Source organism: Lissotriton vulgaris, chromosome 3_1 (assembly GCF_964263255.1).
Source record: "Lissotriton vulgaris chromosome 3_1, aLisVul1.2, whole genome shotgun sequence".
NCBI lineage: Eukaryota > Metazoa > Chordata > Amphibia > Caudata > Salamandridae > Lissotriton > Lissotriton vulgaris.
Genome location: NC_141689.1, coordinates 96,364,036 through 96,436,124, shown reverse-complemented (window position 1 = coordinate 96,436,124; position 72,089 = coordinate 96,364,036).

Sequence of the window (72,089 nt, the reverse complement as noted above, 5' to 3'; positions counted from 1 at the left end):
TTACCAAGTGGTGAGTCTCTCAGACCTTTCTGGTCTGCACCGAAGCCTATCTCTGCTTTCTGTATGGGTTGCTGTTGCCAAGGCTTGTTGGATCCAATCCGGGCACCGACACCGCAGCACTCAACATCTTTTATTGGACAGCTGAAATCCAGCTCCTGATTGTCGTCTACATCTCTGAGACCTCGTAGCTGAAGAGTCAAGCTTCACCTTCTTCACCTTCTTCACCTGAAATCACCCAACATCGGTGGGCATTTGCCTATCGTGCCCCTGGTCACTGTTTAGTGACCCAGACTCTGTCCCCTCTGCTTTCAGGTTCTTCACATCTCCAATCCAGGCTTGGATCCCTCCGTACACTTTCCTCTGGGACGGCAGCAGCACTTTTCAACAGATCGCCATTGCAAACAACAACAAAACCCGACACCATATGACACCTATGCACCCGGCTTCCCTGGGTGAGGTAACTCGAGTACTCTAGTACTCCCGTGGGTATTGACTCTAGAACTCCCTAGTTCTGAAGGGGTTTGCTCCAAGTTCTCCTCTAAGTGTCCTTTATCTTTGAATTTCCAACCGCGACTTTCCCCATAGAAGTTAATGGTGATTTACGGCTGTGTTTAGACACTGCATGCATCCTCCGTGGGTCCCCTGTGTCACTACCTTGGTGGCCCCCACGGTTCTACAGACTCAAGGCCTTGTATCTATATAAGTTGTGGTTCTTATACTACTTTCTTAATGTATGGTTTGGTACGTCCCTAGGGCTCAACGTATATTGTGCTAATTTACTGTGTGCTATTAAGTTTACTGAATGTACTTTTGCCTCTAGCCTCATAAAGAGACTAGTGGGATGTGTTTAGAATAAATACAAATATTATATATATATATACCTGGTGTGGTTCTCCTTTCATTTGGTCATTCACGAGATTATAGACTGGGAAAACAAGCTGCTTTACATTCCTTCAAGACTTAGCCCGCAGGCTGCTCTCCACAGTTATCACTAGGATCGCTTTCTATAAAGGTTATCTTTAACCTACCACCAATAAGGGTCGTTTGGACTGGTGCCAGGTGCCCACTAGAATAGTGGACAGCATATGCCAGGCCAACGTCTCACCGTTGTGACCCTGTGGCTTTAATATGAGCTCAATAATATGCCCCTTGGAGTCCACTTCTTTGTACTCAGTACTAGAAGGAGCAGGGCCAGTCTTCAGGGCTCTTCTCAGGTCACAGACAAGAGGTCTAGTCTTCTTGTGGTCCTCGGCAGGTACAGAAAGTGTTCTGAAGCGGGGGCCTGGAGATGCTGCATTTATGACTAGCAATGATCTAGTGAGTGGGACTGACCCCTGGGTCAGTCCCCTAACCAGTGGGTTGAAGGTTCCTGAAGTAACTGTAGTAATCTCTCTATATATATATATAGAGGGAAAATGGTATAGAAAAAAAAGTTGTATTCTTGTATCAGGACTCCAGCCTCCAACCAATGGTCTCTTCTCTCCAGTTGTTTCAGCTCTCACCTGATCATAGAATCTAGAACATAGAACCCCCAATGACATAAGCAAGAGCCAGATGCCCCACAGCCACCCCAAACAGAACATAACATACAAAAACACATCAGTGGACCAAGGAAGGGAAAACAAGACATTGTCACAGATAACAGTTCTGAGCAATAATATGCGATACAACACACAATCTAAAAAGTTAACTTCAGCAATACATTTGAAATTCTAAATACAAAAATAGGGGTCAGCAAGAAAAGTAGAAAAAAATCGGTGGTGATCCTGCAGAAAGGGCACATTTCCAACAAACCCATGCACTCCCATGGAGTGCTGAAAGAAAAGGAAAAAGTAGTTCATTGAATGTAAGCAGTGTTAGGTTACAAACCATCCAAACAAAGGGATGTTAGTGGTTATGCTCTAGGGGAGGGAAAAACACAACAAGAGGACGGAAAACCATTTATTGAGCAACAAGCAAATGAAACTGTCAAGAAAGCAAACCATTGGTATGAATCAGGATGACTCGAGCCCACTAGTATTGGTATTATCCGCAATAGGTCTTGGACGACAGTCAGCTAAAGCTGTCTGTAGGCGAGATCAAAAAGGTGGTAGTAAGGGAGGATCTGACACAGGTGTACAATGACATTTATGCACTACACCTCCTAAGCAGACACTCAGCCCTGGGCAATGTTCCTGGACAAAGAGCATAAAGCAAGTTCTATAGACATGTCTGCTTCGGTGGGACACAAAAAACAAGACTTCCGGGTGGGAGGTCAGGCATTTATCTCCCGGAGGGCAGAAAGAGCTGTCGAACATTGTGTGTTCGGTTTAAAGAAACAGAATCACACTCCTTGTACAAGGACTGCGACGAGCACGAGGGGGAAGTGGTGGGCACCGAAGCTGATGCAAGCTTCCTAAGTGCACAGCTTTCTCCCCGCTCATTAGGTAGCCCGTTGATGGGCTCTGCCAGCGGAGAGGGAATCCTCTGTGAATAAACATGAAACTTGAAAAGCCGCTTTGTTCACACCTGCCCTCCCTCCCTCAGGAGATTAGGCGCCGGCGGCGTCAGAGCCGCTGCTGGCACTTGGAGGATATTTTTGTGGGATGACACTTTGAGGCTTCTCTTATCTCCACAAGATGGGTAATTTGCTCCCTGGAGTATGGTGTGAAATACCTCTGCGCCTGTCAGCGGGAGCCTGCCAGAGAAGTCCCAGCAGCGGTCTTTTCTAATATGTAAGGTGTGGAACCGCAGCCAGGCATGTCTGAAGTCTGAAGGCTGGTGCGGGTCGGTCTAAGGGAAGAGAGGATCTGTGAAAGGCATGTGGGTGTGTGGGTGTCTATGTGCGGGTGTGTTTGTGGGTGTTTGTGTGTGGAGGGTGTCCACATGTGTGGGTGTGTCTGTGTGTGAGTGTGTATTTGTGTGTGTGTATTTGTGTAGGTGTGTTTGTGTGTGGGGGGTGTCCACGTGTCTGTGTGTATCTGTGTGTGTTTGTGTGTGTGTGTGTGTGTGTGCACTTGTGTGTGTCTGTATGTGTGTGTGTCTGTGTGTGTGTGTATGTGTTTGAGAGGGTGTCCACATGTGTGTGTATCTTGTGTGTGTGTCTACGTGTGTATGTTTGTGTGTGTGGGGGATGTCCACGTGTGTATGTGTGTGTATCTGTGTGTGTGTGTGTGTATGAGAGAGAGAGACAGAGAGAGAGAGTGTGAGTGTGTGTGTGTGAGAGAGAAAGAAACTGTGTGTGTGTGAGAGAGTGTGTGTGATTGTGTGTGTGGGATTGTGTGTGTGTGATTGTGCGTATGTGTGTGTATCTGTGTGTGTGTGTGTGTATGAGAGAGAGAGACAGAGAGAGAGTGTGAGTGTGTGTGTGTGAGAGAGAAAGAAAGTGTGTGTGTGAGAGAGTGTGTGTGAGAGAGTGTGTGTGATTGTTTGTGTGTGATTGTGTGTGTGTGATTGTGTGTGTGTGTGTGTGTGTGTCTGACTGTCTGTTGTGTACATGTGAGTGTGTGACACATGTATGGTAGTAGGACTCTGCTTGTAGTGGGCTTCTGAGTACTGGGACCATTGGGGTTTATTTTGGATGGCCCCTGGCCTACCATGGCACAATATGGATGGTGGTACAGCTTACCCAGACAGAAGACTACAGACAGCATCTCTTTGACTGAAATGCGGGGACAAGGAGAGACTGATTTGCATGTGGCCATGTCTGAACTGAGGTGGCGGAGTGAGCTAAAGAATGATGATGGATTAAACCCAGATCAGTTGACTGGGGGCGAGTGCTTGCAATGTTCAACACTCCGTCCATCATCCCCTCTCGTTTTGCTTTGTGTGGGGACTGAGAACGTGAAGTGAAGGAGGATGGAGAAAGAGCTCACCTTAGAAATTGGTGACAGCCGGGCGTATAGATCTCATGGTTCATTGTTCCTTTGTATTGGATACTCCTGCATGGAGTGAGCATCATTGCCACCTGCTGTGAAACCACATCCTTGCACAAGGGCTCTGACTGAGGAACACATTTAAAGAAGAACCCTACCAAACCGATTATGAAAACCCAGCACAGTGGATCTACAATCCCTGTCGAGAAGATGTGCACAAAAGTGAGATCCAATCCACCCTATTTTGTTCCTGTTCCAAGTTTTCATGGCCAATGAAAAACTTGGAAAGAAGTTCTCTGCAGAGTATTCAAAGAACGTTCTGTATGAGAGCAAGTCTACGGGAGATGAGGGGACATCACCAGAAAGATGCACTTACTCCTACAGGATTCAAGGGTCTGCCTAGGACGTAGAGCTCTGCCTGTCTTCTAATTAGTGGATGGAGTGTGCCTGGCACCGTAGGAGAAGTAACTTTTCAGGAGGAGAAACCTAGCATGTTCTAAGCATGGGAAAGGCCAGAGAGAGCGAGCGACTACCAGGGAGCAAATGCAGGAGTGACCCTTGAGTGGAGGGATCTCCCTTTCTCCCAAAATAGTTTTTGTCAAGAACCGCATCAAGCCTTCTACAAAAATCAAATATCAAGCGTGTCCCACAGTCTGCCAAGACTAAAAGACTAGTGCTCCCACTGCTGACGTTGGAGTCAGTATGCTCTGTCTTCGCTGAGAAGTTCACACTGATTGGACAACTCCCAGAAGTCATCCACAATAGATGTGATCAGCCAGAGGCCACAATTCCGTCTGCATATGGCCATGTGAGGCCACAGCGGACTCCAACCTGGCCTACAAAGATTGCAACTGCAGAAGACCAGAGCTCAATCAATCAATTAATCAATCAATCATGGTTTTGCAGAGCGTACTACTCACCCGTGAGGGTCTCAAGGCGCTGGAGGAGAAGGGGCAGCTCCAATGGGGTCATTCTTAGAGCCAAGACTTGAGTTCCTTTCTGAATTGGTGCAGTGTCTAGATCCATCAGAGGTTAAGGGGGAGTTCGTTCCAGGTCTTGGCCATGATGTAGGAGAAGGATCTGCCACCTGCTCTGGACCTGTGGATGTGAGGGACTGTAGATAGGGCGAGGTCAGTTGAGTGGAGGTTTCTCTTGGGTACATGAAAGGAGATTCGGTAATTGACGAATTGGGTCAGATGTTGTGGAGGGATCTGTAGGTTTGAGAGAGCAGTTTGAAGGTTATTAATCTTTCGACAGGGAGTCAGTGGAGGTCACAGAGATTGTGGGTGATGTGGTCATGTCGTGGGATGCTGAGGACGAGTCTGGCTGCAGCGTTCTGGAGGGTCTGGAGTCTGCGAAGGAGTGTTTTGTTGGTTCCGGCGTAGAATGCATTTCTGTCGTTCAGTCTGCTGGTGATGAGTGAGTGGGTGACGGTCTTCCCGGAGTTTGGGGGTCCATTTGAAGGTCTTGCGGAGGATACACAGGGTGTTAAAGCATGGCGAGGACACAGCATTAATCTGGTGGTTCATGGTCAGTAAAGAGTTGATTATGATACTAAGGTTACGTGCGTTGTCCATTGGGGAGGGTAGGTTTCCGAGGGCAAGGAGCCATCAGGTGTTGTCCCATGGGGAGGGGGTGGAGTCGGGGGTGAGGACTTCTGTTTTCCCCGCATTGAGCTTAAGGCACCTGTGGCTCATCCAGGTCGCAACGGCTTATATCCCTTCTTGGAAATTTTGCTTGGTGATGTTGGATTCCTTGGTGAGGGAGAGGATGAGCTGGGTGTCATCGGCATAGGAGATGGTGTTGAACCTATGGTTTCTGACGATGGTTGCAAGGGGGGATATATAGACGTTGAAGAGGGTGGTGCTGAGGGAGAATCATCGGGGTACTCCGCATCTGATCTCTGTTGGTTCTGCGAGTAAGGGCGGGAGTCTTATTCTCTGTGTTCCCCCTGAGAGGAAGAAGCATATCTAGTCTATGGCTATTCCTCGGATGGCAGCATCGTGGAGCCTGGTGGCTAGTGTGCAGTGGGAGATAGTGTTGAAAGCTGCTGATAGGTCCAAGAGGAGGAGTGGGCACTGTGTGGCCTTGGTCGAAAAGGGCGCAGATGTCATCGGTGGCTGCAATGAGGGTAGTCTTGGTGCTGTGGTTGCTGTGGAATCCGGATTGAGAGGTGTCTAGGATGTCGGTAGTTTCTATGAAGTGTGCTAGCTGGATGTTGAAGAATGCAATGGCGGCCATGTGGAAGATGTGCGGCGGGCAGCGGTGAGGGGTCAGTAGGTGCTCCGGAGTGAATGCACAGGGAGCTTCTTCAGGGAGATGACACATTGAAATCTCTGAAGTATGCAAGTTTCAAGCAAAGTCACCACCTCAGCCCTAAAGGCTCAGGAGCTGCAAGAGCAGGACCATGGCACACGTGCATCACACACCTGCCCAAACTGCAACATGCAAATGTTATGTTAAAAAGATTTCTAAAGCGCACAGCTGCACCCAGAAGGGGTCTTTCTGCTACCAGTCACAAGTAAGAGGACAGCAGAAGAGGAAGGCAGGTTGGGCCAAGGAGGAGAACAACCAGGTCTTTAGTTGCTTTTGAAAACGTAAGTGATTTTGAGTTTTTCTTAGCGAAGCCAGCAAAGAGTTTTATAGGGCTGGAGCAAGGACGGAAAAGAACTTTAGCCTCTCTGGCCCCCTATTTGTGGGGTATGTAGGCCAGATGCAAGTCTTCTGAGCGTAAGACTCTCAGAGAGGAATAAAATTGCATAAGAGCAGCAAGACATGGCGAATGCAGGTAACCATGAGGCTTGAAATCTATGTGAGAACAAAGACTGAACAGCAGACCGAAGTTAAGAATAAATTCACAAAGAGAAAAGGAAACTGAACTGTTGGGTGCTAATGATTTGGGGGTTACTGAGTGAACAGAGCCTGTGCCTAATCAGTGCAGTTTCCAAGATTAGATGCCAGGGATTACTGACTCTGTAACTCCATTAGTGGGGTTTGCAACAGAAAGGTTTAGTGTCCAAGATTGTGAACAGGATTTCCACCATATATTGCATTCCTATAACTGTGCTGTACATTATAAGTAACGCTTTGTGACTCCAGTCTGTAAAGGCAAAGACAAGCTGAAAAACAACGGATTGGAATGGAAGCTAGAGTAATTAACAGACACGAAGATGAATTCAAATATTCCCTTCCATCAGCATGCACGATTGTTGTGCGAACATCCTAATATGTAACAAGATAAATGCTATCGAGTTTAGCAAATAAAATATGACTATGGAAGAAAACATACCCATGTTTCACGTGTAGGGCTGCAGCACGGTTCTGCAGACTGCCATGGCTTCCAATCTCATTGGAAGGGTGGGCCCTTTGAAACAACTCTCAGTGCCCGAGCTGTTTCACTCCTTCTGCCCTTCTAAACATGCAGCACTGGTGAAGGACCTTCATCTCTAAGAGATGTCCTGACATTGTCCTCAGCAGAGCCAGGAAGCAGAGTCAGTGCCCTGTCGCCATGCTCATGCCAGTGCCCGAGGCCAGGGCATTGCTTGAACATCTGCAGATACTGTCTGGGCATCTTGTGCAACCAACCCTTATGGGCAAAGAGACAAAATGCCAACGAGGGAAGGTCGCCTCTGCTGGGCACTCCAGCCTTCTGAGGCCCCCTGGCCTCCTTGTCATTGGGATGGGTCAAGGAGGGCAGAAGGTCTCCGAGTTAAGGCAAAAAGGAAAGTTCACAAGCCAGAGAAAGTCCTGGAACGCCCTCTGTTGTTGTGCCACCTTCATAGTAACTAAGTTCAGATGCCCAAGGCACACACCCATGGGTCTCTTTGTCTGGATTATGAGCGGGCTAACAGGGAACCCCCTCTCTAGTGAGACCACTAGGAGCAAAATTGAAAATTGGAGTTGGTCGTGTATCAACAGCCCCCGCGCTGAGAGGCATGTGTAATGAATGTGCTTTTTCCCAAAAAGGACACACTCACACCCTGCATTAACTAAAGAAAGGCAAATTTACCACTGCAGCTTTAAATAATACACGTTGGAACAGCACTCTCAAAAGACGAGGCAAAGACACAGCACTCCCTTAAGGAAAGGCAAGAAAACAAATCCAGGTGCATTTAAAAGGACACACACAAATTTATTAATGCAATATTTTTAAAAGGTAGGGCGAATATATCAGTAAATACAGATTCCCATATATCAAGTGACTCAAATGAACAATTCGAATAAAATGCAGTATATACAAGTAGCAAAGAGTAGAAAATATATACAATATTGTTAGGAAAGCCTCACCGATTGATTCTGCATCATCCTTGCCAACTCAAGCTGGGGAAGCCCTTCAACAGCCCAGGCAGAAGATCAATCAGGACCCAAACTCCGTCACCTCCACAGCAATACGTCTATTCTGTGGGGAACTTCCGCTTGGCCCTCGAAGGTTCCCAGCTTTAATGCCATTACTCAACGTGAGGCAAAGCTTCTAGAAAACCTTGCCCACTTATCATTAGAAAAACCGAGCTGGCTGTACTAGTCTGCGTCAAGGCCAAGACGAAAACTGACCATGCTCCCGTATTTTGACTGCGAGACAGAGCTGTACATTCCACAGATTCCCAGAAAAGTAACAAGTACACTTCCCACATAACATATTCCAGTTCACTCTGGTCAGTGAGGAGTGAAAAACAAGTGAGGAGCACAAATATGCCCTCCCCACTTTGCAGCTATGTGTGAGCACAGAAAATGGAGTCAGGTCAGACTATGGAGTCGGTTGTGTAAAATTGAGTCAATGGTCAATACATTCTTCTCTAAATCACTATATTCCATCCCTTGACCATTGACTCATATAACATACTGGTCTGGAATCAACTTAATCATACCAAGACACATATTGCTATCCCGCCGAGAACAGAGCAAAGTTTACCACAATCTGGCAGCCACCCAAACAACCAATCCCATCATCTTTTTTCTACATCCTGCTTGACATCTTTAGCTAACTTGTTTAAATCTTCAATGTGGAATTGAATTGACTTAGAATGATCTGAAATATTAAAGCAACACATTCCCTCAAAGTCTGAACATCCATGATCATGTTTTAAGAGTAAATAATCAATTGCGGCTCTGTTCTGTAATATAGCTTTTCTTGCCTCCCCCATACAACTAATAATAATTCTGCCAAAGCAATTGATTTATGAATAATATTTTTCACCATAAAACATGCCAATTCACTAACAGCTCTAGAATTATAAATGGCTAGGCCTGAAATTCCTACTATTGAAGCAGCTAAATTAATATATTCAGACTTAGATAATAAACGAACTGTAGAATCACAATGTTCACTAAGTTGAACAGCTTCTCTCATATTCCGAGCATGTGATGCTGGATCTAATGTTAACATCAAGAGGCCTAATCTAGTAAAGGCACATGGTCCACCTGTGATATTCACTGGAATATACGTATAAGTGACTTTTCCACATGAGAATAACCACCCTACAGGCAATTTGACATGCCTGAAAGGACTGGCAGCACATACCACATTCTTGCTCACCATGTGGTTTTGCACATTTGCACAAACGTTGTCATGTCTATTTTTACATAAAACTTCTTCTTGCCAAGACATAGTGGGTGTAGTTCCGTAAAGTCGTATTTGAGCACATTTACCGAAGATAGTTGGGTCGCAAGTTAAACTGTAACAAATGTCGCCTTCAGTTATGTTAAACGTGATCACTTGTGTCATGTTCTTCCAATCGTTATAAGTAGTTTCCGAACAAAATCGGCAAAACTCATAAGGTGATAAATGAGACTTTACATCATGTTCCTCCACTGCCCCGTTTGCATTTGTGACATTGAATGTCTGCAATTGAACATCAACAGGGGTAGGTACAGCTACGCGGCACGTGGAAATGATATCCATGGTACTCTTCTTATTTGTCATACAGAAGTACGATCTGATGAGGACTGTCTGCGCAAGATAGGACCCGAGCTGTTTCACTCCTTCTGCCCTTCTAAACATGCAGCACGGGTGAAGGACCTTCATCTCAAAGAGATGCCCTGACATTGTCTTCAGCAGAGCCAGGAAGCTGGGTCAGTTCCCTGTCGCCATGCTAATGCCAGTGCCCGAGGACAGGGCATTGCTCGAACATCCGCAGATACTGTCTATGCATCTTGTGCAACCAACCCTTAGGGGCAAAGAGACAAAATGCCAACAAGGGAAGGTCGCCTCTGATGGGCACTCCCACCTTCTTAGGCCCCCTGGCCTCCTTGTCACTGGGATGGGGCAAGGAGGGCAGAAGGTCTCCGAGTTAAGGCAAAAAGGAAAGTTCACAAGCCAGAGAAAGATCTGGAGTGCCCTCTGCTGTTATGTCACCTTCGTTGCCACTAAGTTCAGATGCCCAAGGCACACACCCATGGCTCTCTTTATTTGGATTATGAGTGGGGCAGACAGGGAACCCCCTCGCTAGTGAGACCACTATGGGCAAAAGTGAAAACTGGGGTCGGTCATATATCAACAGCCCCCGTGCTGAGAGGCATGTGTAATGAATGTGCTTTTTCCCAAAAAGGACACACCCAAACCCCTCACTCCGAAAAGAGTGTACATGCCACAGATTCCCTGAAAGGTAACAAGTACGCTTCCCACATAACATATTCCAGTTCACTCTGGTCAGTGAGGAGTGATAAACAAGCGAGGAGCAGAAATATGCCCTCCCCACTTTGCAGCTATGTGCGAGCACAGAAAATGGAGTCAGGTCAGAAAATGGAGTTGGCTATGCAAAATAGAGTCAATGGTCAATACATTCTTCTCTAAATCACTACAGCATGGTGTCCCAAAACCTGTTAAAATTGGCCCAGTTACTCAATTAATGAATAAGTCCACCCCAGATATATTTGGCCTCCTGGTCCTAGAAGGCTCACTCAGATTTTCATCCTTCAAAGGTAAATGAAATGAATAAGACTAAGTATGGAATCAATAAAGGTCTGTTATTCAAGGACAAAATGTTCCAAGGGATGAACGTTCGCTTTACCAATACATATGTAAAAATAACCGAATGATTGAAGTGCCTGCTGATGATTTACACATATGTGCAGCTGACAGATTTGTCTCTCACTATGGGAAGCTCTGCCTTGCATCTTCTGGCTACCAGTACATTTGGTAATATCAAAAAACGTGTACTGAAAGTGCAAACGGGTCGGTGTACCGAGACTGCTTGTGCGCCTAGGGAATTTCACCCCAATTCTTTGCGATCATATCACAAACTATGCAAATTAACGCAAAGAGCTCTGGGATCTTGTATTGCGCTGGTGCATTTGTTCACGTAGGTTTGGACTGAACAATGAGTACAAAATGTTGGTTTCTACATGTGATATGGTGAATAACTTGGTGAAAAATGTCAACACCAGTACTGCAAACCAAGTGTTAAGGGAACGCCGGAACAAAAGTGCACTCGTCTGATTTCACCACAGAAACCCAGTGTGCTTGCGATGTGCATGATGCATTAGTCTTAGAGGGAGGAGGGAGGAGTCACATGGTTCTCTTGAGTCCTTCAATCCAAGGAGCTGAGCCTTGATGTGGCTTGTTCCTACCAACCATCCACTAACCTCATGTGCCACGAATTAAAGACAAAAAACGAACCTTTCATGTAAAACAGGAAGGAGAAGAGATGCCCTTCTAGTGGAGGAATCGCACGTCATATCAGACAACGTGGATCAAACACAGTTTCCCAAATTGTATGATCCTAGGCAATTATTTAGCACCTTTTTCTTCATTATCGCATATGAGTCAGGAACTGTACTGTTCAAAAATCTCAGTTTCTCTTATTTTTTTTTTCAACAACTCTTGATTAGAAATAAATAGAGAAGTCAAGGGCAAGGAGGGGACAATGGAACTACTAGGAAAGGAGAAGATGGCAGAAAGGGAGGGGCAGTCAAGAGTACTGCCAATCCCACCTAGTTACATGATGCACCAATATAGCCAAAGAATACAAGCATTGGCATAGCCAATAGGTCTCGCTTTGGGACCTTATAAGTGCTTAGCGGTGCAACAATTGATGTTGTTACACTAAAGATATTGTGCTGGATAACTAAACACTTACAAGGTCCCAAAGGCGAGACATATTGGCTTTGCCAATGCTTGTTTGGAGATTTTTTAACACGGATATCACTGATTAAAGTTCGAGCCTTGCTGTTCCTGTATTAAGACATGTACTCTTGAGGTTATGGCTAAAATGCGTGCACACCCCCATCTTACATATTCAAAATGTGAAAGAATATTTAGATTCGGTTCTTACTACTTAGCAATATTCATAGTAAGTCTGAAAATGCTTGAATAAAGAAGATGTGATTGGGAGAACGTGCGTGGGCTCAGGGCATCATTGAAATTCTTCTTCTGTGGCGCAATTTCTTTGATTTCGGAGGCAAGTGCAGTGACGTTAATGCGCCCTACAAAAACATGTAAGTGATGGAGAGCCATGTACAGCATTTCATGATTATTATTAATAGTGGCTCACAACGGAGTCGTGAATTACTGAATTTCAGGTTATGCATGAGTCATGCCGCAATACTCGCTCAAGTAACGCCGAATTCTAAAAACTTCTATCACAATAGATTTTCTGTTTCATAAATCTCCCGAAGGTTGCAAGTGTCCAAGCGAAGGTCATGTTGTTGTATGATCTAGATGCCACTTGTGTTTGTATCATTGCCCCTCAAAGTCGTTTTTTGCACAGTGCAAAGTAGGCAGCCCGGGAGGGAGCGTTTGCCCAGAGCAGGTGCGACTGTTTATGTTGCATTTGCGTAAGTAACATCCAGCTCTCCGGCCCAAGGAATTCAAAAGCTGAGAGCTTCCGGAAACAAAGGCAGCTTTCCCCGCTCCAGACCTCCTGCAAGCCTGGGGACGGTCTCGCCGCCTGCCTTTGGCAAGAGTTGGAGCCAGCTCAACAGGGGTGTGAGGAACAGTGAGGAGGTGCTCCTGTGGTGTATGCGGGTCGTTCCTCCTCCGGGCAAAGTAGCTGGCGGCAAGTCACAGGCCCACAGTCACCACAAAATTTGGACTCTGTGGAACTGGAAGTTGGGGAGACTCTGGTCCGGCTTCAAACTCCGGGCTTTGGGGGAAGTTGCGCACATGGACAGAAACAATACAATACATAGAGTGAGAAGTGTTTTACCAAACAAGAGACCATCAGAAACGTGGCCAGTGATATTTTCACGCAGTGCCATCCACCAGAATAAACCATTTTACAATCACGTTAGCCTGTAGTGTAGTTCCTAGTTTCCCACTAGGCCCTGCGCATTGGAATAACATAAACCGTAGTATCGACGTGGAACTGCGGATATTCCAGGCCTCCACTGACTATGCTAAACTTAATTGGGTTGTGTTACCAACTAGCTCAGAGGTCACTGGAAACTTTCTTCTCTGCATAGGAAGTGATCAGCTTCCTTGGCACAGACAAGAAGGGATTCAGTTTTCCAACAACCGTGCAACATGACAACTTTGCTCCTCAGATCAAGAGTCGATCTCTAGGGTCGTGTGAAACAATAGACATAGATTTCACTCAGTCAGTCTAGTGCAGTTTACTTTCACAGTATGTAGAGAATAGAGAGACGGGCGTTTATCAATAAAGGGTTTACATTTATTGAACAGTCTTTCTTCTCATACAAGAGAAATGTATTGCCACAATTGCAATAACTGTTATTATAAAAAGTACGTACAGTAAGATAAGTATTGCGAAATAGAACTGTAAAAACATTGATATGGTTTCTTAGCCATACAATGGTTTAAAAGTAATAAAACATATATACAGTCATATATACATTAGGCTAACATACTCAACTGGTGCTTCTAACTAAGCCTACCCCAGTGTGCCTGACCTAAGCCTAACACGTGAAAGGGGGAGTAAGTAAGTAGCTTAAGTTAAGTTGGTTTTGCCCAGGTTTGTTTCAAGAATTCTCGTCTAAGGGTTTAGTCAACACCATACCTCTGAATAGAATGATGGAGGATTGGTATCTCCTTCAGGGGTCTCTCTCGATATCCCAGTCACCCGCAAGGGTAAACTGGAAGCGCCGGGACTGGATTTCTCTGCACGAGAAAGGCAGCGGCTTCTCTCAGCGCGTCGAGGAAGGAGGGGTGACAGCGTCCGCGGGCAGCTGGGCTGGATGTCTTCGCAGAGGACGGCTGCACGGCTCCTCAAGCGTACTGCACCATAGGTCGCGCTGTAGCGGCGATAATGGTAATCAGCAGCTTCACCACCACAGGATAGCAGGCTACAGCGACAGAGTGCTAGTTTTTACCAACACAGGGTCATGCAGGCAGCTGGCATCAGCAACAGGTTCGCTCACTGCTTAAGGCAACGTTGGTAATATTTATACCTGACAGGTGCCGGGTTTGACGCAAGTTTGCTGGACATAAGACGTCAATTAAAGATGTCACTAGGAAGTGACAGTTATCAGTTGCTCATTAGAGTTCCATTACTAATCAAAACATAGCAAGCGGGGATTTCCAGGTTTGCTAAGTTTTTATCTTGTTGAAGAACTCGGAGTGTTATCTAGGAATATCAGATAGTGACTGCTGCTCTGTCATTGCACTAATTGGTCGCAAAGGAAGTAGCAGAGAGTCATGCTGGAATGTGGCTCTGTTCGTGTGAGGCCAGAGATGACTTTTCAGAAAATCGCACTTGAACGGTTATGCCAATATAGGGAATAAATGGATTTATAGCCGAATAGGGGCATAAGGTCACAGTATCGATCAGGAACCTAGATAAGCACGCAACACCCACTCCACGTATACATGTCCATCAAAATTACTAAAACTAAGCAATTAGATGTATGTGTAACATTGCCCACCCCAAAATACATAAATGCATTCGAAATAGGCGTACTTGTAATACATGGAATTTAGGTACTGTACGTTTTTTAAAGCATAGCAATCATTCAAAAAATTATTGCATATGAAGTCAATGAACGATTATGCAAAAAGAATTACACATGAAGTATCTCTGACAGAAGAAAGGCGAGATAAATCATCACATAAAAATGCATTGTAATAACATGTGTGCTAGAGGCTGGTGTTATGTTGTTATGTCTCTAGATGTGCTTAGAAATAGAAGTAGAAGTGTGAAGCTTCTGTTCTCTAAGAATAGTTTTTACGTTAAGCAAAGAATTGTTCGTGCCAAAAAAAAAAGGTCAATATTAGAAAAAAATTGTCCAATTCAAAGAAAATAGATTTCCAAAGCTCCTGGCAGTTTTTGTTGATCAAAACTGAAGGCCGAATTCAGAGTTCATGGGAACGCTGTGTGTCGGAAAGCTTCTCAAAAGTTATTGTTTCTCTATGGGTGAGAACATCGTATCAGACAGGCTCGCAAAGAATTGGTCTACAAAATCAGGTGATAGTTCAACCAAATTAGATAGCGCTGTAACTTTGCAGGTGTGAGAATGATTGCTGTCATCGAAGGCAGGACCAGCAATGCCCACAGAACGTTGTACCTGGATGATGTTGCTTTTGTCACTCGCTCCACTGTTACCACTTGGCTGTAGTACAGGAGTCTCCACGAATGCCGTCATCAGGATTGGTAGCCGTTGGGGACAACACAATGCGTGAGCCGTTATTGGACTTAGCAAAGTATCGACGTCCATTGGTACTGCTGATGGAAGTGAAAGACAGATGTCCAACACGCATTCCTCGCCGCAAAGCATACACCGTAGCACAGGTAAAATGCAATTTTGCCATATCGGTCTGAATGAAAGGAACCAGGTCATGTTTAGATCTCTCAGCCTGGCCAATCCGAGGACGTTAGTTATCCTGTCCCTGTAGCGCATTGCTAGGATTGTCTCTTCCATTCCCATGGGAGCTATGTCTGAGCCGAGGCTTGCCATAACGTAGCAGGATGGTCAAAAATAGAATCCCTGCGATGAGTCCCAAAAATAGTGGTATACCACCAAAAATGGAGTGCACAAAATTAGGAAAGATTCCCAAAATTGCCTGGAAGGGTGTTAGCAGTCCCGTAAAGACTGTCTTAAATATGCCTGGGATGCTTGTTGCACTAGACATGTTAAGGAGTTGGCTGAACATTTCTACGAAATGCACGGGGCAATTTGTTGATAAAAGGTCATGGACTTCAGTAGCCGTCCTTGCGACTAGAAGATCATACGTCTCTTTAGATGACGTTATAGGCACGGTTGTCTGTAAAAGCACAGATTTCATTTTGCTTAATGTATCAATTCGTATAGAATAGAGATTCAGACGAGGCCAGAGGGGAGTCACTATGTCTGGAGGCCCGCTCGGGATCAATGCTTGCATACAACATTTGACCATGGACGTAACTTGTACTAGATAACTTTTCCCTGGCGCGAGGCCGCAGCACCTGTGATCCGTTCTAAGAATGTAACTCCCGTTTGCGAGTTGCATAAAGAAGGGCTCTATCTGAGTTGCAGGTGTGACTAGCTGGTGGCATGAAAGGTTGTTTGAATTTCCATCACATGCTCCGTGTAAATTAATACCCTGACACAAAAGTATACCGCTTAGTGAGTGTTTACAGTTGTCACCACTAAGAAATACATTTTTGTCGCTGTCACTATAGCAAGAATGAGTGTATGGTAATTTCCATTCGGATTTTACATATCCCTTACCCAATTGTTCATACTGGCCAGCAGGTATGTACTCAAGGCATTTATGAAATCGGAAAGTTGTTATCGGAATTGTGATAATTCCGTGTATTATCCATTCAATGACAGGGCTCTCTGACATTGTCAATGGTAATCTCTCGAGTTTCTCGATGCTCAAGATTGTATAGTCTGCTCCTTTCTGTGCCAAACTGATCTGTTTATCAGTAAGGTTAAAAATGGAAAATAATGACGCTGTGTTGATTAAACGCCAAGGCACATAGCCTGAACGAAGATTTTGCAGCGTCCAGCCTAGTTCTATAATAGAGCGTAATTGAGACTGGCCATGTTGTAACATTAGCAAATCTCTGTCTATCACATCAAAGGCAGAGGATACAATATTGTCCAAAGAATATATTCTGGAAGACAGAGTCATTAACCCATTGTCTACTACAGAAAGTGATTTCTCCAAATTAATACGATCAATTTCTCGTATTTTTTCAGCAGTTTCAATTTGCTTTACTTTCCAAGCCTCGTTGTAAGCAGCATAGATACTGGTCGCTATGAAACGCTTTTGACGCTGTTTGCGTGGTCCAAGAATGAAGTCGCGCAAATCAGCACCATCTTTTAATAAAGACAAGTGTTGCTTAATTTCAGCCAGTGTGGATGTAGTTAGCCATTCTAGGCAGAGTTTCCCTACACTGTATGTTGTTATAATCCCTGGATGTTGTCTCTGGGAATATCTTGAGTCTAATCTGGTCATTTTTAAACCCTGTGTTTTATTCAGGAATCTATCTTGACAGCTATTTGTGTCTGTAGGCCAGATTAACCACTTTTTCCAATCAGGATGTGTTCTGTTGAAATTTAAAATGTGTGACACGTCTAACTCAATATCAGCTGTTGCATTTTCAGGTATTGGCTTTGGTATAGACGGTGTTTTCATTTCTTTGATCTTAGCTAGGCCAAGACAAGATGTTTGGTGTACAGTGTCATTTAAAAATAACATTTGTTCTGGTATCATGCAGGTTCTAAATAGTGCTTCTATGCCTTGCACCTGCCAATCTTTTGTACCCCAAATTGTTTTCGTTTCAATATTATTTTTCCAATAATCAAAACCAAATGTCATCATTTTGTCATAAAATGCTTCTGAATATATCAATTTAGAATTTGTCAGCATTGTTTTCATTCCTGTTTTATCTAACAGTTTATAATAAAACGTTTCTGCATCACTGGTGCTAAACCCTGAAAAATATTTGAATTTCTCAAAAAATGCTTTAGAACTGCTTTTAGGTGGTGTAGAACAATGTTCCCATTGATTATACATAAAAACATTTCTAGGCTGTGCAGATTTATGCAAGTAATGATCCCCATAGTGGGTATAACAGAATAACTGCTCATAACTAGATGAACCTTGTAAATAATCATGATCTGTGAATCTAGCTGACATTACTAAATCAGACATCATGTCATTAATACTGTTAAAGTCCCAATCATCAGAGAATGTACTTGGTGTCACAAAGTCACTTAAGGAAACCTTTAGTTGATGAGGAAACTTCAGGATTTCGACCGGACCATAGATCTCATAGTCTGTTTTCTCCCATACTACCCCACCAGGTATTGGAATTGCTGTGACATTTACTGTAGACAGTTCTCTTTTCTTCACATGGGATGATCTGTGTGGTTTCAGGACTAGGTTGATGTTCTGACTTGCTGTGTCCATTGTAATATATTTTCCTTCAATTAATTTTCCCAAACACAGTACCATGATGAGCCAAAGCAGGAGGAAAAATACACCTAGACCGAACCAGAACTCTAGCCAAGGGGAAATTAGGTAGATTTCCTTCAGTTGATGAAAGAGTTCCGTTGCTTTTTCTTTAAAAGACTTTTTTGTTTCTGGCATCACTTCGGGGTCGTTAAAATCTTCAGAGAAGTTGTCGAAGTTGATGAAATAACCAGAGGCAGTTCTGTCAATTGATGGGATTGTTCTTTCAATCTGTCTCTCGGTAGCACTTTCTGATGCCACATCATTGTAGACTGGTGTTGTTTCTTGACGAACTGTTTCAATCTGTGTTTCAAGAGGCACGAGTTCCATGGCTGTATTGCATAGTCCTTCATTGTGCACTGCAGGCTGATCGAATGTGATTAGTCTTTCAGTTTGAACCTCTTGGATTGTTGCAAGTTTGGGTATTCTGTTGTTTCTTGGGAGTCCACTGGGCCTACTGTTGATTATAGGCCACATGCTTGTGGTTTTACCAGATCGATAGACACGACTCTGTTCTCCTTTTTACCAGCAAGGGGCGGTAGCACAACTGATCTTGTTCCGGTGACTGCCAAGACAGGTACTGCTTTTCTGTAAGAAGGCCCAAATTCCTTCTTAACTGCGATCTTTTCTCTGACTAGTTCCCCAATCTTTGGAATCCAGACAGGCCTTGCTGGGGCTGTTGCGGGTGGTGCCTCGTCAGTGGTACTTGGCTGTTGCTTTAACTTTATGTTGCTTAATGATTTTCTTGTTTCATTCAGTTCCTGTAAAACAGCCAAACGGTCTTTTACATCAAAGTGCGTTTTTTCTTCTTGTACCACTGACATCTGACTATCGAGGTCCTGAACGTTCATTCTAATTCCGAACAATAGTTCGTATGGGCTGAAACCTTTTAGAGAATTTCTTGGCATGTTGTTAAGACTAGTCTGGACACTTATTAAATGTTTGACCCACCCAGCGCCTGAACCTAATACCTTCGCTGTTATAGATTGCTTGATGTCCCGGTTTTTTCTTTCTACCACACTTGTGCGACGGACAAGAATACCGCAACCCAATTCCCATGCTGGCCATGGCCTCCTAATAGGCTCGAGAGCTGAAAGCAGGACCCTGGTCAGAATGGAACGTGGTAATTGCGTATGTGCCGATATAGACTCGCAAATCTTTTATAACCGTTCTAGCGTCAGCCGAGCGCTGGGGGGCTCATTTTTTTTTAAGTGCTTTTCGTCTTAACTATTAATAGGACGCAGGGTGGGGTGTAGGCAGCGTTACGCTCTTTCTGACTGGTAGCCGGTAGCAAGCTTCGCTACTGCGATCCCTATTACAGTTTTCACAGTTGTTTGCATATATTTGGTGTTCTACACTCATTCCCGGCCACCAGAATACTGATTGTAATTCAGTCAGTGATTCCTTGATCTCTCTGTGCCTTAGACCCAAACCCATGTGTGCGTCTGCTATTAAAAATATTTTCCTGTTCATGTTTGGAATTACTCTATCCCCCACTCCAGGGATTCGAGCAAAAGGAACGGAGTTTGCATCGATGATGTATGCATAATTGAGTGGATAGTTTACGGGTAGTGCTGCACAGTCGCCTTTTACGGTCGTTTTTACTGCCAGCATGGTTTCCCCGTCTATGTACTTATCTGTACGCTTTTTTGTGGCTACGGAAGCCGGGTTAGTTGCTTCCGCTGTGGCTGTATTAGCCAATGAATTCCCTGCAACGTGAACGCCATCACGCTGAAGACTCTGTGCGTGAATCACGTGAGTCTTTTGTAGTTCTTTACTTAAAAGAGCTACTTCGTTCCAGAGCAATTTATGCTTTATTGTGGCACCTGTGTCATCTTTGTAGCCGTTTTCGATCCAACTCTGCAGTTTATTGTTGTAAGAGTTGACGCAAAAATGAGAATCGCACACTATAAGTGTGGGGAATTCGCGTTCTGCATTTTCGAGCGCCATCTTTAAAGATCTGATTTCAGTTCTTTGAGCCGAACAGTACTTTACTGATTCGGTTTTTGTTACTTTCGGTCTGAATTTACCGCACAGCCAACGACCTTTAATGATCGCACATGCTGCATCGTAGGATTTTCTCTCTACGTTGAAATGCTGTACAAAGCTATCTGTATAGATTATACATGCGTATTGTGGGAGAGGCAGGATTTCGATTGGCAGAGGATATTCTTCTTCATATTCCAAATCATTCAGTTCTTTGTATTGCGGGGCGAAATAGTATTTCACGTCTTCCGCTCCAAGAGAATCTATGTACTGTATCCATTTCGGATCTAGTGACACTGTAGGCAGGTTTACTGGGCTGAATAGCGCCTCGAAGGCGGATTCCCCTATAAGGATATTAATCCGTTTGCCGTGTGCTAGTTCTCGTTCATTTGCTAATGCGATTTGCACTGCGTTCACAGTTCTTTCTGTGGGACTGAATGTTTTTTCTGCTTGTGTGTACAAGTGAGATTTAATTGAAATTGGTACCTTTTCTCCCTCATTAGAGGTTAGGTACGTGAATCCGCATCTTCCTGGGATGACTCGGATTACAAGATCGATCGTGTTGTCACGTGTATCTAATTTTGTTTTTGCTAACATGTCTGTTTGCAGTGATCTCAAAATTTCTGTGTGTTTTTGAGTCCAATTGATTTGTTTCAAATCAGGTTTTATTAGTTCGTAGAGAGGTTTAACCCTCTCTGCGTAATTTAGTATGTAAGTTCTTCCGAAATTCAGAAAACCTAGTATTGATTGTAAATTCTTCAGCGTTTTTGGAGCTTGGAGTACAGCGCACTTCTCTAAGAAGTTGTCCGCTAGGCTTTTCCCTTCACTTGATAACTCGTACCCTAAAAATAGTACTGTCAGATGGGCAATTCGGGACTTTTTAAAGTTGAATTTGTAACCCTCTGCTGCGAACCCAAGTATAATGGTGTTCACTCTTTTCAAGTGAGTATCCAAGTCGTCGTCTGTGAGATAAATATCATCTACGTAAGATAATGCTTCATCATCATAGATTTGTAGTAACTCTGTTACCCTAGCTGAGAATAATCCTGGGCTGTTCTTGAACCCCTGTGGGAGTCGACAGAATTTTTTCTGTGACCCAAATGCGGAGAAAGCGGTCAAGTATCTGCTTTCAGGTGCAATGTTTTGACAAAAGAAACCATTAGAAATGTCTAATGTCGTTTTATATTTTTTCCTAACTATATTATTCATTAGGGCTGCACTATGCGAGTTTTGTACTGCAAAAGTTTTGCAACATGTATTAAGATGTCTGTAGTCCAAAACTAGACGATATGAATTGTCTGGCTTGGAGACAGGAAACAAAGGATTGTTCATTTGAGAGGTGCATGTTTCAATCACCCCCTGGTACTCAAGTTGATCTAAGATCTCCCTGACCTGTTTTTTAGCTTCTTGCTTTATGGGATACTGCCGTTGGGCAGTTGGTTCACTTTTTAGTTGGATTTTGTGAGGCGGAGAATCCTCATCCCATCCTACATGATTTTTATACAATGCAGGTGCCTGGGCCACTGCCCATTTCCTTGCATATGTGTATTTTTTATGAATCGGTATGTGATTCGAGAAGGCAGGCATAATCACTTCTTCGCCACGAGGGCACTCCCTGACAAACTCCGGGGGCCAATCTTTTTCAGCTAACAGAATATCATAGTCTTTTGAGAGCTTATCCCAAAATAGACCCTTAATTTTCCTAGTCTTATCACCCTCCATACGCAATGTTATTTCGTATATTTTATGGGGCTTGCTAAGTCTGGCGTCGGCAGTATTAAACCTGAATGTATTCATTCGTGTCCACTGTCTCCAGATGACTCATCAAGATCTTGCGCGCTATACTGATTTCTGCTGCACTGTCCAACATTGTCAATGCCCACTCCCCGTTTTTCAACTGTGTCCTCAGTATTCTCGGCATGGTTGATTACTCTAATACTGGCTACCTTCTTTTTCTGAAATTGAGATTTCTTATTTTGAGCAGGTTCCTTGTCTTTGGACTTGGTGTGCTCTCCTGGGTCTGACCGTCCTCTTCTTTCCGAATTCTGTGGAAAAGATCGAGAGGGACGTGTATCAATACTTTGATATCTATCAGGTTTTTTTATATTATCCCTATTTCTAAGGTTATATCTTTTCTCAGAGGGTTCCCGTTGGGGAGACTGGCGTTCTCGAGTCGGAGTTCTTTCCCTCCGTCGAGGAGACCTTCCTCTGGACTGGAAAACTTTTTCCTTGGGAGTGGATTGTTTATTTCCATCCCAGCTCTTTTTAGGAGTATTTAAATTATTTTTAATAAATAATTTTTCAGGATTTTCGAGCAGTTGGGGCTTAACTGGTTTTCCACCCAAGCTGTCTCTACCTAATTCTTCATAGCATTTTTCTATGATTTTTGCAAGTTCAACAGGATCTTTTATATCTGTTTCCCTCAACTTCTGGCGGATCGCCACAGATGCTGCTTCTCCCTTTATGTTGGCTAATAATATAGCCGTGACCTGCTTGAAGTCTTTCAGTAATTTCATACCTAGATTTAAAGCGGGCTCTGGACCGAATTCATTTTGAATCTGTTTTAGCACTTCTGGTATTACCGCCATAGACGGAACACCGTGTGTTTTTGTGTAAATGGAAGCAAAGACTGTACCCCAAGTGTCGCAGTCCTCCACGTGTGGTGCGATTCCCATAGGAAGGCAGATGGTCAAGATTCTGTGTTCCTCAATAGGGGTAGTATCAGGAAATACTGCCTCTATTTGAGTGATTTTCTGGGCTAACCAGAAAGGAATTTGTTCCCGTTTTACGGGTGTTTTACCAAGACATGACTGTATGTTCTGTGGTGTAATTTTATTTGTGTTCCCCTGATGAGGGGTCAGCTGTGGTGTATTAACAGCTGGCTGGACTGTTGCAGTCCGTATTACATATTGGACTAATTGCCTATGTATTTTTATTAATGTGTTTAGCTGTGCTAACAGCTCTTCTCTAGACATTCTTATAATGTCAGGATGTGGTGTGTAGCTGGCTAGAACCGGCCACGTGGCTCCTGGTCTACCTAGTGGACCGAGCCTGGTAATGTGATCATTGTGTTTTAGGGCGCCATTAAACCAGAGCAGGTGCTCTTGAAATTTAAGTGGAATTTCAACCTCCTCGAAAGGGGCGTACTCATCCGGAGGTTCCTCTATTTTGTAATAGTGAAACTCTTGTGTTATAGCGTTTACCGCTGGAAAGTTTATCCATGAATAGAATACCTCTGTCTGCCGATACTCGTGAGCCTCTATCACGAAAATTACTGTACCACCTTGAGGTGGCAGTCCGTTTTCTATAAGTTTTAAAGTTATAGATCTTCTTAACTGGACCGGGATGATAATAGCACCCGGGTCTGTGTATTCGGGACCTTGCTGAGTCGCATCTGCTGCGCCCCCAGTGGTTCCGTTATTTTCTACTGACATTGTATAAATGCAGTTTTTGCAGAGTAGGTCTCCAAGGAGACAAAGATTAGGTGCACAATATTTTGGAACACTGTATCCTTCAACGTTGAATAAACCAGAGCTTTACATAGGAATCTCTTCCTACTAAGGTCGGGCGGATTTTAACCTTTCACCCACTCCAGACGTCTATTGGAGTATTTACGGGAGAAAGGGGTGTGAAATATGCACGACTGAGTTACTCTACAAGTCTTGCGTTAGTTTATCGCCTTACCAAACGTTGGGCGCCATGTAGTGTAGTTCCTAGTTTCCCACTAGGCCCTGCGCATTGGAATAACATAAACAGTAGTATCGACGTGGAACTGCGGATATTCCAGGCCTCCACTGACTATGCTAAACTTAATTGGGTTGTGTTACCAACTAGCTCAGAGGTCACTGGAAACTTTCTTCTCTGCATAGGAAGTGATCAGCTTCCTTGGCACAGACAAGAAGGGATTCAGTTTTCCAACAACCGTGCAACATGACAACTTTGCTCCTCAGATCAAGAGTCGATCTCTAGGGTCGTGTGAAACAATAGACATAGATTTCACTCAGTCAGTCTAGTGCAGTTTACTTTCACAGTATGTAGAGAATAGAGAGACGGGCGTTTATCAATAAAGGGTTAACATTTATTGAACAGTCTTTCTTCTCATACAAGAGAAATGTATTGCCACAATTGCAATAACTGTTATTATAAAAAGTACGTACAGTAAGATAAGTATTGCGAAATAGAACTGTAAAAACATTGATATGGTTTCTTAGCCATACAATGGTTTAAAAGTAATAAAACATATATACAGTCATATATACATTAGGCTAACATACTCAACTGGTGCTTCTAACTAAGCCTACCCCAGTGTGCCTGACCTAAGCCTAGCACGTGAAAGGGGGAGTAAGTAAGTAGCTTAAGTTAAGTTGGTTTTGCCAAGGTTTGTTTCAAGAATTCTCGTCTAAGGGTTTAGTCAACACCATACCTCTGAATAGAATGATGGAGGATTGGTATCTCCTTCAGGGGTCTCTCTCGATATCCCAGTCACCCGCGAGGGTAAACTGGAAGCGCCGGGACTGGATTTCTCTGCACGAGAAAGGCAGCGGCTTCTCTCAGCGCGTCGAGGAAGGAGGGGTGACAGCGTCCGCGGGCAGCTGGGCTGGATGTCTTCGCAGAGGACGGCTGCACGGCTCCTCAAGCGTACTGCACCATAGGTCGCGCTGTAGCGGCGATAATGGTAATCAGCAGCTTCACCACCACAGGATAGCAGGCTGCAGCGACAGAGTGCTAGTTTTTACCAACACAGGGTCATGCAGGCAGCTGGCATCAGCAACAGGTTCGCTCACTGCTTAAGGCAACGTTGGTAATATTTATACCTGACAGGTGCCGGGTTTGACGCAAGTTTGCTGGACATAAGACGTCAATTAAAGATGTCACTAGGAAGTGACAGTTATCAGTTGCTCATTAGAGTTCCATTACTAATCAAAACATAGCAAGCGGGGATTTCCAGGTTTGCTAAGTTTTTATCTTGTTGAAGAACTCGGAGTGTTATCTAGGAATATCAGATAGTGACTGCTGCTCTGTCATTGCACTAATTGGTCGCAAAGGAAGTAGCAGAGAGTCATGCTGGAATGTGGCTCTGTTCGTGTGAGGCCAGAGATGACTTTTCAGAAAATCGCACTTGAACGGTTATGCCAATATAGGGAATAAATGGATTTATAGCCGAATAGGGGCATAAGGTCACAGTATCGATCAGGAACCTAGATAAGCACGCAACAAGCCGAGGCTTGGAACGCTCCCATCCCTTGACAGAGCCACCCGTGCAGCCGGCAGAGGCGACTCACCCTCAAGCAGAGCTCTTCTCACTGCACGTGCAAGTGCTCGACCTGCTCCTTCAGCACCAGCACGTCCTCGACCATGATGCACTGGGTCAGGTCCATCTTCATGTTGGCCACATCTCCCAGGCTCTGCGTCCAGACCACAAGCGAGCATCAAAGAGGAAGGACATGCAACACGTTTAGCTCTGAGCGCTTTACAGACCGGTGGCTTAATCCCTTTACAATAGGGGAAGGTGACGGGGAGAGGGAACACCGACCGCGGGCAGGCAGAATGTGCACACACACACGCGCTCAACTTTAAAGGATAACACAATCTGTCTCAATTAACTTTACGGCAGATGAAGCCCGGATTTAAAGGGGCAGGCACTTCTAAGAAGTGTTTGATCTAAACAAGCACGCGGCACGCGTGGCAGCAGGGGGAGGGGGCCTGTGCAATTCCCTTGTGGGAGCGTGCGACCATATGGCGCCTCGCGCCCCCACAAGGAAATCGCCAGACATGCACACGTTGCCATTGAAGCCAATGGAACGCGCACACATGTTTGGCTGAAAAGCCAAAGCAATAGGAATACGCCATTTTGCCTATGCAGTGCATGAGCGCTGCGTATGCGAGACCTAAAAAACTATATGCATTAAAGGCTTCTAAGCAATAATAAAACAAAGCCCCCTCGCTGGCAGACTTCAGAAAGAGACTCAAGGCTTGGCTCTTGAAGATAGACACAGCGCCCAGCTACTCCTAAGGGGGGAAGTGTGCGCTTTACACATGCTGTTGAGTAATTGGTTGATTGATTGAGGCAGTTCCAGGTAGGTCAGGACCCTGGTAATCCATCTCACTAGATCACCATGGAGACTGGCCTTAGTTATGTTATGATCTTTATCGGGGATAGAGCGTCACATTCCATTCCAGTTATTTTTGTGTCCAGAAAACTGGGAACATTACAGGATAAGGGTCCTCCTTCTGGGCAGCGAGGCTAATGGGTTCACAATGGTTAAGAAAACGTCACCGGCATTAGCTCCAGTGGATGAGGGCAGACCTGATATTGACATTGATGAACATATGATTGAAGCTGCCATCAGTGCTTCATACAACTAGTGCACTTAAGGGATAAAATGATGGAGGACAGCGGCCCTCTTCAAGGTCCTTACCAAAACCAACAATTTGAAAATCAAAGAATCCAGAATCCGGAATGTCAAAATGCACATTTTCAGAACTTTCAGGGGCCTTTTTTAGCGAGAGGCCGGGGCAAGGAAGGAGGCAAGCAGAAGGGCCAAGCACGAGTGAACTGGGCCGACCAGGACCAGGAGATCACCCAGCGGGTAACCAGGAGCATGGCACAGGGCACCTTGCCGAGCTCGAGCCGCGACCCTCTCTAGTGGTCAATCTTTCTTCCTACCCCTTGTCTTCATTACAAGAACATGTACTTAACAAGGGGTTGGGATTTGTTCCCACCAATTATCCTGATTTGTTCAAACTACAACAGGATTTAGCTGCATTTTTTCGTAATCTAAGATTGAGGGTCTTTTTTGAGGACCGCGAACCACAGGTGGTAGTGAAGGGGGACACACCATTCCGTCCTAAGTCTACGTTTACACCACAGTTGGGCATACTTCCTCCCCAGATAGCTGCTTTCGAACAAGCAGTTATCCATGACTTGGAAACTTCTAATCTTACCCAGTCCCAACACTTCTCTAATCTTTCCAATGGCGAGAAACAGGCCCTCAAGGAGTTGGGGAATAACAAAGATATTGTTTTGAAGCCGGCGGACAAGGGCGGGGCCACAGTGATTATGGACCTGGAGGCCTATCGACAAGAGTGTATCCGCCTTTTGGCTGACTCAAGGACATATCGTAATTTGAGGGAGGACCCCACAGAGGTGATTACTAGGGAGATTGTAACCATGGTAGAAGAGGCTAGAACAAGTGATTGGATCACTGACCATGAAGCGGAGTCCTTAATTAACAAGCAACCAAGGACTCCCTACTTTTATACCCTCCCCAAAATTCATAAAACTGTGAGACCTCCTCCCGGTAGACCTATTGTCTCTGGGATGGGGTCCCTGTTGGAACCTCTTTCGCACTTTTGCGACTTTTTCTTGAAACCGAGGGTGCAGCAATTGCCCACTTACTTAAGAGACACTTTGGACATCTTAAATCTACTGAAGGAGGTCCCATTTGATCCGGGCACAGAATTTCTTATAGGGTTCGACATTGAGGCCCTTTATACGAATATCCTGCAGCTGGAAACTCTCAGGGAATTAAAATCATTGAAATTTTTTTGAATTTGAAGGGGGGTTATACCTCCAAACCCACGGAACATCCATGGGGAGCGTATTCGCTCCCAGTTTAGCTGGGTTATATGTGGGGGCATTTGAGAACTTGACTGTCTTGGACACAAATGGGCCTTGGGCAATGAACTTGAGGTTGTGGCAGCGTTATATAGACGACGTCTTGGTGATTTGGAGAGGAGACATAACATCTGTTGAGCTATTCTTAGAATGGCTCAATGCTCAAAATCCGTTCCTCCATTTCACTTCGACCGTCACAAAGACCAATTTGCCATTTTTGTATCTAGTAATAGAGCCATGCGAAGGGATCCTTAAAACCAAAGTATTCCACAAGCCCACTGATAAAAACGCCTTGTTGGCATTTGAGAGTTTCCATCCCCGATCATTACGGGAAAATTTGCCAGTTGGCCAGTTTTTCCGACTACGTCAGAATTGTTCAGATACAACTGATTTTACTGCGGAATCTGATAACTTGACTCAGAAACTCCAACAGAGGGGATACCCGTTGAGGGTCATTAAAAAAGCTAGAAAAAGAGCACTTAATGCTTACCGTGACTCTTTGTTCTCTAAAACGTTTAGACCCCAATCAAAGAAACCGGTGTTTGTGTCAACTTTCAATACAGCGTCACAACATGTGAGACGTGTGGTACTGAAGAATTGGAGAATATTGAACTCAGGGGGCATGAGTATAGAGACACCCCTCTTCTCCTTCAAGCGAAGTCAAAATTTGAAAGATCCACTCATACATACTAGACCCAGGGATTTGGGGGCAGCGAATGACACAACCACGGTGGCAGGCTTGCCCAGACTGATGGGTCACACAAGATGTGGCTCATGTAGGGTATGTCCCCTCACTAGCAACACCCACTTTATAGATCTAGGACTCCAAACACCCTGGGAACAGAGATCCCACGGGAACTGCAACTCGCATGGGGTAATTTTTTTAATAACTTGCCCCTGCAAGAAAAAGTACGAGGGATGACCAGCAGTAAGGTGCACGTTAGAATAACTGAACACCGCAGCACGATAAGGTGCGGAAAATCCAACGCTAAATTAATGGCACACTTCCTTGAGCTTGGACACAGCAGTGAAGATCTGAAGTGGACAAATACAGAAAGAGTCCCCCCAGGAAGGAACCAGACGGACGATCAGAGAGTGCTGCTACAATATGTACAAAGATTGGTCTACCATCTGAAGAGCCACCAGCATGGGCTCAACGACGATATACCATGGCAAACGTTGGGTAGACAGTAGGGGTTTTTCTGATACAACGGATGGTGTATTGGAAGATCTGTGTTTTAATCAATATGATTAAGTATTGACTTTGAGACACGTGCACGATGTAGAACCTCATCGTGCCAATAATAATCATATGAGGACACAACCAACATTGGGTGGAGCCTTTTGCAGTTCCTATGTTTTAGGACCCGCACTTTTCACTTAATGCGTGGCATTTATGTCGCGTGAAGAGCGTTTTAAAGCGACCTGTTCTGACACGAAATGGCTGGGGAGAACTACAGCTCCCAGCATCCCCATGTGGAGCACGCGCCGCGCCCAACGTCATGACGTCCCCACGTGACTGATCACGTGGGACAACATTGAACGGAAGGATGGAAGCGCTCTGACTCAACCTTTAAAAATCCAGCCGGCACCGCGAACATCCATCTACGCGGTGTGACCGAAAGCAGGCGGATACGAAATGGCGAACCCTCGGAACAGTAAGGAGATGGGGTTTAGGGGGAGTCTGGATGGGCTGTTGGTGACGACGGGGGTAGTATCTAATACCCAGCTGTCCCACGGCTTATGACAGGCTTTGATACTTGTAACGCCATTGGCATCATGAGGCCTGTGACTACTTTTCCCAACTATACCATGTGGTTGCAGGTTGTGTTCTTGGGAGACCCTCCTGTCGGACACCAGTTCGAGTTTATAAATTGCATAAACTCGGTGAGTAACATGATGGGCTTTTTCACTACGGCCCGTTTGAAGAGTTGATACGGTTGAGATGGATGGATTGATGGTAAACACGGAGTGATGGATAGCAGGTGTGGATGCACAGAGTGGATGTTATAGATGACATACACCAATAATAATAACAATTAACAAGTGATATGGGCTTCGAAACCCGAGGGGGCATTTTTTAGAACCCGGGTTAGAAGCAGAGTGAGTGTACTGTCAGTACTTGGATCATGTAACTAACCACAATAGTGAGGTCTTGAGGTGATGGGGGTAAGAGATTAATTTGAGTGTATTTATAGAGTGCTTTTATTATCTCTGTTTTTTCCCCTCCAGGTAATGTTTTCCCGGATTGCTGGAACCAACCTCGACACGTAACAAGAGGGGCACGGATCTAGGTAGACCGGCTCTGTTCTTGGGGCCCAACAATCGAAATACGGTAGGGTCGTAAGTGACACTGATTACGACAGTCCTGATGAAGACCGGAGTGACCTTTTGAGGCATAACTAATCGGTCGAAACATGTTGACTATCGCAGTATAAGGAGGGAGGTCTAGAGAAACCTTGTTTTCCTCATTAGACATTACCCATCCTGAGTTCTTAAGTTTTAATCCTGATAGGGGTACCAAGGAACGTTGAATAAATTATTTCTCTTTAGTTGGCACCCTTAATCAGTTTTAACCACTTCGAATTGACTGACCCCTTTTTGTCGCACAGTTTCAGTCACTTGGTGATGTGCACAGTCTTTTATCACATTATATGTTACACGTAGTTTGTGTTGAATTATATGGTCATACGTTTTGTTGTGTGGAATTTATTATTTTTTCCCCTTCCTTATGCTCCGTCCTGTGTGTGGCTACACCAGGGCGTAATGCAAGCAGGCCCTATGATGAAGCATGTCACATACTTCGGTATGTGAGTGAGGGCAGTTTTTCACAACGGATGAATTTGTCTGTCTGTGTAATAGTGTGTACTCTACAACCCCTTTTGTATTTTCGTGGAAAAGGTATACCCACTCGACTCTACCGAAAGTCCTCTTCGCATCAGTTGAGGAGGCCAGAACCTCTATCCAGAGGCCCATGATTAGGCCTTGGTGGTGAACTTCGCTCTGTTCGCGAAGTTTGCGGAGTGTTCTGTACTTTGCACTCCGCGAATTTCGCGGAGTGCAGAAAACTCCGATTCGCGATGAGCAGCAAAGTGTTTACCCCGCTCGCGATCACAAACGGTAAGTTTGAGATCGCGAGTGGCAAGTTTGCTATCTCAAACAGTAAGTTTGCGAGCGCTAGCTGTCGCTTGGTTAGCATTTCTACCAGAGCGGCACGAATACCAGCACAAACTGCAGTTCGCACTGCACTCCGCCACTCGTGGAACTTCGCAGAGTTTTTTGGTAACTTCAGAGAGTTTCGCGTAGCAAAACTCTGCAAACTACACCCATGCCTGTCCATGATATCCTGACGAAGATGTGATAGCATGCAAAATGGTTCCTGGAAAACCTACCAGGTGTGAAACTAAAATGTGATCTTTGGATTACCAATGGTAGGACCTTACCAAGCCTAGTAGCTAAGCTCTTTGCAAGAATTTTAATGTCCACGTTAATGAGAGATATCGATCTATAGTTGGGGCATGGGAGAGGATCATTACCAGCTTTAGGTAGAAGGGTGAGTTTTTATTAGATAGGACACTCAGTGAGTCGGAGGTTTGGGCTTCCTTAAAAACGTTGTCAAGCACTGGGCTTGCAGAGACTTAGTTGTTTTGTAAAATTACTCTGGATAACTGTCTTCTCTAGTTGAGTGGCATGTGTGGAAATCAGGTTTAGCAGCTGAAATTACCTCTGTTGTGCACTGTCCTTCTAGTTAATCACCTTCTTTTCAAAAGCCACACATCCAACCTCATCCTGGCATCACATTTAATCAATCAACTTTCCTCTTCAATCCTTTTGAACGCTAAAGTATTTAGAGTGAAGTTGGAAGTAATGGAAATTATAATGACTGCCAAAGTGGAGTGGATGTGGAAATATTCACCTGTAAGGTTTTGTTTCTGTAACAAGCAGCAGATAATGGAACTGGAAGAATGGTTGCAACCTTACCTTACCACACCTGATACGCAGTGCAAGAGCCACATTTAGCAACTGGAGCTGTGGATCGATGCCACCGTCAAGGGCTTGCAAAGGTGCTGACTTGGCGAGGGTGCTGTAATGTCTTTAAGAGATCATAGAATGTCTATTATTCTTGGAATCTCATGTGTGGTTCCTTGGAGGACAGTTGTGTTGCATTGACCTTCGGGGAGCATCACAGAGGTCCTGTTGGCATTAAACTTCATAACCGGCCTAGTGTGATTATTGGCCATAGCACTTTAGCAACAATGGCGAGGCCTGCGCATCATCTTTGGGATGCTAGTGAGTGAAGCCGCTAATGTGTTTTGGATCATTTGCTGTTTGATACCAACCGCTGCATCATCAGACAGGAAAGGCACAATTTATTCAAGTACTCTTCATGAACCATCAACACTGTGGCAGACCTGTCAATCGGCATAACACGACTGATTATTTGCAACAAATATTTTGTGTGTGACCTGCCGGTAGACTTACCGAGGGACAATGGAATTGAAAATGCTGGAACCTCAAGAGGTGTAAGCGCAGTGCAGGGATGTGTGCTGGGTCGACTCTTCATGTTTACCTAATAGCAACTACGCAAAAAGTAGTGGGGAGAATGGTTGCAAACCAGCTTATGGGCTGGGTTGACGACAACAACGCCCTTTCCCCATATCAAGCTGGATTTAGGCGAGCAACCAGCACCATTGACCAGGTCTTCCGCTTCACCATACTGCGGTGGAAAACGGTTTTACTAGGAAGGGGCTGCCTGTATGTCGCGTTTGTCGACCTGCGGGCGGCATTCGATCTAGTCCCCAGGTTTAAGCTATGGTTGGTCTTGCAAAAGCTGGGAATTCCTGTTGATTTGCTCACACTAATCATGCGACTGCATGAATCCAATTTCGCAAGAGTTCAGTGGGGTGGAAATGGCGAGTCAACTTCGGACTTCCCCGTGGAAAGGGGTGTCCGACAAGGCTGTTCCATGGCTCCCTTACTCTTCTCATTATTTATTAATGGGATTGTCAAGAGAATGTTGGAAGCAAGCGTAGACGCTCCGTCGTTAGCGGATGCCAGGGTCCCGATCCTGATGTTCGCTGACGATACCCTTATCTTGTCTAAGACCCCTGCAGGGCTGCAACGTGCACTAAATATTTTTGATATTTTTTGCACAGAGCACGGGCTTGAAGTAAACGTGGGGAAAACGAAACTAATGGCCTTTACCCCACGCCGTAGAATCTATCCCAAGGTAACCCTAAATAATAGCAAGTTAGATACTGTTAAGGAGTTCACATATTTAGGGGTACAGATAGCAGAGGGCGCTGGCTGGTCGCATCATTTGGAAAAAGTGGCCATAAAACATCAACAGCTTTCAGGTGCCTTAAGGGGAGAACACCGCAAATCCAAGACAAAACCGATTAAACCCGCACTCATAGTGTACGATGCAAAGGTCTTAGGTGCCACCTTATATGGTGCGGAGTTATGGGCTTGGGACAATCTTGCGGCCCTACAGACATCCGAGAACAAGTTCCTCAGAGGGATTACAGGACTTCCACAGAGTACCCCCCTAAACCCACTGTTCCTGGAGCTGGGTAGACGCCCAAATGCCGATAGAGCGCGATTGCGCCCTATTCTCTACTGGAGACGTCTCTGGACGACTCCAGAGATCAGACAATATGCTGAGGGTTTTCTTTGGATAATTAAGGAAGACATCTTCCACAAGATAAAATGGCTTAAAAATCTAAGGGCCATGCTAATTAACCTGGGATTTTCCAATCTTTGGAATAACCCTGTGGAAGAAGACTTCCCAAGCAAAGAAGCCCTCAAATCACAATATTGGCATTGGGTGGGTGGTAATCTGTTGAAAGACGCTAGGTCTGACTCTATGGCTGGTCGCTACCTGGAGACAAAAAAATTTCCTATCCTAGAAAATTATTGGGATACAATTACGGTACCAATGGATAGGAAGCTTGTCTTCCAGCTAAGATCCGGATCTATTCCCCTAAAGAAACTAACGGCAGGTTGGCATAGGTCGACCAATAGGTTATGCCCAGCCTGTGAAAATGCTGTGGAGAGTGTAGGCCACTTTTTATTTGTATGTAAAGCATACTCATCACCCAGGAGATTATGGCTCACACCTGTATGCAAAAACCTGGGGACACGTGACAGCGCAGTGGCTTTAAGAATTTTGTGTACAACAACTCAGGAATCGATAGTTATTGGGGTAGCTAAATACTTGGGATGGGCCTGGGCAATCAGGCGACGATTTCTGGGGGGGATCAGTTAATCAGGTGTTCCTTTTAATTTTATTGTCTAAAAATGTAAAACCACTTTGTCACATGTAAATGTTATTACGCTAATATTGTATGAGCTGCACAGAATGCCTACATGAATTTATATCTGTAAATGTTATGTTTTTATTCTGTAAAGTTTTACATTTTATACTGTGCTTTTATGAGAAATTATCTCGAATAAAGCTTGTACAACAACAGACTCTTCATGTTTACCTGCATCAAAACACGCAGGCTGCAGTGGCAGTATGTCTGTGTTTGGTGAGGGGGCCTCTTAGGGTGTCACACTACATGCTGCAGACCGTAGAGACTCTCGCTCTTTGGTCAGAAGACCATTGGTACCACTGGTACCTTTTATAAGGTGCTTATATGTGAGCCAGAGGTGCCAATTGTGGAAACAAATGTACAGTTTTGGTGAAAGAACACTGGTACTGGGAACCTGATTAGCAAGGAGCCAGTACTATACAGTCAAAGTGCATCAGTAGTCTGGCAAAAAGTGTGGGGGGCCTGCAACAGAAACCCCCTTTCCAAAACAAGCCCCTCCAGCCCATAGGCCAGGAGACTCAGCCAAACCTGGTACAGTCTTACTAATCTGTCAGGCGAGGAAGACTAGAGGAAGTGGTCTGAATGTTACAGGGCCTACTCTGCCTTACATCCTTCAGTCCAGGTCAGTTCCTGTGGGGAGCTGGCCTACCTTAAAAGTTTCAGGACCTAACTTAAAATGCCCCTTTTCTAACTCATTAGTATCTTTACCTAGTCTTTTTAGTTTGGGGTCAGAGATGTCTACCTCTGCAAATTCTAACTTAGCCAGGACGAAACCCGCTTCCCCAAAAAGTCATCAACCCCACCATGATCAATAGGGTCAGAAGGCCTAACTTGCTATTTGGCATCGGGTCAGGTCACCATACCACAAATAGTGCAGCCATAGAGGCTAAAACCCAGCATAGACCATTGACAGCTGTCAGTGCCCAGAACAGTTAGGGTTTGTGCACAGCAAAGAGCATGTCCCCTCTCATTGCACTAGTGGTCTCTGTAATAGCTCTCTTTAAACATACTGCTGAAAGCCTTTCTTGTTATCTCAGCCCCTCCCTAAGACTTCTGTGTATGTTGCTCAATGTATTCACAGGTTTTGACATTGCTGTCTTGTTTGCACATTGGACCTTGCTTTTACCAAGGCGTATTTAGAAAACATTGGACCTTGCTTTTACCAAGGCTTATTTAGAACACTCCTCCCTAGGCCATGTGTTACTTCCATTCATTAGCATAATAACTGAAGCTCTGCACACCTGCTTGTGAGAACCACACCCAGTTCTTCGAACCACACCAAGCTCTTCGAACCACACCCAGCCCTGTCTATAAAAGGCAGCCCCTGAGCCTCACTCAGTGCTTGTGCTCGTCTACCTCCCACTTACCTGAGAACAGATCCTTCGGCGCTGGCACTCCTGCTCTCTCCAGACCTTCATTGACTTCAACGGGCGTGGCTTCTGGCTCTTCCTTCTTCTGGTTTCCGGCTACTTCTCGCCTCAGCCCCTCTTCTGTCCACTGCAATCGACCTGCAAAAGAGAAAGAGGTCACGGTTAGACTGATCAGTATCCCTTTTCAGCAACAAGTAAGTGCAAAACCTTTTATTACCTGAAAGAACTTTATCGGCGATTTCTGGATTCATGTAAAGACTGAAGTACCTAAAAATTGTCATACTCCTTCTCAGGGGTCTTACCAATAAGTACTTCATTCAAAAGCAGCAAAGAAGTCAACAGAGAATCTTAAATATGAAAAGACATCTTTATTACAATTAATTGTGAGGCTACGTCGCCCAGTCACACCTAAAGTAACTGGATGAGGCAGTCTGCCTGCATGGTCTCCGCACAGACCTTTTATACAATATATTATGCCCTAGGCACACATTCTTTCTTTGAAGTACATTATTGTTGGTCACTCCCAGGACATGCACACAAAGCACTGTATGATGACAACCCCACTTTCAAGATAAGTCCAGGCCATAAACAATGTCCACATAATGCGTACATTCTCTAGCTGACAAGGCCGGATAAACCCAAAACATTAAAATCACAGCCCATGTCGTAAATAGCTCGTGGAGGCAGGAACAGGAACAGATGGAAGTAAGATAGGCATGTTTGTGTGTAGTAAATCTTTACAATATCCTGTGCTCTGATCTATAATCTTGATCAGCAAAAGGGTAGGAACTGGCTTGGCAAGGTTAGCCTCAAGCAACAGGGTCAGCTTTCGTCAGGTCATGCAGAAGTCAGCACAAACCCATGCTAAGGTTATGTCCTTCAATACTTGTTCTCCCATGGTGAGATATAACAACAACGTAAGAGTGTCGAAAAATGAAAAACAAAGAACGGAAAAAAAGAGGCCAAAGGTTCAGGCGGTCAGTGGGGTGGTTTACACCAACAGACAGCTCACAATTAGTAAGGAAAATAGAGTGCACGTGCTCGGTGTGAACTAAAAGGACCCTCAAATTGGTCAATTTTGTTTTCTTGTCACTAATGTTAGGACTTATTGGTTCAAACTAACTCAACCAATTTTTAGTCCATTGTCTTTCACTGGTTTTAATAGAGTTAGAGCTACCCTCTCAATAAAATGAATTGTTTGATGAGTAGCCCACACTCTTTTTAAGTCACTTTTCTAGTCACTAATTCAGTTTCTTTTCAACTATCTGGGGCCCAATGAAGACAACTGGCTACCAACTTTTAGTTGGGGCCTGAGGGTCCTTTTAGTTCACACCGAGCACGTGCACTCTATTTTCCTTACTAATTGTGAGCTGTCCGTTGGTGTAAACCACCCCACTGACCGCCTTAACCTTTGGCTTCTTTTTTTCCGTTTTTTGTTTTTCATTTTTCGACACTCTTAAATTGTTGTTATATGTCTCTGGAAGGGGTAGAAGAGTGGCTCTTGAAACCCTTTCTCTCTTGTTGTTTGAATTTACTCCCATGGTGAGAGCCTACTGTAAGGGCAATGCACAAAATGGCTGCTATTCACAAGATGAAACCCTAGGGTTCAAAAAGAACCTTCAAATACACAGTAAATCCATTGGTGTAACATGATGAAAACACTCATGCATACCGCATTCGTCATTTGCGGTTCGCTGATACCAAATTCATAACATAATCATGATATTTAAAACACAGGTTCAGAATTTTCAGAACCACAGACCATCCTTTTGCCCTTACATAGGCAATAACCTATACTCATGCTAATCTGAGTCCAGGTCTATATTCATCACTAATAGGCGTTGATGTAAAAGCTGAATGAATGAATTATTGACAAACTCCAATCTTCTAGCAGACTAGTGTTCAGGCAGAGGGTGAAAAGAATGCGAGGAAACAGTAGGAGGAGGTATGGGCTGTGTCGTGGGTGCAGATGTCACTTGAAAAGTGAAGCAAACATAACCTATTAAAAACATCATCACACTACACAACATAAAAAAATGCATATTATTAAAAATCGTTTTTCGCCATCACAGTGCATATTCTCATTTTAAAGTTCGTAGATCTGGCAGGTCTCTCCATCTTTGGAAACTCCATCCTCTAAGTTGCTGCCCGCGGTGGGAGATTGATTCTGCTAAGGAGTGCTTCTGTTCAGTCCAGGGTAACTCCCTTAGACCAACCAGAACTGTCGACCTAACCGTCTCCAGCTGCACTCCAAAGGCTGTGGCAACCGCGACCCTAGCAGCAGAACCGGATGGCGGTTCGAAAATCAAAAATGACCAAGTATCCTAGATGAGAGAGCTGCACAATCAAAAAGGAAAAAAAAATTATTTGCCCCATAGTCATAGTTCTTGGCCTACAAATCCGCTTCCATGGTTTTCTTCGTTGGGCCTCTTCAATTCAGGCCTTTTCATGCAAACAAAAAGGTACTGTTTAGTTGGAGTACCCTCCTGGAAAATACCCACAGCTCACTCAAAAGTCTCAATGTCTCAAAACAATGCACCAGTGTCTCTTCTTTGTGGCAGACACTACAAATGATGTGCTCTTCATTGATCAAGGGCACAAAGCATCTCGTGCAGATCCAAGCACTACTGAGAAACAACCCAGCAAGATCAGCAGCACTTTCAGACTCCAACACTCATCATTTAGTGTCAGAGGACGCTCAAGCTGCTCTCCCATGGGCACCGGAATGTAGTGCCTTTTTCCAAACGTGGATCCTTGGGTGCACTGCCTTTCCGTTGGAGCAAAGCAAAAGGGGTGTGTGTGTGGCCGAAACTCGGGCCAAGGCCTCAAGGGACTGTACACTGACAGAGGTTTCCAGCACATAACAGGTACAAAGCCCAAACGAACAAACTCTCATTCTGTGGCAAACAAAGAACTAGCTCCTCCTTTTTTTTCTGTAACGCCTTTCGTTGAAGCAAATGCCTTGCTTGGGAGGTACCACTGATGTCGCCCTGATGATCGCTGTCCAGCTTCGCGACTTTCTTGTTGCAGGAATTGTAGAGCCAAGAAATCTGTCATTCATCTGTAGCGGTCACTGATGGGGAGTGGGCTTAGTCTTGATCACAGGTCTGCAGGGAATCACTCTTCCTTTGACTCTGGAAGATCCAGCAGAACCTAGTGATGTAGGAAATGTAACACAATTATTAGTTTCCTTCAAATCAAGCACAAAAAAAACCAGTTCATGTGTTTTAACAAGGGGACTGCAAGAAGGTGGCCTGCGATCTGCAAGGGAGTGGCCACGCGCCATGGGACGATTTTGGTCTAGAACACACTGCCATTTTCAAAAAACAATTTCAAACATAAGGGCAGTAGGCAAAACAGTGTCTCTAGGTTTTTCAATTGGGTTTCCGTGTAAGAGCATATCCTTCATCATCTAAGGGTAGATAACTACACGAAAATTCTATCTAAATGGATGTCTTCACATATGGTGGCATTGTCTAATGGTGCAAATACGTATTTTCCTCAATGATTAAACCTAGGTGTTCCTAAATTCCTTATCTAGAACATCTCAAATAGAGAAATAGCATAATACAAATTATCAAGAACATGAAGAAAAGTCCCTTTAAAAAAAATGTGCATTAAGTGCACTATGCAATACAAAGGCTAATGATCAAATGTGCAGACAAAGGACAAACACTAGAAAGTTCTGATATTTGCATGATTAGAACACATCTGATCCCACCAAAAATTACAGCAGCAGGAACAAAAGAGAGCTGAAAAAATAAAAATAGACATTTGAAAATTCGTCATGTTTAAAAAGGTAAACTTAAGATATCTCCTATTGAGATGGAAAACTTGTCTTACTATAATATTGGGTCAGTTAGCCAGCCTATCACTACCCTGACAGTCAGTCTGAAAAAATATTTTACATAACATGGGGGGTCCCTGATACATAACTACAGTCTAGAAGTGTGCACATAAACAATACACCCATAATAATAAATGGGCTGACTGGTGAAAGGAACATGGAAAAGTGAAATGGAAGTAGGACACAATTAAAATCCCTAATAACTAAGCATAATGCGACATTGGTTAGGGGAGAAGCAACAAAAGAAAAATCTATAGGAAGAACAAGAGTTTGCTTGGGTGCCTCAGGCATGTGACACAGCACCAAGAGTACGGGGGATACACAAAAGACCAAAGTTGCACAAATTAACTCTACCGCTGACAACTACGGTAATCTTAGCTAATGTTCCTGTTCTCTCTTCAGGAAGAAAAAATGAAACCTGGTTTCCTTTCAAGGGAAAAAGCCATATGCTATTTGGGAAGCAAAATATGATTAAATAATACAATATAGAAATTAGGCCACCTTGAGTCACAGATCTATAATTCTATCCTTAGGTCCAATCAAGGATACATAACAAATTAGGGCTGCCTATTCCTTTAAGGGGATGTGCAGTAAGTGACTAACATCAGGTGATACACTTTGAATCTGTATATCTTTTTAGTTCTCTTCAATATCAATATAGCCAAATTTAGGCATGCACTGGTAAAAATGCTGCCTGTCTTCCTCACAGTATGTAAACCATATCTGTGAAATTTATCATTATACCAAATCCATCCAACTATTGTGCAACGATACGTATCGTCATATGGACCCCTTCACAACACTGGAGAACTTGTAATAGTAACAACATAAAACAAAACATACAAAAAATTAAAAAAAATGCACAATGCACATGTCAAGCCATCAGATATACTCGCTGTATACTTTATGCACAGTAAACCTGCAGCCCAAAATGCAATATTTGGGCCTGTCTAAATTTTGTCAGGTCTAAACTCCATACTCTCCATACCCTCCTTTTGACAGTGAGCACAACACAGTTGTAGTCTACAGTCAAATATAACTTTACTGTCTTTCTTCTCACATACAGGATCAACTAAAATATTTCATGACAGCGTTAAATACCCAAACAAAAACATGAAAACAAGTTTTTTCAGAGAAATTACGCAAAAACACATCTCTTTTCAATTAACCAAACTCACGTGTCTTGTCTGCCTTAGAACAATCCATGAATAATCTGTTGGCAGAAGCAGAAAAATACACAACACAAAAAAACATTGTAACATACACAAAAATAACTGTTTATTACTTAACTGTTACTCTCCTGTCAGTTCACCTCGCAACATCAAGCTATCTTATTTTTTACTGTTCCAAAAGAAATTGTTACACTGATACTCCATATGAATGTGGCACCTATAATGTGCACTGAAAAATAATACCTAATGAGCAAATTTTTTTTTATCTAAGACTTAATGCAACACTTCATTTTCTGTAAAATAAACGCAGCTAGTAAACATTATTTTCCTTAGCCTGGAGACACAAATGTATCAGTTCTGCCAAGCATTTAACACGATGTTTAAAGAAACCTCTTTTTATTGTCCCTTTTAAATCAAGTATTTTCATGTTATTGATTTTCTCATGTAGAAACCAGAAACCAGAAACCCCACCTCTAGAGGCCCGTTGAGAGAGGTCATTCTGCATTCCTCAGAGGCAAAGTCCTAATTAAAGGGTCACAAATGTCAACATGACAGCCTTCTCCATTGTTTACAGAAAACTAAAACATAACATCTCAGCAGCGCACTCGAGCCAGCCTTTGCAAATTCTCCCGGCCCCCGGCCTCTGCCACAGTGAAGCTGACAAAGCCAGTAGGCTCTATCTAACCTGCAATAATTCGCTCTATTTTGAAAAATAATTTCTCTTTTTTTAGGCGCCAAAATTATCTCTATACCCAGATCATTCAACTACATTTACTGTCAATGTTTCTCAAAACCTAAAGACACACAGACCATTTTTTTTAGAGTAAATGCTTGTTGCAATCCTATGATATACACTTCATCAGTCTTAAATGAACAAACTTTCCGTAGGCCTAGCTGAAGCTAGAACCTTCAACCCTGATATTAAAACAAACCTGTATACTGGTACATTAACCCACTGAATCATAAGAGGGCACAACCTGCAAATATATATCAAAACCTAAATGTATACATTTGCTTAAGCCTGAGACACAAAGTACTGTGAATGAAAGCAAAATGCTCTTTAAACAGAGATTTTACTCAAAATCGACTTTCACATTTTGGGCATTAAAAAATGAATATCCTACAATTTTCTTGCATAATATGCATTACTAGAATGTCTATTACATAACCCATGAGTCAGGCATTTGAAAATAATAACTTATACTTTATAAAAATGAGCTTGTTTGCGCCTATGCCAAGGGCAAATTATACACACGAATACTTGTCATTATTGATGCAACATAACTTAAATCAAATTTTATTGCTAGGAGGTCATGGTATGAGTGTTAAGCTTTATAAATATTAAAAAACGATTTTTGTAGCACTTATTTTTAATAATTATTTTTCATAATTAATAATATTTGTCTTCTAAAAAAAAAACAATTATCCCTTTTTTTTGTGTGATTGTTCTACATATAAGAGCCCGCTGCATCCCTTGCCTATCATTTAGATGCAGTAACTCACAAACCTAAGCGCAAATGCCTAACTTAAAACGCGTCACAATTCTGCGTCACATTTCTGCGCCACATTTCTGCACCACATTTACTTAAAAGAACTGTTATGCAAAATTCCACCCGTGTTTAACTGAAAAAATGCTGGCTGAAGGAACATTCCAATCAAATATACTGCAGCTGAAAGGTTTGCCTGTGACATCTAATACAGTGCATCTAAGGGAAAATGCTGTCAATTTATTTATTTTTGCAAAAACATGTAATTTCGTTTTTGTCTGGGGCCTTATTTATATACATTGAATGTGACCCACACACACACATTGAACTTATTTCAGACATAGACAGAAGTGTTAAAACATTCAAGACACACAATACAGCGCTTTCATAAATTGCGCAAACGCTATCCACAAACCGAAGTTACACTAATGAGAAAAACCACATAAATATTTAAACACACATTTAAACCCACAAATCAACACTCAGGGCGAAAACAGGACAGTCCAGACTGTACGTAAACCAAGTAGCTGTAAGTCATATTTACAAGAAACACTTCTCAATAGCGTTCCAAAAGACAGTATAAACAGCCCAATAGCACTAGCTGTATGTGCAGGAAAACGAAAATACACTCAATTCACTAGCTGTAGCTGGCAGAACACCAAAAATCGTTCTGCATATAAAAGTGCACAGAGCAAAGGATCCTTGTTTTGTATCATGTCATATTTTAATTCCCTGGGGATACAAAATCACCAAGGAAGAAATATGTTTGTAAATCTAACCTATTTAACCGGCTAATCCAAACGTATACAAAAGTTGGCCAACACAAATCTTCAAATTTGCTAAGATCAGGCATCTTATAGCTCACTAATCTAGCTTCAAACTTCAAGGGGCTATCTCTATCGATACACTTGTAAATATACAAAACCCTTGGTTATTGAAAATTGCAATCCTCAAATACAAACCAAGCAAAAACAAAGGACTGGGGGCGACCCACTTATACTTCAACTAAAGCAGATGGAGAAAAAAATCCCATTACCTGCCTACACAAATTGCAGTTCGCATATACAAACCTATACAAATCTATCAAAGCTATACCAAACAAATAGTTGTCCAAATTCTAACTGCCAAGTTCTAACTGCACTTACAGTCTCTTTTTTAAAAAACTTACGCCAAAAAGAGGTTGCTCAGTCAGGAGTGACATCCTTTGGAGAGTTTAAGTCAGAAAAATCAAAAATATACTGAGCCGCAAAGACAGAGAATCCCCCAGAACCTCCATGCACAGAGTACCTCTTTTAGTAGATTTCTGTCTTGCCTTCCCCAGTAGATTTCTGTCCTCTGACAAGATTACTCCTCCAGATAGTCACTTCTTGATGAGGCCCACAGTTGGTCGCGCCATCTGAATTACCTAAAAATTGTCATACTCCTTCTCAGGGGTCTTACCAATAAGTACTTCATTCAAAAGCAGCAAAGAAGTCAACAGAGAATCTGAAATATGAAAAGACATCTTTATTACAATTAATTGTGAGGCTACGTCGCCCAGTCACACCTAAAGCAACTGGATGAGGCAGTCTGCCTGCATGGTCTCCGCACAGACCTTTTATACAATATATTATGCCCTAGGCACACATTCTTTCTTTGAAGTACATTATTGTTGGTCACTCCCAGGACGTGCACACAAAGCACTGTATGATGACAAACCCACTTTCAAGATAAGTCCAGGCCATAAACAATGTCCACATAATGCGTACATTCTCTAGCTGACAAGGCCGGATAAACCCAAAACATTAAGATCACAGCCCATGTCGTAAATAGCTTGTGGAGGCAGGAACAGGAACAGATGGAAGTAAGATAGGCATGTTTGTGTGTAGTAAATCTTTACAATATCCTGTGCTCTGATCTATAATCTTGATCAGCAAAAGGGCAGGAACTGGCTTGGCAAGTTTAGCCTCAAGCAACAGGGTCAGCTTTCGTCAGGTCATGCAGAAGTCAGCACAAACCCATGTTAAGGTTATGTCCTTCAATACTTGTTCTCCCATGGTGAGAGCCTACTGTAAGGGCAATGCACAAAATGGCTGCTATTCACAAGATGAAACCCAAGGGTTCAAACAGAACCTTAAAATACACAGTGAATCCAATGGTGTAACATGATGAAAACACTCATGCATACCGCATTCGTCATTTGCGGTTCGCTGATACCAAATTCATAACAGAATCATGATATCTAAAACACAGGTTCAGAATTTTCAGAACCACAAGACAATTTGGAACAAGATACTTCCCTCGAACTTTGTGCTTCAAACCCTTTGTTACAAGAATACTTTGTGGAACTTTGTGAAATAAACATTGTTTTACATGGAACTTTTTTAAGAATCGAACAGAGGAAACCATTGACAGCAAGGCAAACAGTAAATCAAAGACTTGCACAAATTACCTGCTGTATTTTGATGTAAAAGTACAGTATTTGTTTTATAAAAAGTCTGGAAATGTGTGAAAAGTGAGTTTGTTATTAAGAATTTAGGCTTTAGTTACATTAAGGTGAATGTTAGATTTTGGTAATTCTGATAATGATATTCGTTTGATTTTACAGAAGTTTTACAGTAATAGAAAGCACATCCCAGAACAGTAACACATTCCAAACCTGGAAGCTTGAGACCAGGATCCAAGAGGTACTTTTAGAAGAGAATTTCTAATAAGATTAAGGTTTAGTCAGGAACATATTTAGGGATAGGTTGCAGTTATCTGTTCTTTGTTTATGTTTCATTAGGCACCAGTTTCTACAGAAGTGAGAGAGGGCCGCAGATTTTAGCAGCTCTTCTACAGTGGAAACGAAAGAACGGTGTTGTCTCTCTTTTTTTATTTTATCGACTTCCCCCTTTTCCTTGAGCTTCTGGTTCTTAGTGCACTGTTTTAAAACTAGTGTGCTGGAACAAGCAGTTTCAGGGTGGGGTCGGACTGTCTTCAACTTCCATCAGAACTGAACAGAAACTCAGGTGAGCTGGGCTTTGACAAGAACCAAAACTTTAGCTGCTCTTCACTGACAGGTGAAGGAGCAAATATACAGGCTTCTTTGTGTTCAGGTTGACTGTCTGCTGTTAATAGAGTGGGGGTCCCCACTTCTGTTAGTGAGCACCCTACTTCCACTCTCTTTTCTGTCAGCTGAGTAGCCACCAACTCAGGCTGGACAGGTGCCTGACTAGTCAGGTCTTTTTGTGGGTCAGGTATGGCCTCACCAGTGCCAACATTGGAGGTCTCCCGTACTGGTGTAGAATCTCCTTCGCTCACTGGAACTGTGGCTAACAGTTGCCTACCTTTCCTACACTTTCTCTTCTTTCTTTGGAGGGGCTACCTACACTAGTTGCTAATTCAACCTCCCAGGTTTCTTGGGTGAGGTCTGGCACTGGACCAGTACTTCACTTTGTCTCAGACCAACCTCTGGGTGGTCATTCCCAAGGAAACAATTAAGAGGGAGGTCTTTACTGACTACCAAACTTCTCTAACTAAAGGACCCAGCTATTGCTAGGGGCACTACAGCCACAGACCTAACAGTGGCACCCCCTGGGACAGTCCTTACTCTTTTTGTTTCCCCTGGGACATAATGGTTTGAGAGAACCAACCTGTCATGTACCACCGTGTGACTGGCACAGGTGTCTTTCAGGGGCGTGGCCGGGATTCCATTCACCAGTAGGTGGTGGAAGTTTCTACTACTCTCTAGAATCTCCAATTCACCTTTTGGACCCCCTTCCCACTTGAAGTCTAGGAGGACTTCCTCATTAGGGGAACCATCCCCAAAGGCTTTACTGGCAACCCCTAGAGCTACACTAGGAATTTAGTATTTAGGACAGCTAGGTGCCTTGTCCTGTTACAGTTAAGGCACCATGTCTTCCTGGGCCCCAGTTCTTACCCTGGAGCCCATTTTCAGTTTGTGGGGTGTCTCTGGGTCCCATCCTGTTTATGTTTATGTTTATGTTTATGGGATTTGTAGAGCGCATGACTACCCTTGGGCATCTCAGCGCTAAGGGAGCAGTATAGCAGGAGAAGGAGATTAGTCCTGTGGAAAGAGTCAGGTCTTAAGTTTTTTTCTGAACTGAGTTTCTTCTTGGAGAGATCGGATGTTGAGATCAAGACTGTTCCAGAGTATAGGTATCAAATGGGAAAAAGAACTTCCCCCCCATCTGGCTCTTTTGATTACAGTACTCTTCATGAGAAACTTTGAGCTGGACCTGAGTTGTCGTTGAGGAGTGTAGTGGGTGACCAGGTTTTAAATGAGTGCCAGACCCCTTCCGTGCATAGCACGATGAGCCATGTTGAGGGATTTGAATTTAATTCTGGCTTGAACAGGGAGCCAGTGTAGTTCCTTCAGTCTGGGTGTATTTGACTGACGTCTGGGTATATTTAATAGTAGCCGTGCTGCAGCGTTTTGGACGACTTGAAGACGGTTGACTACATATTTCGGGGAACCCAAAAAGAGGGAGTTGCCGTAGTCGAGCCTTAAGACCACCAGGGCCTGGACCACTCTTTTCTTACCATCTTCTGGGAGTAGGGGCATGATCTTCCTTAGCAGACGTAGTATCCCAAAGCAGGTACAGGATAGCTTTTTGGCCTGTATCTCCATTGTGAGATTTTTATCTAGCCACATGCCAAGATTTTTTATGGCCGGTTTGGGTGAGGGAGTTGGATGTATGACGTTACAACTCATACTTTTACAACGCATACCTTTACAACACATTTTTTACAACGCAACATACATTACAACGCATTCCATTACAATGCATGCCATTACAACAAATTTTTCAAAACTACCTTTACAATGCATTCCATTACATCGCATACTACCTTTACAACGCATACCATTACAACGCATGACATTACATTGCATGAAAGGTAAGTATTGAATAGTGTAGGGGTAAAAATTACTATTCTAACTCCAGGGGGGTGCAACAGTAGGGTAAGTGTTGTATAGTTTAGGGGTAAAAATTACTATTCTAACTCCAGGGGGTGTAATAGTAGGGTAAGTGTTGGATAGTGTGGGGGTAAAAATTACTATTCTAACTCCAGGGGGTGCAACAGTAGGGTAAGTGTTGGATAGTGTAAGGGTTCTATGTGTTGTAATGCTATGCGTTGTAATGGTATGCGTTGTAATGACTGCGTTGTAATGACATGCGTTGTAGTGGTATGCGTTGTAGTGTCATGCGTTGTAATGGTTGCGTTGTAATGGCATGCGTTGTAATGGATGTTGTGTTGTAAAAGTTTTGTTGTAATGGTTGTGCGTTGTAAAAGTTGCGTTGTAAAGGTTGTTTCCCGAGGGAGTTGATCCCCAGCTGGCAGGTCATGGGATGTCCATGTGGGGATTAGGGTTGTTACCTAGAATCATCAGCTCTGTTTTGTCACCGTTTAACTTAAGTTTACAGTCTGCCAACCAAGATCTGATTTTCTCGAGGCAAGGGACAAGCTGTCGGAGGTCAGATTTCAGGGAGTCTGAGATTGAAAAAACTAGTTGTGTATCATTCGCGTATGACACGACGGAGATACCAAATTCTTGAATAATCAGGGCTAGAGGACTGAGGTAAATGTTCAAAAGGGTAGGGCTCAGGGATGAGCCCTGAGGCACTCCCCAAGGGATCAGACTTGAACCCCCCCTCCACACATTGGAAGGACCTATCGCTCAAAAAGGAGGCCACCCCTTCCCTTTTATGCCCACCTCTTCCATTCTCTGTATTAACACTGTGTGGTCAACCGTATTGAATGCGGCGCTAAGATCGAGGAGCACCACATCGACCATGTTTCCCTGATCTAAGATGGCTTTAAGTGTTCAGTGACCACTAACAGTGCTGACTCGGTGCTATGCTTGGGTCTGAACCCCATTTTTATATGGTGGATGACTTTATTGTTTTCGAGGAAGGTGGAGATTGCAGAGTTCATGTGTTTTTCCACCATTTTGCCCACTATTGGCAGGAGAGATATTGGACGATAATTAGATAATTCAGATGAGTCCAGATGTGGCTTTTTCAGCAGAGGTTTGATAATGGCGTGTTTCAATTCCTTTGGAACCACGCCCTGTTCAAACGAAAGATTGATAAGGTTCCTCAGTTGAGTAGTGACGGATTCCCCACCTTGGGCGAGAATGTTGGGAGGTGCTGGGTCTGAGGGAGAGCCTGATTTAATTTTTTTTACTAGTGCGGATACCTGATCTGATTTTATGGGGGCATAGTCATGAGGACTGGTCCGACCCACGGAACTAAGGTCTGAGATTCGGGTAACGAAGGGGGGAGATTTCCCAAAAGCCCTGGGGGTTTGGGCTGGAAAGAATTATAAATAGTTTCAGTTTTGTTTGTGAAGAAGGTTGCCAACCCATTGCACCTCTCTTTGGAGTGTTCTGGGCTGTTTGGCTCTTGAACTGAGCTAGTAAGGGTTTTTACTATCTTAAAAAGTTCCCTCGAAGAATTAGAGGATTTGGCAATTCTTTCTTCATAGAAGACGGCCTGTGCTTTCCGGACGCTTGTTTGATAGCGCCGTATGGCGACTCTACAAGTTGTTTTTAGTTCGGGGTCAACGGACTTCCTCCAATCTCGTTCTAGTTTTTTACAGTCCTTTTTCTGCTACACTAGTGTAGGAGAGAACCAGGAGGATCGATTGGTGTTTTTATAAGATAAGGGGCCTGGCTTCCTGAAGTTTCTGTTGATGGAGCTGTTTATACATGTATGCCAGTTACTGTGGGCCTCATACAGATCTTTGGTTTCGGGGGGTGTAGAGGATTCCAGATCACAGATCCAGGCCTCCGTTACACTTTTGGGCCATTTCCGTCATGTAACTACACGTGTTTTGTTTGGTACTGTAAGGGGGATCTGAAGTTGAAATGGAATCAAGGCATGATCTGTCCATGGCATCCAGATTGGGTCTGATACTTTTAGTCTTTGGTCATTTGAAAAAATGGGGTCTAAAAGGTGTCCTTTCTCATGTGTGGCAGAGGGGACTAGTTGTGGGAGCTGTAAGGCTTCCATATCGGTTAGGCACCTCTTAGCACAGGAGTCATGGAGATCATCCAAGTGGAGGTTGAAATCACCTAACACTGTTATGGCGTTTTTCTCCATGAGCATACTGGCCAGTTGGTCTGGGGCTGAGTCCAGGAACCCGGTAGAGGGTCCCGGGGGCCTATAGATTAGCCCTCCCGTGAAGAAGCTTGTTGCAGAGAAGGATAATCTGAAGCCGCAGGCTTCGGAGTTGTTGATATTAAGGGGGGATATTGTGCATTCGAGTTGTGCCTGGTGTATAATAGCCAGTCCTCCTCCCATCGCTCCTGCCCTATCAAGGTGGGCAATTTTATACCCCGGAGGTAATGCTTCTACAATATCTGGGTATCTGGGGCTGATCTATCTCTAAGCCAGCTTTCAGTAATGAAGAGAGCCTCTAGGTGCTCTTCTTCCAGTAGTAGCTTGATATACAGCGCGTGTTTGGGTAGGGATCTGCTCTTAATTAATCCCATTTTGACTATTTATATTTAGTTGTTTCTGCATCTATTTCAAGCCTATTATAGTTCTTAGTATCTCCCTTGAACCCACATACCGGACAGTACAGCACTTGCTCTATATTTAACAGGTGCTGGCACTGCTGAAAGAGAGTATCCTTTTCCTTCAGAAGCTCTGGCCTGGTATAGGTGAGGACTCTTCTCGAGAGTGTAGGTTTGGGGGCAGGGTCCCTGTCCCCTGGTCCTGGAAGGTTGCGGACGGGCGCAGACGGGCGCAGACGGGCTTCCCTTCGGCACGCCAGCGGTGCGCCCGCTGCGCTTCCTCCAACCTCTGTGCTTGATATAGGGAGGGTCCAAAATCCGACCCTCCCCTTCCTCTCTCCCCATCGTGTGGTCTGATTGACAGGAAAAAAAATATGGCCCCGCCCTCCACTCAAACAGCTCCTGCCGCGGTGGACAGGGGCTGAGGTCAAAGTCCTGAGGTGGCAAGTGTAGTGCACTAAGCGCTGTGCAAAAACGCAGGTAGGAGGGCAGGGGGGCAATGTGCAAGGTTTAAAAGTCGGGCGAGAGTAAAACCAAGTGTTTCCTAGCTCTTAGCAGGACAGTGTGGGATACAGCGAGCCTCGCTGCGTTCAGCGCAGGAAGAAACAACCGACCGCTTCCCTGATCTCCACAGCATGACCGCAATCCCTGAGTTTTTAAATGGTTTTGGCCCCGCCCTCCACTCAAACGGCTCCTGCCGCAGTGGACCGGGGCTGAGGTCAAAGTCCTGAGGTGGCAAGCATAGTGCGCTAAGCGCTGTGCAAAACGCAGGTAGGGGGGGCAGGGGGCAATGTACAAGGTTTAAAAATCGGGCGAGAGTAAAACCAAGTGTTCCCCAGCTCTTAGCAGGACAGTGTGGGATACAGCGAGCCTCGCTGCATTCAGCACAGGAAGAAACAACTGACCGCTTCCCTGAGCTCTGCAGCGCGACCACAATCCCTGAGTTTTTAAATGGTTTTGGCCCCGCCCTCCACTCAAACGGTTCCTGCCGCGGAGGACCAGGGCTGAGGTCAAAGTCCTGAGGTGGCAAGCGTAGTGCGCTAAACGCTGTGCAAAAACGCAGGTAGGTGGGGCAGGGGGGCAATGTGCAAGGTTTAAAAGTCGGGCGAGAGTAAAACCAAGTGTTGTAATGTAATGTAATGTAATGAATGTGTTCTTGTAAAGCGCACTGCTGCCCTGAGGCGTCGTGGCGCTGTAGACCTCTGGAGAACCCGTCCTGGCTATCCCTGTGAGATGGTCCCTACTGGGTATCTCCAAGGTGAAACCAGGCATCCCCGGTGAATGTGGGGGGCCGTTGCAGAGATGAGGCAAGCTAATGCCCAGAGTTGCCGAGTGTGATCCCTGGTTAGAGTAGGCACCGAGGCGAGAATTATCGAATCCGCTGACCCTGGCCCACGACCCTGCTGCGTCGGGAATTCTCTGCTTCCGGGTCTGCCGCCTCTAACCAGTGAGCCACAGCTCTTAGCAGGACAGTGTGGGCTACAGCGAGCCTTGCTGCGTTCAGCGCAGGAAGAAACAACTGACCGCTTCCCTGAGCTCCGTACAGGTTTTTGGGGGCCTACAGGGGACTCATTATTTTTATCTTTTTCAGAGTGCCCTAATGTCTTTTCTGGGGGGGGGGGGTCTTCTTGACCTCAATCTTTTGGTCACCCCCACCATATTTAGTTTTGGAAACTGGTTCTTACACAATGATGAGCCTTCTTCCCCAACTCTTGTGCAGAGACTGGCCCTAGGTCTGCTAAGTAGTGATGCATCTTTTCCTGCACACAAGTACTTAATAGATGCACACTACTTCCAGTTAACCAGTTAACCAGCCATCTGGTGCTTTTTCTGAGCAGTCTACAAAGTCAACCCAGGACTTTTGTGAGCATCCCTGAACTTGATCCTAAACTCTTTAGTTGTTAGTCCAAATCCCTCAATCAGGGCGCTCCTTATGAGGTCATAGGACTCAGCATATGACACAGTGAGTGTCAGAAGTCTTTGCACTACCCAGTGAACAGTTCTCAAAGCAAAGCTCCCCAGTGTGGCCTCTTCAAATGTCTCCATGCATAGGCCCTCTCAAAGGCTGTGAACCATTTTGTGATGTCATCACCTTCCTCATATTTGGGGACAATCCCTTTGGGGACTTCAGGGTCATAAAGGTTCCCTCTGTCCCTAGCAATTATGCTGCGGCCACCATTTATGGGTGCTAGGCTCATATCTTCTCTTTCTCTTTCTATAGCTAGGAGGCTATTCTCCAGGGCAATACTACGAGCCATCCTTGCTAAAAGGATGTCCTCCTCATTGAGGCTTGGAGTGAATGACCCACCTGTGTGGGAGCTAGGCACTCTTTCACTACTCTTGAAAAGATGGATATAGGGACCATATCTTCTCTGTCTAGGTGAGTAGGTTGGGAATGGTCCCCATTATCACTGCTTTCTCCTTCTGGGAGGTGGTTTGTGAGTCCATAACTCTTTTATTCCAAGATGGAGGTAAGGTGTCAGCTTAAGTTCCACAACTACATACTCTGTATCTCCCATTATTTTAATAGAGTTGGGTCCTTTTTTTATAAAAGGACTAAAAACTTCTAGGCACTTTTACCCCCTAACTAAAGCGGGTTTTTAACTTTTAGAAATGTGATAGGGACTTAACCAAGGCCTAACAAGAATTTGAAAATTTTGAGAAAATTGTCAATTCCAAAATATAGTTGAATCTAAAAGCAATGTTGGATTGTAGTCATGTGGTCACTTTAGTCGTAGTCCCCAGAGCTGATCCACTAATGTAGGAAGCTGGCTCTGTATATTCTGTACTAAAGTAAGGTATACAGTGCTTAGAGTCCAGTGGGTCCCCAGAGGCTTTACAGAGGCTAAAAGTTGATAATACTAATGCTCTCTTTTGTGGCAGTGTGGGCGAGCAATTACACTTATCAGAGGGCAGTGCTAAGCATTTGTTGTACACACAGGCGAGAAATAAGTACATATACTTCATGACTAAATCCACGACCAATGGTTTGTAAAAATATTACTTTTTATATATTTATTTCTTAGAACCAAAGAAACTTAGGGCCAGATGTAGGAAGCCTAATACTGGTCGGTAATGGCCGAAATTATCGAATTTCGGCCGTTACCGACCGGTATTAGGATTTTCAGATGTAGGGGCCTAATTTAAGGATTCTGTAATTTACCGAATCGGTAATTTAGGGCATCAGTAAATTACCGAATTCTTAAATACTGATTCGGTAAATTACCGAATCCTTAATGTAGGGAGCACTCAAATGAGTGCTTTTCCTATTTTAGGATTCGTTATTTACCACCAACTACAAGTTGGGGGTAAATATCAAAAAACCCAAAAGAAGCAATTTTATGCAAATTATTACTGTGCCATGTGGCAGACATACATGCCCTTAGGGCATGTATGTGTGCCACATGTGCACCCATACACCCTGCCACCCTTCAATGTGTTCCCCCTTTTACCGAATCAGTGTTTACCAATTCCGTAATTCCCATTCATTCCTATGGGCCTCCAGGCACATAGGAATGAATGGGAATTACTGAATATCAATGGGCAGGCAGCCTTTGCGGCTCACTGCCTTTCTATGCTTATCCTGCTTGAGGGTAAGTGTGAAGCACCTCCACCCAGACCAGGCTTGATTCTGACCCATGAGAGAAAATGACTCCCACCTCAGGGGGTCAGAAAGATGTCTAGAGGAATCAGGCTGGCAAGGACACACTAGCGAGCTGGTCGGATTTCAGGGGGTACATCTGAAGTGCCCTTTGGGTGCATTTTATAATAAATTGAACACTGTGTGTGTTTATTAAACTGAGATTTTTGATACCAGTGAAGCCATCATGAAGCTGTGGAACCCATAATGACAAGAGTCCAGCCCATGTACTCAGTATGACTTCACTGTGCACTTATAATGTCTAAGAATGGATTTAGACACTTTATAAGGGCATATCTGCTCATGCAGTTATGCCCTTACAAGTGGTATGGTTCACCCTGCTATAGGGTTGTACGGTCTGCTGTAGAAGTGACTCACCTATGCCTTTGCAGTGCTGACAGGCATGGCACACAGGGATGTGCGCCAGGATGACTCTTCACTGTAATCAGCACCAAAACACGCAGGCTGCAGGGGCGCCATGTCTGTGTTTGGTGAGGGGTCTCTTAGGGTGGCACAATGCATGCTGCTGCCCCTAAAGGCCCTTGGTACCATTAGTACTTTTAACAAGGGGATGATATGTGAGCAAGAGGTGTGCCAATTGGGGAAACAATACTATAGATTTGGTGAAAGAACACTGGTACTGGGAACTGATTAGCAGGAACCCAGTGCTCTACAGTAAAAGTTGCATCACAAGCCAGGTAAAAATGGGGGGGTACTGCAATAGAAACCCACTTTCCTATATAAGTGACAAACAAAGCATGAGCGTAAGTTCAGTCCCCTGCTCATTCAGTTGAGGAATAACAGGGAAGCAATTAGGGGCACACAAATAAGCAGCACACTCAAATGTATGGTACAAGAATCCTAGTGCCGAAGCTAGAGGACATAAAACAAATCAAAGTGTAAATCAAATCTCAATTCAAAGGGACTGTCATTGGTGTTGTAGCTTATATCATGGTTCTGAATCAACAAATTTGAAAAATAATTCAGGAAGTGTAGGAAACAATGTTACTTCACCCATTTATGTCATGAAAACAGAAGCAGAGTGAGATCAGTAGATGTGGCTTCTAAAGATATCACTAGTCAAATCTAGGATGACCAGCATGATGAAGTGCACGCTTTCGAAGAAGTTCAAAACAAAAATTCCAAAGAGACCGTGATAAGAAACTCGTTGCTAGGCTCAAACTTGATGCAACAAAGATCAGCTCAGATCTTTCATGGGTTTAATATAATATAATTCAAAGTTTGTGAGTACTATTGCTGAAAAAAATGAATGGATCTTGGAGTGATATTAAAAGAAGTTACATTTTCTTGGGGCAAATAATACATTTGGGCAATTCAAGCATTCAAGCGTGAGATAGCAGAAGCGGGCATGCTCACACCTTCTAACATCAACATACAATCCATAGTTATGGTGGATGCTGATACTTCTGGGATTGTGGCCTTTCTTTCCAAAAAACACAATGGCAGAGACATGACTGTAGCCTTGGCTTCTAGAGCTTTGAATATTTCAGAACATAACTATTCATTCACTTAGAGAGAGGTATTGGCAGCAGTGTGGGTAATGGGACATTTCAGAATGTAGGAATGGGGAACCAATGTAGTCTTAAGGATGAATCACAAAGCTCTGTTGCTAATTCTGAGGCACGCACAAAAGTTCTGGTAGGTTAGCAAGTTTTGCAGTCAGACTGCAGAGTTTTAACTGTTTGATTGAATACATTCTGGGGTGAAGGAGATGGAGGGAAAATAACCATTCATGACAATATAATAAGATTTAATTGATGGGGGGGGGTTATGAGGTTGAGGAGGTTCTGGCATGATTGGATGATGGAAATGAAGGCGTGTATAACGCTGCCACTAATGCTGAATGGTTATCAGCGATGGATAAGAATGAGATTTTGAAAGAAGCCAGGAAGACGATTCACAAGGGTACATGGAGAGAGGGTTCAGTGTCTGTCAAACCATATTGCAAGGTGGTGGAGGAGTTGAAAATATGTGGTGAAGAACTGAGAGGAGAAAGATCTGTACCTCCTCAGGAGGTGAGAGGGAAGCTGATTAATTTAGCACATCAAGGTCATTTGGGACAGCCAATGACAAAGAAAAAGCTGGAGGAGATGTTCTGATGGATGGAGGCAGAGGTATTCAGACATGTGATTGGATATCTGGTATGAAGAGAGAGTGAGAAAAGGTTAAATATTGCTGCGGGTGGGGAAGAGCAACATCTTGGTGATCCGAGTGCACCCTGGGTGAAAGTATGACTAGATTTCATTGAACCATTTACATGTTCCCATGTCTGTCGGATTACCAATTTTATGCTGCTGTAGACGTTCATTCCAAAATGCTAACATTTGTTTTTATGAGGACTGTCACTACCACCAGTACTATCAAAGTACTCATTGATATATTTGTGCACCCCAGTACTTGATTATGGACAAAGGAACACAGTTGATCTCCAACCAGATAATAGATTTCCTGGGTAAGCATTGCATCAAACATGTGAGGACACAGATTTAGGGACTCTCTGCCCAATGGCCACATAGAAAATGCCAACTGAATAGTAAAGGACCCAATAGAAAAGTAAGTTGAAAGTAAAAGAAGAGGTGAGAGACATGAAGAAGATGAAAAAACATTATTTATTCGATTTCATTTAAAATCATAAAAGAAATGTGATACAGACAAAGATGAACTCAAAATAATTAGACTTTTGTGCTAGTTTAAAACATTAGGTTACAATCTAGTTAATACAAGGTTTAAAGCTGATAATGCAACAACTTTCCTATGACTTCTTATACGCCTAGGGCTACCAGCCCTGAAGTCAGTAGACAAAAGATCTAATGCGTACAAGTCTATCCAACTGCACACAGTGCCACGCAACTAAAAGCTAGCAGGTGATACTGGGACATAAATTAGGGATAAAGTGCTGATGCAATAATCACATTGACTGACAATGTTTGTCTGAAGTGAGCAATGTGCCTATGTGTTGGTTGCTTGTGTCCCTGTGCAAGTTCTCTGATTTCGCATTAGGTTTGTTCAGGTTTGATGTTGGCAGTATAAACAGTGCGCCTCTCTGCATTTCTTTTTCTATTCATTGACTATAGGGTTGCTGGGGCCGATTCATAGAACTAATTTAAGACAAAATCCTAAACTTACTACTTTTGGTATTCACACAAGTTAGGATTTTGTCTTAAGTTTGTCTCAAGACAGACTTAGGACAGACTTAAGTTAGGATTGTGTCTTAAGTCTGTCTTAAGCCTGTCTTAAGACAAACTTAAGACAAATTCCTAACTTCTGTGAATACCAAAAGTAGTAAGTTTAGTATTTTGTCTAAAGTTAGTTCTGTGAATCGGGCCCGCTGACTTTAAATGACCTCATTTTTTTTATGGCTCAAAATGACTTGTTAATTAAAAAACACTGCTTTACAAGGCTTAATGCTGGTCCTAGCTTTAATTTAAAATAAACAGGAAAAGGCTTGATTAATTTGTCTCTCTTTTCTAGTTCCTTTGCTGCTAAGCTCCGAACCTTCACTGCCTTGCATGCCATTTGGACAGTGGATCCTCCTAATGATTATATGATGGCGGATCTGCAGGTTCTTATTTGTTGTTGCTTTAATGTTGGCAGTAAAATAATTTTCTGGAGGGGTAGTAACGCCGGGCAAGTGCACAATAGATGGAGCAATGATTTGTTATTATAACCGCAGAGGTGACAGTCCAGGCTTGGCCAAGACCGTTTCCACTTTGGTGTTAAATCTTTAGCTGGGTCCGAGCCTCAATAACATTAGGTTGAACATTTTTTGATATTGAGAAGTGGTCCAGGAAGTACAGTTGAGGTTTTAGAGTTTTATATGTTGGAATTTCCGCCCACGCATAGCTTCCTCTAACTTTAAAGAGGAAAGTGATTGCAGTAGAGCAAAGTGAGATGGGTTCTTACGTGTAGATTATTGTTCGATTTCCAGCCAACAATGATGGGGGAGCGAGTTTGCCTCTACTGCCCTTATTCTCCAGTAACATTTCATGAGGGCGCCTTGTCTTGCCTGGATCTGTTTTTTTAATCGCTTCCAGTTCTATGGTCTGATCATTTTTTAATCAATTTTAGTATTCTTTTCTCTGTTATGACTGGCCATAGAGTGCTAAAAGAAGTGCAACGGCCGAGGAGGTCATTTCATCAAGTTACGGCGGAAATGCTGTCCGATGCGCTCCTTCGCTATCCCTGTGGCCTTACTGGTGATCTCGAGGAAAATCTAGACTCTGTTCAAAGTGGCTGATAGCTAGATTCGATGAATTAGCCCCTGTTAAGCCAGCTAGGTCCGCGGCTAGACTTACTTCGGCCCCTTGGTTCACCCCCTTTTTAGGGAATATGCGTCAGGATTGCAAAAAAGCCGAAAGAGTGTGGGGGCGAACTATGATCCGGAAGATAAACTAAAATATTAGCTTGCGATCAGGCTCTATCATAAGCATATTTTTGATGGAAAGAAAGTATATCTGGAGCGCAAAATTGATGAAGCGGAAAATTTAAGCAAAGAACTCTTTAGGATAGTAAAGGAGTTTATTTCCCCCCCCCCTCCCCCTTGAGTGTGCCCTCTCACTCTCACTCCGAAGCTTGGATCAGCCAACTTGGAGATTTTTTTGTTCATAAAATCAAGTCTATTCAGGACTCTTTTTCGGAGACAGGCCCCACTTCAACGCTGCGTCAACCAACCTTCCTCCCCTCTCCAGCAGAAGAGTTCGGTCCTGTTCTTTCGGCTTTTCCGCCTCTGTCCTCTGTTACCTCTCTGGATCTGTTGTCTCTGCTTCAGTCTGATTCGCCTTTGGATCCTTGTCCAGCGAAATGCCTGGGCAGAGTAGCGCCTGCAGTTAACATCTTGCTTAATCCGATGCTCCATCTCTCCCTAACTACGGGAGAGGTACCCCCGGCGTGGAAACATGCTTTGATCTTGCCGCTTCTCAAAAAGCCTACCCTAGACCGCCTTGTTCACGCTAACTATAGGCCGATCTCCCTTCTTCCTGCTCTGGCAAAGGTGATCGAGAAACATGTGCAGCTCTCTATTTCCAACTTTATTGAGAGCAACAACATTCTACATGATTCTCAATCAGGCTTCCGAGCTAATTTTAGCACGGAGACAGCCCTCCTTGAGATCACCCATGCCATCAGAGATACCCTCGATCTTGGGGGAAAGGCTATTTTAGTTATGTTGGATTTGTCAGCGGCTTTCGACACCGTCCCTCATGACGGTCTCCTTTTAAGACTCTAGGAGATCGGTCTTCGGGGGACGGTGTGGGACTGGTTTAAATCCTTCTTGACCGGCCGCCGACAAGTGGTCTGGGCACCTCCGTTCTCTGCTGAAATGCCGCCGCTAGAGGTGAGGGTGCCTCAGGGGTCCATCCTGAGTCCCACCCTTTTTAAAATCTACATGGCCCCTCTGGCGACGGTAGCGGAGTCCTTCGGGTGCCCAGATCATATCCTATGCTGATGACATACAGCTCCTTTTTATGTGTAAGAAGGGCGAGGTTTTGGATGGTAGGAGGATCAAAGATTGCCTGAGTGCGGTTTTTGACTGGTTTCGGCGGCACAGTCTGAAATGCAACTCCGACAAGTCGGAGCTGTTTTTTTTCGTCTGTCCGCCTGATCCCGGTTGGAAAACTTGGTGGCCCCAGGATATGTTCCCTCCTGATGCGGCCTCTGAAAAAGCTAAAAACCTTGGCGTGTTGTGTGATGACGGCCTTTCTTTCAGACCCCAGATCATCGGGCTGTCCGGGAAATGTTTTGGCATTCTGAAAATGCTTCGGAAGTTTCTTCCCCTGCTGTCTCTGCAACACAGAAAAATCGTCGTTCAGGCTTTAATAGGATCGCGACTGGACTACGCGAATGCCCTTTATTTAGGGCTGCCTAAATATCTGCTAGCCCGTCTGCAAATTGTGCAAAATTCGGCGGCAAGAGCCATTTTTGGTCTGCCGCGGAGGGCAAAAGCCTCCGAACTGCTCAAGAGATTGCATTAGTTGCCTATCTCTAAAAGAATTTCCTTTAAGATCCTGACCCTTGCTTTTAAGGCCCTTCATTCCATTGACCCTAAATATATCGGGAAACGCATGGCCTTTTATGCGCCAAGAAGGACCCTTCGGCCGGCCTTGTTGGCCAAAGCCGTTGTCCCTCCTATCAGACTGGCCCGAGTTGGCGGTCGCTCCTTCCGATATTTGGCTGCACGTGGTTGGAATGAGCTTCCTGTTTCCTTAAGGAAAGCCAACAGTCTCCTTTCTTTTAGAAAGGAGCTGAAGACCTGGATTTTTTCTGTATGAGCTCCTGCGGCCTCTGCGAGTAGCTGTGTTGTGTTTTCTTCCTCACGTTCTCTTTGCCAAAGCGCCGGGACACCCCTTGGGGGAGCCGTGCGCTATAAAAGAGACATTACATAACATAACATAACATAATCCAAACTCCAGCCTGATGTGAGCTTGTTATGTGTATCGAGGGACTGAAAATAATTTCTTGAAAAAGCTAGATTGAGCGGTGTTCAAACCTGATGCATCATTAGTTTTAAGTAGTTCCGATCCGTACCAAGATTGAGGGCAAGAATTTAGCTGCTACGACCTTCAGCAAACGATTTGTTGAACAGTCTCTGAGTATTTTTGTACAACTTAGAATGCAAAAAGCAGCTGGTTTGCTTTTACTTGCCTTGATACCAAATATTGTTTATAGTTAAGATGCGGATCAGGTTATACCCCCAGACTTCTTTGGACGTCACACAATTTGAGGCATTCCTGTGCTTGCTCCAGGATACCTTTGTAATGAAACAAAAAATGTATACCAGGACTCCTAGGCATCTGAATATCTCTCAGAGATCTAGAGCTATCAAATGTTCTCAGCTAGAAAGGAAAATTAATAAACCAACCAAAGACGCAAAGTTATGGTCTGATCTACAGTCTTGGAGGTGGTAAATGTAAACACATATTTAGATGTAAACATCTCAAATAATGTTTCTTGGGTCCCATATAAAACCTCTCAGGCTGCAAAATTAAAGTCTATGAGATTTGGCCTTTCACAGTTTTTTAATGTTCAAAGAAGGAGGGACTTTTTTTTGCTGTTAAAGGTGTATATTGCTAGCGTGGTTCCTGTTGCTTTATATGGAATAGAAGCAAGGGAACCTTTCTTCATTTATCTCCAATATTGAATCTGTTTCATGGAAGAGCTACCTTGGTGTAAGCTCTTTCAGCTCTGTTGAAAGGATTTGTCTTGATTATTTTTCAATAATTATTCAGGAGTCCCAAAAATGCATCGAAGGAGCGGTGGCAAGCTGAACTTGGGGACATGGAAGACTCAGACTGGATGGACGCGTTGGCGTCGAACCGGGAAGCCGCAATCCCATCTAGGCTTAAACTAGTACAACTTAAGGTGCTACACCGGATATATTACTCACGTACTACACTACACAAAATTGGCCATGCACCTGACTCACTGTGTCTTAGAAACTGCGATCACATAGGAACTTTTTACCACATAATATGGGAATGCCCACATATACAATCCTACTGGGAACGAGTCTTGGATATAATGTCGGAGGTGGGGGGGGTGGTTGCAGTCCTGTTGGATCCCAAAAGATGCCTTTTAAATGCTTGGGAACCTACAGATTTGAACTTGGCACTACAGAACTGGGCCATGCTGGGGATGACGATCGCCAAACGAAACATAGCCAGACATTGGGGCTCTGGGGTGCTCCTCACACACCAACAATGGGAAAGGGATATGGATATCGCGATGGTGCCTGAGTGGGCGGTATACATCCATAGAGGATGTCCCAAGAAGTGGTCTAAAATATGGGGACAGTGGAATGTATTTAGGGGGAATGTGTGTGAACCTGCAGAGATTGATGTGACTCCTGAGAACAGCCCATGAACATTATGGGGGTATGCTCGAAATGAGGTGGGTGCAAACATTGGCCAAGAGAAGGAGGAATGATAAGGGGAACACTGTCAAGGGGTGTATTTCTATGGTGGTCTGCCATGGGGAGATTGTGATGTTTACTGTAATATGTGATATGTACAAGCAAATACTGATGGAGAGATTGATTGTATTGTTCATAAGTTGCCAATGTACTAAATCCAATAAAAAACAAATAACAAAAAAAAGGCATAAAAAAATGTAACTTGGTAGGAACCTGCGTGGGATAATAAAAAGATTCACCCTTTTGGGGCTCTTTACTCCCCCATTGTATACCACAGTTTTCCCTAAATAATGATGAGGTGTCATTGTGTCTACCTAGTAGCGCCTTAAAGTTTCACTTAAAAAAGCATGTTTGACTTGCAACATTGTTTAGAAATAAGAAGGTTACAGCTGGGCTGTATGTTAGCAAGAAGCGGTGAGATGAAATTGTATTTAAAGTCCATCATTTGTCCCCTTGGGCGTAGATTTTTCATGAAATTTCGGTTTAACGAGATGCCCTGGGGTGATAATGTGTGGATCAAGAAGGGTGGGGTCTCACCACATCCATCTGTCAATATTGTGAAGTTGTTAAACATCATTTGAATCATGTCCTTTTTTATTCTGTCCTGACCTTATCTGCAGATTTTTTTTCCAACCTGTGATTTAAACGTATTCTGTAGTGACGCAGAAAGAAGCACTTAATTTTTTTTAAAACTGTCACACCGTGAATATTTATTATTATTGAATTAGGTTTTAGGGTGCTTTCTTGATATAAATTGACCTATTTGTATTCACTACAATGTATTTTGCTCGCTCTAATCAAGTTTTGTATTGTTTTAATTATATTTATTTTTAATTCACTGTATTCATTTATTATTGATTTTTGTGGTATTTAAGTTTAATCTGTGTATCCACTCATTGTGACCAGTTCAGCATAAGCAATAACAAGACCTGTTGATGTGATTCAAGTCACTAGTGTTCTCACTGCTTTTCATAGAGCAAGGTTGCAGGCTGCTGGTTTCATCGGATTCAGTTTATAAATTTGATTGGTAAATTTTACATCAATTGTATTGATCAGGAGTTTGTCCCAGCACAAGATGTGAGAGAAGTTAAATTGGCTGTTATGTTTACCTAACGAAAATTGCATGTTTTAGAAGATTTTAATCAGGGCTGATATAAAATGGCTTTCTAATGTTACACTACTATCCTGAACTTTTTTAAATAGCTAGAAAGTTTACATTTGTGAACATGTGATGCCGGTTTTAATGCTAATTGTTGCTGTAAAGTAATTTCATACTTGTGAAAGTCCATTATATTTCTTGCCTGATTTTAGAGAAATTATGATATGTCTGGCACATTTTTATGTCATGCGATTCCACTGTATGTGGGATATGGGATGTAATTTTATGAGACTGGGGTCTTTCATATAGTTATTGCAGTTACATATGTCCATTGCATGTGTGAATTGCTGTCTCTCGGGTTTGACCACCTTTGCTGAGATTGATTGCGTTCACCAGAATCCACTGCAGGGGTGAAGTTATTTGTATTGGCTGGGTTTTTGCTGATGGCCGATCAGCGATTGCATTTCTACCAGGAATGGCCCAGAGTCACCCCTAACCAAAACTATTCCTTAACAAGCGACGTCCCCTGGAGTGGAAACTTAGCTATGATGTGCTGACAGTGATGGAGGGCAGCTATACACCTGTAGGTGGTCCGCACAATAACAGTTACGACAAACTGATGTTTCACCCTGCCTTATTCATTTGTTGCAAAATTCAACAGCCATATTTACAGAGAATTGCTGAGCAGCCCTATGCCAATTTGCAAAGACAGAAATGCACTGAATTTACAAGATACCGTCCATTCCAATTCTTTCAGCCAGTGCCAAATCATAAATTGCAGACGTGCGCCAACGCAGGCACAGTTGCACCATAGTTCAAGGTGTCTGTGTTGTTGGCACGATTATATTTCTGCAGCAAGGGACACCTTCCTGCATAAAACAATCACAAGCAGTGTTATCCTCTTTCTATGTGTGTTGCAGAATGCTGCACACATGGAAAGAGGAAGAAACTAGGAGAAATGTAAACATTTCTTCTCGCTATGTCCGCTCTTGGTAGGCATATGTTTTGTTGGCACTGCCCCAGATTCACACCATGTTGTAAATCTGGGGCAGTGTCAAAATCTACGGGTGTTGCATGGGAATGGCTCCCTTCTGGAATATAAAGCAATGCAGCGACTTGTGCTGCATGGTCTTTCACCTTATCTACAAAGCCAAGAAAAGCCACGCAGAGCGGCTTTACGGGGCCTTGTAGATATTATCCTGCATAAAGAAGTGAAGTATTCAATCTCAAATCAGGGCCAGATTTAACACAGGTGGGGCCCTCTGCGACAATGTTTGTTGCCGCCCCCCCCCTCAATGGCCACCTCTGCCACAGATTCCCTCACTAGCACCTTTTAACAGTGCTAATCACAAGAACAACAGTGAGGGAAGCACAGAAAATAAACCAGCTTTCTCAATAAGTTCAAAGTGAATGTTCCCTTATTGGTCCACAGTCTGCTCAACACCTCATGTGGATCCACCGTTTGAAGATCCCAAACTGTCCAATGTAACCTCCGTAGTGGAATCAGTTTGCTGTTTATGATAAGTTTGGAGAGTCAGACGTATATCGAGTGCACCGAGCGTAAGTGAACTTTTGGTGGGTAATGTAGAGGTCAATCATAATTTGTGGAAAAAGGTAGGGCCGATGACCTTTTTCAGAGTTGCCCGGCGCTAACCGCCTCTAATACCACTCAAGTTACCAAACAAAGAGGCAGGCGCTGGAGACTGGAAGGCAGGAAACAGAAGTTTTATTCTGACGGAGCAGAACACATCATCTCAGACAACAGGGTGCTCTAACAGCCTCTCTGAGGCTTGGCCTTTTATACACTGGTTTATGGCATGTGACCATTCTTTATTACAATAAAGACACTATGAAGACATCCCCGGAATCCCCGTTTCCGGCCCATTCCCACACGTAGCTATAGTAGAGGTCCTCACCCATATACGATAGGAAGGGGGCTATCAAGCAGCTGGATGTTCCGCCGATTCTTTAGAATGTGTGCGCCTGATCGGATCTCAGGGGGTGGGGAGGCCATGATCAATAGTAGCCTCTTTGAAGAGGGGCGACTTCATACAGTAGGGGCAATAAACTGTATCCTCAGGTTAGGGGATGGCCTGGGACCCGTGCAGACAATCGGGCTCAGAGGAAGGGGTCATCAAAGGAGAGGTATTCATGAAAGGAATGGTCCGCGTGGACAATTGAGCGTAGAGGGAGGGTTTATCAAAGGAGGGGTATTCATGAAGGGAAAGGAGGTGTTGGTCAGGCGCAGGTGTGACTCCCAAGGACAGAGTCATGCGGAAGGGGACTGTTTATGACTTATGTATGTGAGAGCGGGGGCAGCCAGGATGTGCGGGGGATGCTCGCAGGGTCAGGGGAGCGCGCTGGCGATCGATCGTGAACAGGGAGACCATGGTACCTAAAATGGCTGCCGTGCATATTGTACGTGAGTGACAAGATGGCGCAGATGATGTTCAGTCCGCAAACTAAAATCCCACAAATTGGTAAGATATTAGGTTAGATATAGTGGCATGGACACATCCGTGTGATATTGACATGCAGTGCTTTCTCTGCGTCCAAGTATAGTAGGAGTAGTGGAATTAGTTTTCTGTGTATGATAAGTTTGGAGAGTCAGACGTATATCGAGTGCACCGAGCGTAAGTGAACTTTTGGTTGGTAATGTGAGCGGTCAATCATAATTGGTAAGATATTAGGTTAGATACAGTGGCATGGACACATCCGTGTGATATTGACATGTAGTGCTTTCTCTGTATCCAAATATAGTAGGAGGTGATGCAGCTGTTGATTACTGTGGCTAAGGGTCTGCCGATAGGGCCAATAAGTGTCATGTTTTATATAGCAAACTGGATACGGCTCAGGGTAGGTTTGTCGGCGTAGTCGGGCAGTGTGGATCGGCGGACTAGATAGGGAACTGTAGTGATGTTAAATGAAGATCAGGTCACGTAGGTTCTTGTAGAAAGATGTATTTATTAATTAAGTTGACATGAGGTGGTAGTTCAAGATAGTAAGAGTAATTCCAAGGTAAATCCCCACCAGGAGCTGTAACCAGTCAGCTCAATCCTCAGCTCCCAACTGACTCTAGCATCAGAACATAACATTCCAATCAGACATCCTGTGTGGTAACATTCCATTTGATGACATAGGTAAAACAACTAGAAAGCCAACACTACACATCTTCCCCTTTTATACATTTTGCAATTGCAACCAAAAGTTAAGATGTGAACAAAGCAATTACAAATAATAACCAGATATAAGGAAGATAAATAGAAACAGACGTAGGAATGGGTTATGTAAAAAGTGAACGGAAGGTACGAAGAAACGGGAGAAGAAATGGATACATACACAGTGAAGAAGGCAAACACAATCATAAAAACAGTAGACAAAAAAAGAAATAAATGGAGAAAGTTTAAACAGATAAGAATCAAGAGAAGTTATGACTAGAAAAATTACAGTAACATCTAAGAGGTGGAAAATCAAGCAAGATAGAAACCAAGAAGAATCAACAAAGAAAAATCAAGCAAGATAAGAAGCAAGAAGAATCAACAGAGAAAATCAAACAAGATTAGAACTAAGAAGAATGAACAGAAACCAAATGAAAATACAAAAGACAACACATCTTCTCCCTAAAGGAAAAGAAGAAAACGAAAATAAGAATATGGACACCGAACACAAAATTCACGGAATCAGCAAACACACCAATTGGCCAGACTGGCGTAATTGAGAAACAATGAACCGAGTAGTGAAAGGTAGAACCAAATAAAGCACAAATATGAGAAAGTTAAAATAAGAAAAATGCTCTTACATGAAAACAATTCGAAATACCAGAATCATAGGAAGAAAGGTCAACATTAACATCCAACAAGAGCATGAACAGAAGAAAGGTTGCCAACAAGAATTATTAATTCTGAATGAAACCTGTAAAAACGGTTAGAAACTGGCATCATAAACATAAAACAGAGCTACTCGCATAAAACACTGAGGAAAAGTTGCCAGAAAAAAAATAATAGGTAGTGAAAAAACTGGCATAATAATCTCTCAACAATATCACATGCATATAACCCTGAAGAAAAGTTGCCAGAAAGAATAATTAATTCTGAAAGAAACCTGTAAAAACAGGCGAAAAACTGGCATAGTAATCACATAACAGAATTACGTGCATGTGACACTAAAAACTTTTAAGTTATAACTGAATAATGACAATTCATGTAACGCATGTCTACGTACATAAAAAGTCCTGAAAACCTTTGCGCAAAGGAGAAAATCATCATAACAATCATAGAACTCATATAAAATCATAATATAATGTTTAGTGCACTGAACCTTTAAAACTGACGTCAGCAATCAATTAATAAACCGGTAAATGTAGACAATATGAGTCCACTAATAAGAAGAACAGAACAATTTCATTTAAATATACTGTATACCAGAAATAACATTAAAGAAGAAGAATAAAATACACAGAATATTCACTAGTACATTGCACAGCACTTAACATGAAGTGTACTAGAATATTAAATGGAGAACGAAATCTCAGAGCAAGTGGTAATGTCAATCAGAAAACTTAACTCTTGAAGCAATGGAACTACTGGTAGGCTTTGGAGGAGAGGGTATGGAAGTTTGCTGCACAGTGGGACATTTTGCAACCCGCTTAACGTTCCATAATCTGCCATCCTGGGTAATGACACTATTACTAAAAACTTTTACAAGTTTCATTGGCTTACTAAACTTATCGGAACATTTTGAAACAAGACCAGGTCTTTTAATCCTCACAACATCTCCCACAGAAAAATCAGGAGATTTAACATTCCACTTTTTGTCATACCACAATTTGCTTTTAGATTGTTTATCCTCAACTTTCTGAGAGGCTTGTTCGACCAATTCTTTTGAGAAGGATTTTTTGAGACATTTATCCCTGAACCACCAAGGACAAATGGTAGAAGCAGGATCACGTCCCTTGAGCAAACGAAAAGGACTAACTTCAGTGGTTGAATGAGGAGAAATTCTGTAACACCAAAGCTTTTCTCTCAAGAGAGTTTTCCAATCTGACCCACACTTAAAGACATCAGATATAAAACCTTTAAAAACTCTATTAAAACGCTCCACCAAACCATTTTCATGTGGTTCATAAAATGAGACCGTGTTGTGCTTGATGGAATGCAATTTAAGAAAATTCTCCATTTCTAATGAGGTAAGTTGCACCCCATTGTCCGTAACCAAGATGGAGGGACAGCCTTCCCTAGAAAAAACTTCCTTAAAAAATTCAACTACAACATTGGTGGAAGCAGAAGAAACAAACTTAACTTCTGGCCATTTTGAGTGATAATCCATAAGAACAAGGGCATGGTTCCATGATGGAATATCGTTAACATAAATATCGTCAGAAATAAATATCGTCACTAAAATATCGCTTACATAAATATCGTCAACCTATACTTAAACAAGGATTCACACAAATATCGATTTTTTTTATCGACAACACTAATATCGTTCTCACTAATATCGACAACATAAATATCGACTACTACATTATCGACTTTATTTTAAATAACATTACCTTAGACATATATATCGACTACACTAACATCGACGACCTATCTGCTTATAGAAAAATACAAAAAATATCGCCTTTTTATTACCAACTCGATATGCACTATTCTTTTATTTTACTCACTTTTTTTTACTATTTTACTTTACAAAACTATTCACACATATAATTATTTAGTTTTCCTATTACTTATTTATATAAAAATAAATAATATAGGTAAAAAAAATTTACATTTACTGATACTATCATACACTCCGATGGCCTAAAAGTGAAACACATTTCTTTATTTTCTACATATAAACTATTTACATATAACACAAAAAAACACATATAAAACTTTTTACTATATACTTTAACAAACAAATAGTGATGCAACAAACTCTTACGAAAATAACGGTTTTCTAATTCAAAATAACGTTCTCAACCAATGATTTTGAAATTTCACTAATTGAACGAATCAAAAGCTACCATTAATTAACTCACTAATATAAAAACAATTACACACTTAACGTAATTTACCATTTTTGGCCCAAACTTGGAGAAAAACGGTTACCTTGCTGAGAGAAGAGAATACAAACCTACGACTAAAACTACAAAACGTCATACTACACTTCAAGTAAGTTAAATCCCATTGCATTTTTCATTCGAACTTAGCTAAAATTAGATAAACTCCCTAATATTAAAACTGTTGTTCTTCAGAGTGAAAACAAAACATGTTGAACTTATCAACAACGACCAGAAACTTAGATGTAAAAACATGTATAAACTACCTCATCCATGTCTACTTAGATAGCTGATAAAAATTATTTAAACGTGCTAAGTAAATGTACAATTTAATTCATATGTTAACAACTACTATCATCCAAATACTATAAGTAACACAATGATAATTTTTTCCACAGACTCTACAAACTTATTTGCCTATCTACAACTACACTACCAACATTTTCTACTACATCAAGTAAGTATAGTCACTGTATGTATAACAATTCAGAAAGTAAAATCAAACACCTATTACACTAAATCATGTCTTTCAATTATTCTTTAACACTACTACAGAACTTAAAAAGGAGAAAATTCTGAAAGAGAAATAAGAATAAAAGATTTACCAGTGAAGCCACATAGTAAGTATATGTTCACGCTTTTTCCTGCTCTTATACACACCTCTATAAATCGTGTTCAATGTTCTTAAAAATACATATATATATTTCCACAGATCTACCTTAGACATGGCAACTGGAGCTACTTTCATTACTTCGCAAAAAGGGAAACTAATGCTGAGCTACATGGGTTACACCTACACCCAAGAAAGAATAAAAGCGAATAAGACCCATTGGAAATGTAGTAAATATTACTCAAGTGCATGCTATGGTAGAGCAACAACTGTTGATAACAATGTGGTAAATGTACGTGAGCATAACCACCCACCAAATGTAACTGAAGTGGAAGTTAGAGAAGCACTGGAAACATTGAAAGATGCTAGTACAGGATCACAAGAAACAAGCACCAGTATTTTGAAAAATGTTTTAAGCAAAGTGCCAGAACATGTGACAGGACAGCTACCTTCTATTCCCAACTTAAAGAGATTAATTGCAAAAACTAAACGTGATTCAGATCCAACTCCACCAACCCCAGAAAGTTTTCAGGATATAAAAATATATCCCGAATATACCATTACACATAATGAGGATACATTCTTAATGTATGACAACCACAGTCATGACAAACGAAATTTACTTTTTGCTACTAATAGTAATTTGCAAAAACTTAAATCATGTGAAACATGGATGATGGACGGGACTTTTAAAGTTTGTCCCAAACCTTTCTTTCAACTTTACACCATCCATGGGGAATACCAAGATACAAATATCCCTCTAATTTATACTCTGCTGCCAAACAAAACAAATACTACCTACGTTGAACTTTTAACAACGATCAAAGAATTAACTGATAATTACTATCCTCAAAGAATTATAATTGACTTTGAAATGGCCATGATTCAAGCTATCCTTAAAATATATCCCCATACCTCAATACAAGGTTGTTATTATCACTACAACCAAAGCATATGGAGGCACTTACAAAAATCTACTTTAAGCATTGAATATTGTACAAACAGTCACTTTGCTTATCAAATAAAAAAGTTGATTGCATTGGCATATGTACCAACAACAGAAGTAGCTAACTACTACAATTTATTAATTTACAGCCCTTTCTACCACACCAATGAAAAAAAACTAACCCCCTTCTTGGACTACTTTGAAGATACCTGGGTTGGAAGATTACATCGTTCAGTCCACCGTAGACAACCTAAATTTCAAATTCCTTGGTGGAATGTATATGCTAGTACAATAGCACAGAAAGCTAAAACTAACAACGCAGTTGAAGGATGGCATAATGCCTTCCAAGCCACTTTAGGAAGAAGTCAACCAACACTTCACAAACTAATCCAAAGCATAAAAAAAGAGCAAAGCTACCAAGAACTCAGAATAGAGAAATCCCTTTCTAAAATTGGCCCTAAACTAAGTAAACAAACATTAAATATGTACGAATATCTCCAGCAAAAAACTAGAATGTACCCAAGTATAGAAGGTCTAGCATACTTAGACCTAATAGCTAAATCCATCCTTTAAATATAATTACCAAAAAAGTGAGCAAAGCATAACAAAACATACTATTTAGTTAAATTTAGTAACATTATGTCATGTAAAATTATAAATAATATATTATTACAAGACATAATAACATTACATTTAACTAAATAGTACACTATAACACAATGCAACCCAAAAGTAAATATCACTTTTACTTACGGTTCTGCTCCTGTAGAATATGTTCCATGGTGATTATTTCCACAGGAATAATACCAAAAGCTATCCATATAGTGTTTAAAAATCCCAACAAAATGCAAAAAATACAACTGTTTGATAATACTCCCCGTCGCAATCCTCTCGAAAATGAAACCATTAAAAAGATGATAAATCTTCACGAGTAAAAAAGTAGAAAACCCGAAAAAGCAGGGAAAGAAAAAAAGTATGTACCTGCTTTAAAAAAAAAGCGTTACAGTCCATCTGCTCCCCAAAACGAACACCTGTAAATAATCGAAACAAAACGCACCCTCAAAACATAGCAAATACACATAGCCTACACATAGCATATAAAACATAAGAAACAATCTGAATTCATCCATTAATACAACAGTAAACGTTACTTGTGTTCGAACTACCTCACAAAGTACGTTCTCCATAACGACGCTAAGTAACACGTAATTCGCACATAATGAGTAAAGTACTACACATATCGACACGTACACACTACAACTATGACTAAAATGAAATTAAATATCTTTAAAAATAATGTAAAATAAACTTACCTTCACCAACAAGAAACAGCTCCCAACTGCGAGATTCCGTTTTCTAAAATGACCCAAACAACGATGTTGATAGAGTAAAAAGTGAAGTTCCAAAAACAAAATGGCTGCATAATAAAAACTAAAATAGGACTAAATACCCTTTAACTCAAAAATAAATAGCATAAAATAGCATAATATTTTCCATGTTTAGTAATAATTTACTTTTTATTGTTAAAAAACATAAGAATATTGTAAAATATACATTAATATGTTCTATTGAATTATGTATTAATTGTTTTTTTTTATTAAAAAATGTTTTTCATTGTAAAATATTTTTCTCAGATGTTGCAAAATGTAAATGTATGTTATGTACATATCTTGATAAAAACAATGACATAAAAATATGCAATATATTAAATTTTAATAAAAAAATATTAATATTTAATGTACTAATTTATGCATAATTGAAACTGTATGTATGTACAAAATTGCTATATAATTTGTTACCAAAAATTATGTAAAATGTTTTATAAAATGTTCAAAATCTTTGCAGTAACAAAGTAAACTATGAATAAAAAACATTTTAAAAAAAAATTTGTTTCTTAATTTTGAATCTTGTCATATGTATGTAAAAATGTTATAAAAATGTTTTTAATTTATATTGTTAAAATGAATATTACAACATGACATATATGATTGTTATTAAAAATAGTAAATAGATACTGCTGGATAATAAACAATAATAATTAACTATTCTAACTCCAATCCTACATAAGTCAGGGGAAATGGTGGATAGTAAACCATTATAATTAACTATTCTAACTCCAAACATAACATAACTCAGGGAAAGTGCTGGATAGTAAACCATAAAAAATTACTATTCTAACTCCAATCCAACATAAGTCAGGGAAAGTGCTGGATAGTAAACCATAATAAATTACTATTCTAACTCCAAACATAACATAACTATGGGAAAATGCTGGATAGTAAACCATAATAAATTACTATTCTAACTCCAATCCAACATAAGTCAAGAAAA